Here is a 72089-nt window from a genome sequence, read left to right on the forward strand (position 1 = left end):
AAAAAGGTAAACAGCTTTATAGGGTGGGATTACATGTATACTTAGACGCAGTATGTGGCTAAAGCAGCCTGCCGCAAGTGCCCACGTTTTGGAAGCTTTGTTTGGTAAATTAAAACCTTTATTGGAATGTTTATTTAAACTGTCATTGTAGTGTTTATTTTACACTTTGTGAAGTGACTAATGGAGAAGAGATAGAATACTCTTGTGGACTCAATCCACCCACAACACACCAGTTCGTGTTGTTTAATTGAGTGAAGGTTAGAATTGGAGAAATTCATTTGTAAAGATATTTGCCAGTATAAATCCACCATCTTGCACCTTTGAGTCATGGTACAAACTTGAAATAGAAAAAATACACAAAAAGTATTAGACGTTTTATAACTGTAGAATATATAAGATATATACGAACAGCCTGTTCCTGTTTCGAACTGGCTGCAAAGCAGTAATTATGAAGTTCCTTAATACAAGCATTAGGAAAAAACGTAAGGAGCAATAATACGAAACGGTATAGGCTCCAACGTTTGCATTACTTGTTTATAGCTATTCAATAGCACTAGTGTTTACTTTACGTGGAACAGCAGGATTATGCGTGGTGACTGATATTCTTTCTACGTGGGTAAAGAGTATTGCGAAGGATGTTGTTTCTTCAATACATAATTTTAAAATACTTGTTCAGAAATAGCGTTACAGTGACACGCATTTGGAGTGATTTAGTTGTTGCATATATGTAACGGTCATATATGACTATATGCGCGTTTCACATAAAATATGACATTGGGGCCGTGGGTCTTGGTGCATAATTCGTTCTCAATTGTTCTGGGTTGGTCTAAAATTAATAAGTAAAAACGATGTAGTCACTGTTTGCAACTGTGACAGTGTTTGTCTAACATGACATTTTTGGCTGCTGTGGAGTTGTAAACATTTTACTTTGCAGAGAAGATTACTGTATTCAATTTACCATCATGCACAAAAACAACTTTAATTCTGCAACTGGCTTATTTTGCGAGTTTTTGTGCATACAGTTGTTGCGGAAAAAAGTTGTGTTCTGTTTTTCGTTTTTACTTGAGTGGATTATCTGATACATTTGTCGGCAAAGGACCAATGCGTATTTTTAGTCACAAGCAGCACCTAACACTTTTTGAAGGTAGCGATTTCGCGTAAACATCGCATTGTAGACGCTTTTGTAGCTTTTGAAATGGTATCAGCCGTAAAGAGTGATAGGCTTGGTTGACTGTCACCACAATGTATTGTAAAGGGAAAAGCGGTAGCAATAGAAATCAGTAGTTACTGGCAAATAAGATGTAACATATTTGTGAATCATGTTGAAACTTTTTCTTCAATCAGCTGGTGCTCCAGTTCTATTATTAATCGTACTTAAAATCGTACTTGTGGCGCATGACCAACTTGTAGTTTCCCTCTAACGCATTTCTCCTTTCTTGCACGGAGGTAGAATCGCATTAATTTCCGTGTATCAGTGACATCCGTTCTTCGTGTGGGTAGACAAAAATATCGGGAAGTTTGTTACATAAACCATAGCAGAACTTGGATTCAAATATTCCAAGCTCCCCTTAATCGGTAGGGCAAAAAACCCTGTTTAGAAAATTCACCCATCGCCAAGTTTTCTGATCTTTTCTGATCAAAAGCTACTTTATGTATGGAACTAAGTTACATCAGCATTGGTTTAATGATGAAACTCGACAGTGAATTTGAAAAACACAGGCTGAAGAGAGACTTACTTTGAATACGCATTTCATTTTACCGCGCAGCAGGCACCAGGTCCTAAGTGCGAGGACGTTTTCGTTGACAAAGTAAAAAAAAATTAATAAGGAAAAAAGATGTAGTCACTGTTTGCAACTGTGACATTCTTTGTCTACCACAGGGCTGGGCAAACTTTTCAGTGCAAGGGCCGCATTCAAAAGTTTATAATCTTATCGGGCCGCATGGTATTTCACCAACGGCCGCATATTGCTTGCTTGTTGTTTTGTTTTAAAACAACTGATGTAAAGAATAATGTTTGTATCATATACCATTTAAAGTCGCCTAAAATGCTCTGATTAACAATTTCTAACTTGTGCATAAGTTTAGCTGAACGGAGCTGACTGTTTATGACGTCATAAACTGTATTGTGACGATTGCAGTGCCCGTTTTTTCGCATTGTTTGCACATAATAAGCGGATAAAAAACCTGGCGCATATGGTTACTCTAGACTGGTAATCTTTTTTCTAGTCCCACGAAATCTGTTTTAGCAGTTTAAAAATCAAAATATTTAGCAAAATAGATTGCGGCCGCAGGTTGTGCACCCCTGCGCAAAAATATTTTATATATAGTATATTTTCAGCTTTATGCAAATACGTTTGTTCATGATTGTACAAACATTGGTTGAAACGCTACAATTGTAATTGTTTCAAAAAAACAAGCGTTTGTTGCAACAAAGGTTGAACCACGTTTTTTGTTAATAAAGTCCTTGTGTCAAAGTTTGGGCGTCAACAGTGCAAAGTGGGCTGTATTTAAAAACGTGAATCGCTTTTACTTTTATCGAACGAAGAAATTGTGTCAAGTGACGATTTGCATAATAACGTGGCAGGCTAAAGTACGTGAAAAGTATCTGTGTTTAGTTCCAAAGTATCGTACAGGTACAGATACTGCACATGGTATTGGTATCGGCAAGTCGCACCCCCGGTATTTTTAAAACTCTGCGCCTGTGCTCATAGTACTATTCAGCGTTACTCGGAAACATTTGGCGGGCCGCATGAACTCCTTTGCCGGGCCGCATGCGGCCCGCGGGCCGTAGTTTGCCCATCCCTGGTCTACCATAACATTTTTGGCTGTTGTGGAGTTGTAAACATCTTACTTTGTTTCTGTCACTAATTCATGCAGTACAGAGAAGATTATTGTATTCCATTTACCATTATGCACAAACACAATTTTAATCCTGCAACTGGCTTATCTGACACTTTTTGTCGTTAAAGGACCACCGTACATTTCAGTCACAAGCAGCACGTAACACTTTTGAAGGAAACGATTTGGCGTAAGCAGCACATTGTGGCCGCTGCTGTATCTTTTGAAATGGTATTAGCCATAAAGAGCGAGAATATTTTTATAAGAGGGACTCTTGGTCAACAAGTCGTAAATATACTGGCTTCATTGAACAGTGGCCAGTAGCGTATAATATAGGTGGATACTTAGGATGATTACAAATTGTGTAAGGCTCTGGTAAACCTTGTTATTTAGTAGGTTCGATTTGTTATGCCTTTATTGCAAGATTTTTGCAGTTTCTTGACGTAGAAACTATTACTTGGCCACATTGTTCAATACGACTCTGGGCGGTATGTAACACCTGTCCTAAATTGTGTAATTGCCTGTAAGTTAAACCTATAGCTTCTTTGGAAATTGTTTTCGATATGCCCAGAAACACATTTTGTGCCAGTGTGTCACAAAAAATTAGCAACTTGTGGTATATATACCAGCAATATAGTTTTTTACAAGCATTACTTCAGCTTCTTTGACAAATTTAAACGATGTGTTGGCGGGAAAACCGGGTGTTGACATGAGTGGGTAATTCATTCTTCTAATCGTTCAACTCTAAATAGATAACACCAAGTTGGGTGTTGTTATCAAATTGAGTTTGAGCACCAAAGGTGATTCAGTACCTGATAAAATTCGTTTTAAACGTAACAGCCAGCAGGTGTGTGTGTGGGGTGTCTGTTTGTTTTTGTCTTTGGTACGTTCAGATCAAAGATATGACCACCTTGTAGTTTCCCTTTAACGCATTTTCCTTTGCTCCTTTCTTGCACGGAGGTAGAATCGCATTAATTTCCGCGTATAGTGACTTCCGAAAGTGGTGCGCTAAGGCTACAGTTACAAATATTCCAAGCTCCCCTTAATCGGTAGGGCAAAAACCCCTGTTTAGAAAAATCACCCATCGCCAAGTTTTCTGATCTTTTCTGATCAAAAGCAACTTTATGTATGGAACTAAGTTACATCAGCATTGATTTAATGATGAAACTCGACAGTGAATTTGAAAAACACCGCCCCAAGAGAGACTTACTGAATACCAGCTCCTAAGTGCGAGGACGTTTCGTTGACAAAGTAAAAAAGGTGAACAGCTTTATAGGGTGGGATTACATGTATACTTAGACGCAGTATGTGGCTAAAGCAGCCTGCCGCAAGTGCCCACGTTTTGGAAGCTTTGTTTGGTAAATTAAAACCTTTATTGCAATGTTTATTTTAAAACTGACATTGCAATGTTTATTTTTGAAACCGTTATTGCGATGTTTATTTAAACTGTCAATGTAGTGTTTATTTTACACTTTGTGAAGTGACTAATGGAGAAGAGATAGAATACTCTTGTGGACTCAATCCACCCACAACACACCAGCTCGTGCTGTTTAATTGAGTGAAGGTTAGAAGTGAAGAAATTCATTTGTAAAGATATTTGCCAGTATTATTCTACCATCTTGCATCTTTGAGTCATGGTACAGACTTGAAATAGGCTGCTCAGAAATATAAAAAGCAGAGCAGTTTCCCATTTTGATTTTTGTATGTTGCATCTCGATCCTTTAAAACGCGGCCTTTAACGATCTTTTTTGCAAATATGTATTGTTGTTGTTAATCCTGTTAAGGCAAGAATTTTATCTCCAGGTTTGTGCCCAAATTAAAAAAGTCACTTGCAAAGACTTTGTGATAGTCGCCGAGATCTGTATTTATCGTTGTCTTTATTCTTAGTCACAAAATCAGGACACACTTGGTTAAAAAAAAAAACGTTGTGGGCCAGATAGTCCATGGACCAGATAGCTTAGATACTGTGTAGTCTAGTAAACGTTGTTTCGTGGCTGGCCATGTCTCATTTAGTGATAAAGTGCCTCTGAAGGATTTAACCCATAAAAAGAGTATATGCTGTCGCCAACATAAAGCAAACACTGAAAGCGCGCTGCTAAACAAACAATTGAGTTACATATATATGGCAATATAAACAAAAGCAGCAACCACTGGCCAATCAGCTATGGGAAGTGGTAGGCATTAGAATTCAGACGAAAAAAAACGACAATTTTATTAAACTAGGCTAAAAAAACACCACGCATTTTTAAACACTGATGACGTCATTTCCGTCGTGTTTGTAATTCGCCTGTCAGGTAATTGTTTTATGCAGTCATTTATGAGCAGTCTCTCAGAGATTGGATGGCCGTTGTTTTGGATGGCAGTTTCTCAGCTGTATATTTGTACTTAGAGCAGCAGCAACAACTCTGATTAGTGCATAAAACACGTTTTTAACTTATTTAAATAGAAAAATTATACAGAAATATAGATATTTAAAGAAGTGTAGATTATAATAATAGGCGAAATACTGTATAAGCAATAATATTCTAAGTCTCAGAAAAAACAAAAAACAAAAGGATCACTCGTGCTTAAGCGTTTACTTAAATTCCTGAAGCGTTTGCATTATTCGTTTATAAAGTTTACTTTACGTTACACATTAATCTTCATACTGTACATGCGTTTATGTGTGAGCGACACTTAAATAAAGGCATCGGTAAAAGTCATTTTGTTGCCAAATACTGAGTGAAACTAAAATATGTCGTTCCAAGTTGGAACTACTTGTCCTAACGTACATCTGTGCTGATTTATAGAAAAATATTAGGCGCGGAATGTATTTTTTAAATTTTTCGATTTTTTGTGAAAATCCGCACGCAGTGATGCTGGGATTCACATTTTCGCACTTTCTATTTCGGCGAAATGATAATGATAAAATATGTCATTGTAAGCCTGAGCTTTTTGCACATAATTTGTTTTCAATTGTTCTGTGTTGGTATAAAATTAACACGTGAAAAAGGTTTAGTCACTGCACCTGTGAGGATATTACATATTATAGGCTCTGTTTGCCAGCAGACGTGCCATGTAACGGTGTTAGTACTTCCGCATTGCACCTTCGCGTGTTTTTTTTTACAAAATACGTAGCTTTATCCACGGTAAAGCCGACAGACTAGCAATTACAGTCTCACCTGCACATTATATCAAACACAAATTTTGTACATCTTTATATGTTACTTGCTGTCAAGATTATAGTGTGTTTGATTATTTTGTAATTGAACATCAACATAATGTTGTGGAGCAATGTCGTATGAACTTCATGACAATAAAAACGGGCACATAAGCGACATGGTTGTACTATTCAGACATTTATTGAAGATAAGAAACTACCTGTTTTTAACATAAACGTGTTTGGGAAAATTTAGAAATAAAATGACGTCGGTTTGCTTTTGGTAAGAGTAGAAAGAGGTCAAACAAACCATTAGCACGCAAACTGTACACAGGTTGATTTATCTCCCGCATGACATCAGGCAGACGGGGTAAGGGTTCTCAGGCGTGATAAGAAGGAGAAATTTCGTAATACTTCAGGTTGAAAAACATATTAAAGCGTGTGTCTCTAACAAAACGTTTTCTCAAATCAACAAAGCAAAATGATCGGGGTCAAATGCTTAAAACGATAAAGTATTTTGTTACCGTTATTTCTTTATATATTACCACAACTGCACGTTGTAGCGTATTCGATACGCTTATTCGATACGCATTTCTCTCGTTTTCGAAAAAGAAAAAGGCAAAGCGTATCAGACTTCTCCGATTCTCGATGCGCTCGGCACAGGTGGATTGAATACGCTTATGCGCCAATACGCTTAGGAGTATATATGTGGCAATATAAACAGAAGCAGCAACCACTGGTCAATCAGCTATGGGAAGTGGTAGGCATTAGAATTCAGAAGAAAAAAACGACGATTTTATTAAACGTGGCAAAAAAACACCACGCATTTCGCCTGCCAGGTGATTGCTTTATGCAGTCATTTATGAGCGACGTCTCAGAGATTCGATGGCCGTTGTTTTGGGTGGCAGTTTCTCAGCTGTATATTTGTACTGAGAACAGCAGCAACAACTCTACTTAGTGCACGTTTTTACCTTATTTAAATAGAACAATTATACAGAAAATATAGTTTTAAAGAAATGTAGATTATAATAACAGGCAAAATATAAGCAATAATATAAGTCTCAGAAAAAAACAAAAAAGCAAACAGATTACTAGTGCGTAAGCGTTTACTTAAATTCCTGAAGCGTTTGCATTGTTCGTTTGTAGAGTTTACTTTACGTTACACATTATTCATCATACTGTACATGCGTTTAGTATGTGTGAGCGACACTTAAATAAAGGCTTCGGTAAAAGTCATTTCGTTGGCAAATATTGAGTGAAACTAAAATATGTCGTTCTGAGTTGAAACTACTTGTTATTAACGCACATCTTTGCCGATTTATAGAAAAATATTAGGCCCGGAATGTATTTTGATTTACTTCTTTAATATGGACTGTTAAAAAAATGATGAATTTCGATTTTTTGTGAAATCCGCACGCAGTGATGCTGGGATTCACATTTTCGCACTTTCTATTTCGGCGAAATGATAATGGTAAAATATGTCATTGTAAGCCTGAGGTTTTTGCACATTGTTTGTATTCAATTGTTCTTTGTTGGGCTTAAAATTAACACGTGAAAAAGGTTTAGTCACTGTTTGTACCTGTAAAGATTTTACACATTATAGGCTCTGTTTGCCAGCAGACGTGCCATGTAACGGTGTTAGTACTTCCGCATTGCACCTTCGCGTCTTTTTTTACAAAATACGTAGCTTTATCCACGGTAAAGCCGACAGACTAGCAATTACAGTCTCACCTGCACATTATATCAAACACAAATTTTGTACATCTTTATATGTTACTTGCTGTCAAGATTATAGTGTGTTTGATTATTTTGTAATTGAACATCAACATAATGTTGTGGAGCAATGACGTATGAACTTCATGACAATAAAAACGGGCACATAAGCGACATAGTTGTACTATTCAGCCATTTATTGAAGGTAAGAAACTACCTGTTTTTAACATAAACGTGTTTGGGAAAATTTAGAAATAAAATGACGTCGGTTTGCTTTTGGTAAGAGTAGAAAGAGGTCAAACAAACCATTAGCACGCAAACTGTACACAGGTTGATTTATCTCCCGCATGACATCAGGCAGACGGGGTAAGGGTTCTCAAGCGTGATAAGAAGGAGAAATTGTCAACTGGAAAGTTATTTTTTACTTTTGTGTAGATTTTCTGAAAACGTATTAATTCAGATACGCTCAAAGTTAATTGATTAAGCAAGTCGCTGTTATGGTCATATGTGCCAACATATTTGTCAAAAAAATTTCTTGATTTTACTTGATGTTGTAAAGAAATATCTTTTGACTTGTGTCGCACTTCGAACTAATACGAAAATTTAGAAACGGTGATATAGCTTGTATTTTACTAATACGAAACATCAACAATCTATTGGCATTTGCTTTAATGTTTAAAACTTTAAGCTACAGATAAGAGGCGCGTCTTAAAGCATGTTTGTGACCACTAGCGTATTTAGGGGGGGGGAAGGTGCCATGCCCCCCCCCCCTCAAGAAATTTTGACCGGCTGTTTTAGTATTGAATCTTGCAACTTCAGACAAAACTGTAAATGGCAATGTGCGTAACGCATTGATGCTCGTCACACATCAATAAACAATGCCAATCTAGGCCACTTGGCGTCCAACTGCGCGTATGACGTCACAATGGATTTTATAATAACTTTGTTATGTCACACTCATACAAGTGAAGATAATTCACAATGTGATTAAGAGGCAACCACTGTAAGAAACAACTGTGTCGAGTGTTAAAAAGTGTTACATATAGGCCTATACGATCGAATCGTGACTATAACGTTCGTTACTTACAGCAAGAGTAAGGGCTTCACAGGGCCTTAGGCTAACCAGCATTTAGTTGATATTGCGAGTTTAGTAGGCACAACAGGTGCTAACAGAGAGGTCTACCGCCAGATGGCGCATTTCCGCCGCAAGGTGGCGCAAAATATTTTGTATTATTGGCCCCCCCAAAAAAACGATCCTAGATACGCCACTGTTTGTGACAATACGAGCGTTAAAGTCTTATTTTCGGTTGGTTGCACAAGTGGAAACGTTACACCAGTGTGGTCCAACTTTATTTTGTTGCGGGTCATTTAAAATCGTTAACTTACTACGCGGGCCAAGGTTTAAATTTTTGCAGGAAAAACCTTTTTCTGGGCCAACTCTAGGGTAACTATACACCTTTTTTACCTATAGATAAGTTTATTTTTATACTTTATAGTTATTTACTTAGTAGAAGCTGTCAAAAATATTCAGTTTCCACTCTAGCGCAGAAATGCCCCTGAACGGTTTGGAGAAGCAGAACCCTTTATTACATAACAATGCCTTGTCATGCGTCACAATAGGAGATTTTATAGCATTTAGTGTGCGTTAATCCTGATATATTAAAAACATTGAATTACTGAAGACAAAACTTATAGTTGTCATTAAAATGTTGGGACTTTCGCGGGCCAACAAAATTATCTCGCGGGCCACAATTGGCCCGCGGGCCTGCAGTTGGACCACGCTGCGTTACACCATCCACAAAGAAGAAATAAGTCTATAGCTTTCTAGATTTTTGTCCATCTTCAACCCCTGTTGTTGGACGGTATTGTAATATTTCAGGTTAAAAACATATTAAATGTGTGTCTGTAACAAAATGTTTTCTCAAATAAACGAAGCAAAATAATCGGGGTCAAATGCTCAAAACGATAAAGTATTTTGTTACCGTTATTTCTTTATATATTACCACAAGTTGTCGCTGACTCTGCACGTTGTATCGGGGATGAATCATGACAATCCGTACTGTCTTGCAGTTGGTTTCATGCTTCAGTTATTTGACGTCCTTTGGGAAAAACTGTCTCTAGACGTTTTTCTGAAGTTCTCAGAAAGGTGAATCATTGCGCATCAGGCGGGTTGGTTTTTAAGTAAGGGTTACTCATTCGAACTTTATGAGGGTTGGTTGTTGAGCCTTAACATGTCTGCTTAGTACAGCCCATTTTGCGTAGGTGTCTATAATGGCACTGGATTATTATCAATACGCTTTTAGAAGGCCTGGAATATCCTGTATTGTATTCTTTACAGAATGAATATTTTAGATGAGATCTTTTTTGTATGCGGTTTAATGATGACCAATAGCATTTCGTCTGGATAATTTAAAGTATTAGGAATATTATATTGTATAAAAGTTCGTCAGCAAATCTTTTCTGTTTATGAGGTTTTGAAAGACATTGAACTCGCAAAATGCTGGTAGACTGGTTATTAACTAACTTAAACCAATCAAGCTACGGTGGCAACTAAATAGTGATATTGTGCTTTTTTTGGATACTTTTGTGTCACATTTTATGTCGCACGCTTCACTTGCAACTTGTATTGGAATGTTAGAAAACTTACTGTGGGTTTATAGAGAAAGATAACTCCCCAAATTTAGATTTGAAAAGCGAAATGCTAATGACATCATCAGTGATAAAACATTTGATTTATAAATCATGTCGCGTTTTAAATCTATTTGTGCCGTTATTTTCTTCATAAAACTTATGAACAAATCCATATATGGTGCTTCACTGTATGTGTTTACATACGTTTTTCGATAGATATGACTTTAAAATGTTTTAAACATCTAACTTTGTTTTTGTCAATAAATAATGCAATGCAGGAAAGATTATTGTGCACAATTCCAACTGTAATCCTGCAACTGTCTCATTTAGCGAGTTAGTTTTTATACCTCCTAATTGTTGCGGTAAAAGGTTTGACTTTGTATTGTTTTTCGTTTTTACTTGAGTGGATTATCTGACATATTTGTCGGAGAAAGGACCAATGCGTATTTTTAGTCACGAGCAGCACCGAACACTTTTAGAAGGTAACGATTTCGCGTAAGCAGCGCATTGTAATCGCTATGGCTGACTACATTGTGAACTACCAGCCATTGTGAACTACCAGGCTTGGTTGGCCGTCAATGTCAAAATAAATGTAACCTTTGAAAACCCGCACACCTTGGCATGGGTTTACTGTCCTGTATAGCCCACTAGTAGCAACATCCTTTCTTGTTACTATGAGGCGTACGCTAGTGTTTTCACCTGTTCTTACGCGGTTTTGTTTAACTTGAATTAACGCAAAACTTAACCATAAAAACATACTGACGAAGTAGCAGTACTCAGGTAACAGAATCGATCAACATAAAGCTGCTAAAACCGTCGATATTGTTAGTCCACAAACTTTAGCTGCGTTCGGCGACATAGGGTATCTTTGGTATCAGAAGGAAATATCTTTGGCAAACTAATTGTCACACTCATCCACATGCATTTGAATTCATAGGGGACATTTCGCCAAAAACGTATTAAATATTATTATTTGCAGTTGGTAGTGGCGTTATGGTGGCCATTAAACTTCGTTACATAACTTCAAGTAATACGTTTTCAAGTCAGTAGCCAAAAAACATTTCAGTGCATCGAAATTGCCATTGTCATTACTGCTTAATGGAACAAGTGATATTTAAAAGGCAAATAAACAAATCCCCTACAACGAATTTTCTGGGCTTTAAGTTAACGCATTGATATATTAAATAAAGGAACCATAACTTTTGAGAGCTTGCGAAAAAATATTTCGCCATCCATAATTTTATTCAATGGTTCGCTGGCGTCAAGTCAACGACTAGTCTCGCACAAATGCATGTTTTGTTTGGTATGGCTTCACGCTTTTGTCCAGATGTAATTTTTCATTGGTATCTCGCTTTGTGTTTAAGAAGTTTAGTAGAGTTGAGCTCAACTGCGATATAGCTTTCAAACGTGACTCTCGTTTATTTAATCTGTTTTGCTGACAAGTTAGTTCAAGTTTTCCGAGGCGTATATATACCATGTCTGACTGTGGAATTTACTTTGATTTGAACCTGAGGTTTGTAAATAGACCCTTTAGCTATGGCAAAATAACCTGTGAAGTTAATGAAAGACCCAATTTTAAATGGTCGTTGTATGGTTTAGCATCTACTATGCAGTATATTACGGAGTAATGAACATGTGTTGAATTGTTAAGGAAGGAATCCGTCGATAAACGTTAGGAACTGCTCATATATGATTTAAGAATAGTTGCCGGATTTAAACTACAAACAAAGAAAAATACTTCAAGCAGATGTGAATAAATTTAGGAACTAATACTCTCTGAAGCTTTTTTTTCTACACCACAACTAATAGGTAGACTCCGGGAGTCGTTAAAGTGCTGACTTCTGATGTGTATGGGACAAGAACATTCACGAGTCAGTGGTCATGAACCTATTGTGACGGTAACTACTTTAGAGTGGTGATTTAGACTGATTACGGGTTGTGCTAGGTACAGTCGACAGTTTAATTTAGTAGAGTCAGTTGTTTATGCCTTTATCATAGAATTTTTCTCAGAAACTATTACTGGCACTGTGCGACACAATGTCGGAAAGACTGTCATACCGTGACCAATGGCATTTTGGGCATGAAAAACACGGTATATAACTTTTGGACCCAAGTAAACAGTGCAAAGTTTTATTTAGTGGGTTTGCATGTCTGTCCATAATAAGTTTTGATGTTTCAATATAATAGTTTAGAATTAAAAAACATAATTGGTCGCTTAACGGTAATACTGGTAGTGAGGTTTTGTTCTGTTTCTAATTCTGCGGGATACGAAAAAGTAACCAATATCTGCGCAAACACACCTGTAAGTAAAATGATTTCGTTTCGAGTTTGCCGTGTTTCGATTAGTGACAAAAAATGACACGTTTCTAGCTTTGTTTTGGTCGCTATAACAAAGCATGTGGTGACACGTCAGTTATCGAATCATAATGCCGGAAACAGGTGCCCACTGTAAAAGTTGAGCAAAATGATTCCATAAGTTTCAATGCACTGTAGGTCTATAATGGTGTACATTTGGACATATTGTTTTGTCAGTGGACATTTATGCACTAAACTGCAATGTTGAATTACAGTGGTTTCAGTGGTTGCTTGATGAATTTTAGTCAGTCTGAAGTTTTATATAGAATTATCTGGTTAACTTATACAGTCTGCGAACCTGAACGAAAAACTAGTTGAAAGCATTTTTTTCATTCAATTTGTGCTATTCTTTAGAGTCAAGTAAAAGTGAAATTATAAGGAAAAAAAGATAATTATCTTTATTTGTTGTGTGAACAATAGTACCAAGTGCACATTTTAAAAATTTTAAGCTACCATAAAGGTTTTGCACCCATAGACCACTGAAATCTATCTAGCATCTTCGCCAGATTGGGACCTCTTTGTGTACTAGACCTATATTGTTTAATGTCTGGTTGTTCCAAAGAACGTTGGTTTAAAACATCAAGTTATAAGACCAAAAAGTGCCAAGTTTTGGCCTCTATGCTCCCCGGATTACACCACTGCGTGTATGGAATATTTTTAGCAATATCAGGCGTTCTATATATTGACTAATTCTGAGTTAGGCGTGCATTAAATAACTTTGAGTTGTTCAATATTTTATCCCAGGTTTTTAGTTACAAAACAACACAGATTTGACCGATTAGGCGTACATTAAATGAAAGTATCGAAAAATCTTTTTAATTATTTTCCAGTTAAAGAATGTGTGAAAGGCAAACTAAAGTTATGTAATTTTTCACCAGCCCATAGTTGCAATACTCGCTCGTTTTAACCATAATAGTAACTATACCTATGATAGTAAGATATTTACATTCGATAGGATACTGGCATACTGACATACTGTGTTACTGTTGGTAGGTCTATCATGCGAGTTACTTGCTGCAGTATATTGTGTTGGGTAACCAATAGTGGTATGTGCAGGTAGTTAAAATAGAATGCATCGAATCGGCTTTTTGTGGGTTCGAGCGAAACCGCATATTCAGCTTTTTGCTGTTTTGCCAAATCAGTTCGGCCGAATCACTCGAATCGTTGTATGACGTCACTTGAAGTCGTACACTGCGCGTTTGACATGAAAAAGCTTTTTTCCTCCAAGCAAACAGTGGTGTATTACAGATGGTTGTGTTTCATTATCATTTTAGTTCTGTGGGGTTTAAGGTTACCTCACCCACGGTTGCCAGTCTGTCAAAGAATTACTGGCTTTATGTCTGGAGTGGGGAAAAATCACGATAATTAAAGCGATTTTAGGCAGTTTGAAAGATTGTGTAGTACCCTACTAAGCAGAAAAAGACAGGTTATTCGGCCAAAAACAAATCTTTGTAAAAATGGCCTACTCAGTCGAAAAAATTCGGTAAACCGAATATTCGGTACATCTTTAGTTTAAAACACCGAGTTATGTTTTGGCCCTTATGTCCCCCTGACTATGCCACTGTACATATGACATTTTCTTGCGATAATAGAAGACATTTCATTTCTTGACGAATTCTGAGGCTGAGACACTGCGTTACTCATTATTATTGTTTCTGGAATTTCAACCAACCACCTCACAGAATAGCAAAGTTTTATAGTGTAAGGCACACTTTTTAGTATACAAGAGTGAGGTTTGTAAGTGACGCGACTGTCCTAAGTATATTTCAACGTATTTAACATGTTTATATGAAGCGTCGTTATCACTCCACGTAGTAACGTGGTTTTGTGATTATTTTCCACAAAAGTGTTACTGCTTTCCCTCTCAGTCTCAATTGTACGCGTCTGCGCAATTGCTAAATTTGATATTTGAACAATCGATTTCCCACAATTTGGGGATATTCATTTGGATTTTTTGATTTTTTTTTATCCAACTCTAACCGAGTTTAAACAGCACACAAGGGTGTTTTACCTCTTCTCTGTTATAAGAAAAACGCTCGATTTCCCTTCAAATGAAAGGAAGGAAATAATTAAGATGAGTAAGGAAACACCAGTTAGATGTCTATTTACGGTTCCATACATGCAGTGACAGACGTAAGTGGTTACTTATATGGGACAGGGTCAGCAACATTTAAACAGGTCGCGTGCGCACATCGTTAGGCAAAGAATGTTACCTCAACTGAAACCAATTAAGCAGCAGGATACGGTAAGCAATGCTCCAAAGGATGTGAATAAAATTAGGTTAGACCCACTTGTAGTCGACGACCAGCAAATTAAGTCGGGCATAACATGGTCCTGCGAAAAGTAATTGCCCGAGTCAGCAAGTGTTACAGTATAGCAAGTGCTACATATTCATATGTTAATTAATTTTATATCTTTACGGGAGTGGTGAGAAACGAGTTTTGATCACCTTATTTATTCGAAACCCGACCGTTTATGCTGCTTACAACTGAGAGCGGCTTATAATTTTAATATCAGGCTGACATTTTTTGACTGCCTAGTATGCTACTATATGCGTTTAATGAGTGTGTAAAAACAATAAAATCGAGCAAATAAAGTATGTTTTTAAATTTCATTAGCCTGTACATGTACGGTATTTACACGTTTGGCTTTATTGATGCATTTAGAACAGTGGATGACTTTCGGGTGGTCCACAGGACGTCCACCAAATTTGGTGATAAACTGGAGATGATTGCAGATTACATTTTGAAAGAGTATCAAAATGTTAGCTGTTAATAATTGTATCTCACTTCTTGAAAATCGGTTTTTGAAAAATGATGCTTCAACTCCAAATGGTTGTTTCGTATGGTTGTTTCGAATGGTTGTTTCGTATTTCCCAAATGGTTGTTTCGTATTTCGTATTCGGTTGCTTTAATGTTCCTCGAAAATTAAATGGTCCATGATATTATGTTTACTGGGTCGGTGGTCCATGGCCTAAAACGAGTTGAGAACTACTGCTTTAGAATAAGAGAAAGTAGGTTACTACCTTTCGTTGACGATGCTTTTCTTATGTTTTGGTAACGCTGCATTTAATTCAGTAGCATTTGAGCATTTCGAATCGGCTATGGGACTTTGTATATTTTCTTCTAGAGGTCTAATCGAAATTAGTTGACGAGAAGGGAAAAAAACATTAAACTACAAATTGCGTCTTATTCATAAGTGTACTACAGCATAATATTTAACGCTCATGTCAAAAAATGAACATAATGTCAGAATTTTATTTGTAAAGAACTTCTTACTATTTAACAAACCATTGAAGATGAACCACTCATAATAAGTTAGGTGGATTATAGTTTGTGTGCTTGTTCATGTGGGTTCAGTTTAAAGGCCTTTGTTCGGAGGATTTGTGAAGGAATGATCTTTAACCATTTTTTTCAAGTAAACCTATTTTTTTTACCAATAATTTAGATATAAATTGCGACCAGTACATCTGTTACACATTTTAAATTCTGAAATCAGAATCTGGCGTTTATGTGGATTAAGTATTTACTTTGTGATAAAAGGATTTTCAAACTTTCTTGTAGCCTGTAGATATGTTTGGTTATAAACGCTCATCTTGGTCAGTGTTTGCCGAGTAGCCTCAGTCAGTTACAGTCGCAGGAAAGACCACAAAATATTACTCTTCGCTTTGTCTAGACCTGTGATTCTCAACAACCTATATGCCAGTATAGTTCAAACAACTGTGTGCCACGCAAGTGTGTCGTGAGAGATTTCAAAGTGTACCGCGAAATATTCCCTATATTAAAAATGCAAACATTCCCTGGTGTTTTAGGACTTCGTGACGACAAGCTAGTGTGTATGGCAACGTTTCAAAGCTCATATTTTTGTTATTGGTAATGAAAAGCATCCTTACCAACCACAATAAAAGTGAACGTTAACATTCTTTGAACAACTTTTGGTGAGTTTACCTGCGAACTGTGCCGCGTGAGAAAATTGTAGTTCGTTAATACGCCGCATGCTTAAAAAGTTTGAGAACCACTGGGATAGACTCTAGAATTAGTCAAAGCTAAACAAATACATTTCGTTTTGGCTGTGTCTGTTTGGCAACCAAATGTTATTCAAAAACGTAAAAAAAACAATAAGATAAGTTTGCAACGGCCGTTAACAAAGTATATTTTCCTAATATGTAAGTTATATCTATTAAATGTTGAAAACATTTTATAAGATGTAGCCAAAACTAACATCAGGCGAAGGTAATGTCAAGCCATAAGCAAACAAAAAACTTGTATTAAAAAACATGATCTACTTGGAATCTGTTTGTGTTCAACCCTTCCTACCAGTTATGTTAATATTTAACGAAAATTAACCGTACATACTGTGGACAGACGCGAAACAAACCCTGTTTAAGAAGGTGTCTCTATTTTTGTGTGCTTACCTACACAGGACCGTTGACTGAAAAACGTAGAGTCGTATATGACGTAATTGTTACGGGTTTAGTCAATATTTTTTTTTTTTTTTTAGAGTCATTCCTTATTGCGTCCGATCGGACTGAAATAGCAGAAAAGTCCGATCGGACCAGCGGCCATGGAAACGGGATAATAGTTATCACTTTTTGTAATATCTGAAAATGACGAATCATGTGCCCCTATTTGATCAATATTTAACGAATATCAAAACCACCGATATAAATAAGAAACTAACATGTCACGAATTCAAACTTTCCAACAGTAGTAGAAAAACACTCAACAGCAAATACATCGCCCTCAACCCTACGTTTTGCTTCACAGATAAATCAGTAGACAGGATGCGAAACTCAACTCTGTTGCAAGTGGTTGTTGGTATCGTTGCACTTCTTGCAATAGTGGTAGTTTACAATAATTTATCAGGCAATGGTAGCCTCCACACCAGAGTGTTGACTTCTATTAGAGGATTTCAGGCTCCGACGCCAGTACCTCGTTCCACCGAGAAAAACATCACTGCTCCTCCTGAAAAGACTGAGGAAGAACTTTTCATGGAAAGAATGAAGAAGCGACAGGATGAGCGCAAGGCATTGATACGTGAAACCTGCAAGAGATTCGGTAAGGCTTGTGATGAAAAGATGATATTTTACGTGGCACGCTTGTAGTACGTAGGCCATTGTTCGGCAACCTTTTAGACAACGCGTGTCAAATCATTGCTGTGACAAAATTGTAATGATTAAGCATGCCAACATTTTGTCTGTTGCGGTGGTTGCTGCTAGCTAATTTAAATAGTAATTACGTACCAGGTTAATTTGTATGTGTAATTTGTGTTTTTGGTACTATTGTATCACAACGAACTGAAAACACGTGATGTAAGTAAGTTTATTTTTGCGCTGTTTAAGCGACAGCGTGGCGAAAGACCCTAAGATCACCTTATCAGCCACCCTCGTAATAGATGTTACTTCGTCAATCTGTACGTTACTTAAATATAAAGTCAAAAATAACTTGGTGTGCCATGAAAAATCACCTCGGGTGACAACCTTGGCACGCGCAGGGGCGACGACCTCTGATGTAGGCAATCCTGGGGGCACACTTTAGGTTACAGTGGACCAAGCTGTGTTGTTTGTAATCGTCTTACTTTGAGATCAGTATTACAAACAACAGCGATTTGCCATTTCACTTGTTAGCGTTATACGTTTTTGTTTGTAGGCAATAATACTGAACATAATACGTACATAAGTGGAATAAGTTATACTAGGTTATGCTCATTCTTTCTCTTTCTCTACTTTCTGGTAGAATCTACTTGTAAGAAACTTAAACGTTACAACTTCAAATGCAGACATACAACAAAACATCAGCCACATGATGCCGATGATGTTGGTGGACAAAAAATACAAAGTGATTCATTGTAGCATGGGAAAAACTGGAACAACCAGATGGAAAGAACTGTTTTGGCAACTGTTAGGACTCGATAAAAAGGACGTAAGGAATACCACACGTTCTAGATCTAGATGGTATGTCAATGTATGAATATTAAACTCAGATATGCCTATAGTTTAGGGTGCAAAAATATCAACGAACGAAGATTGAGGCGCCTCAAAGAGAACAGTTTCTTCGCAATTCGGGCTGGATCCAAACAATGAACGTTCGCGAACCGTTCGAACGAATGTTGTCCGCATACAGACAAAAGTTGGAAAAAGCGACTTCTGAATTTCCGGATCGTTCTAAAGCGATTCGTGCCAAGTACGGCCCAAAAGGTATATATTTAGGCATTTTTTACTTTTCTTTGTAGCAGTGATAAACAGCCCTGGCTTCGCTGAGACGAAATGAGTCTCTGTATATTAAGGTTTCAAATGTTTTCAAAGCAATCGCTGTAAATGCTATACCGAGGTTTTCGCCAAAGGAAAAAAATGTTTCAGGTTTTAGGATAATTATTTGTATTTTAAGGTATGGTTTGTTGCCTAAACGAGCTATAGATAAATTTTACGCATCAAAGACTAGAAATGCTTGGAAATACCCCTTTCTTGATTTTCTGGCTATTTTGGCGGTTACTCCATGAAATATTAACAGACAAAAACACAACCCAAATGTTTAGTTTTTAAACTGCGTCACAATCGTATATAGTTGTTAAAATGTTTGAAGGTCACTGAATTGGGTTTCATAGTAAGTTTTATATTCATTTTGTCAGATGGAAAATTGGCCACATTTAGTGATTTCATCAACTACCTGGTTCTTGGTGCCCCTGAATCTCTGCAAACCGGCAACGAGCATTGGACGAGATTCAGCTACCCTTGCACGCCTTGTGCTATTGATTACGACTTCATCGGACACCAAGAAACCATAGGCGAGGACGCCAGGTAAAGCTAATAAACTTTACTTACGAATATGCACCAGGGTTGTAGCTTAATTGTAGATAGTCAGAATTTTCGGATCGGGTTCATGAGTTTTTTATGTCGCAATTTTACAATATTGGTTTGCATTCACAATAACTATGTAGACGCAAATCAGAAAATTGCTGTTTTGTTACCAAAAGATTTTCTGACATGAGCATTTTAAATTACAAGTCATATTATTGCAAAAACCCTCTCGGAACGTGTGTCATTGCGCTGGTCTCTGCGTGAGTTATTATTACAATATGTTACAGTATAATACAGAGCAAATTACTGTAATCTTGTGTGAGCAAACCACAGTTCTTTTCTCTTTACTCGCTTTATTACAGGTATTTCCTGAAGCTCATCGATGCACCAAAGCATATCACACACGGACCAGCGTATACCCGCCACAGCGACGAAGAAATGACACTTCAGTATTACGCAACCGTGGAACCTCGTGAGCGTATCATTCAACTCTACTCACTTCTGCTACAAGATTACCTTATGTTCGGCTATCCTCCACCCAAAGCCCTTACTCGTTTGTTCGGAAATGGCAATCCATCGTGGCAATAATAGCATATTCCATCTAGTCTGTATAAATGAGCCTGCAAGCAAATTTTTGTACGTTTAAGAAACATTTCAAAAACACAACTTAACTTGCATTGCCCTTTCACATTCCGTTGTGGCTTTATTTGATAAAGTGATGTCTTTAAAAGATTGTGTTTCCAGTTCCGCTGTTGTGTCTTTATTTTCCACTCTATTGGCCTGCTGATACAGCAATAAGTTGTACATAATTTTTTACCAAACGCTCCAGCACATAACATATATGCAACTGCTAGAATGGAAGATCTGCACTGTAGGTTGTCCCAAAACCATTTGTTCCATATGCAATATTATACGTGATGTAAATTTTTGATTACAAATGCAAATCATGTTTACTGATGAAAAGTTTCTGGTGTGTGAAAATATCCGCCATTGTCATAGACAGTGCATTAGGTTGCCGAAATATAACTCTCAGTCTCTAAATAAAATGTGTTTCAAACATTGCCTTCTTTAAATAAGCTCTCGCAGTCAGGCATAAGCTAAAGAGTGGCTATCTTACAAGCTTACATTAGATCAGTAATTTTCAACCGGTGTTCCACGAAACACTAGTGTTCCGTGAAAGATCGTCAGGTGTTCCGCGAGAAATTTGCTGGTTTGAACATAGGATTCTAATGTTTTAGAGTTAGACTTATATGGTTTGACTAGAGTTTTATGTCGAACACCGGTAGAAAATCACTGATTCGTTTATGAAAGTATTTATCCGCCACCACTATTTTAAATGTTCCATAATGATTGGCTTCATTTATTGTGGTGTAATAATAAGACTCGTTGTCTAATAATAAATAGCTCAATCTCGGGTAGATAGCTGACGGTTAGTGCAATTTAGCTTTGAGAATAATATAACATTTAAAGTCTATCTCAGTCGAAACGAGATTTAACAAGCTTTCTGACGTTCAGCAAACATTATTGCGCCAAAAACGATGAATCACGGAACAGCTAGTGCCAGGCGAATATAGTATTTAGGTACAATAGTAGTTTTAATGTTACGTTTTCATAAAACATCTCCCCAACTTCAATAGCGCTATATGAGCGTTTTCATCTCTTTCAGTCAGAGCCTAGTTGTTTCATTGCTTCAAAATTTCGTTTGGTGTTTCGCAAAATTATTTTAATGCATAAAGTATTCCGTGACTCAAAAAAGGTTGAAAACACTGCATCAGATCACATGGTTAAACTTGTAAAGCTTTCTTCAATTTTAAACAGAAAGGAAAAATAAACAAATACCAACAGATTTTTAGGGGTAAAGACGAACAATAACGACATTAGAGGTCAACTTTCAAAAGGCAAATTTGCTTGACTGACGAGACATGTTTTTACCCTAAAGCGCAACATTTTGCAGTGAACCTGTGTTAAAGCCTAACTTTTTAAACTTTATGCAAAAAAAAAAAAAAACGTTTAGGAAATCAATAATAGTTTCCTAAGGTGGAAATGAACCCAATCTGTAGTTTAATGCACCAACGAAGTAAAAAAAGTATTTTTTGTGTCTCGGGCGACACCTACCCGGAGGACAGAATTTTGGTCAAAATCCTGAGCAACTAAAACGGATGAAAACGCACACCAGTAATCACCTATTACAAGTTGAGGCAAACTGAAATTGTCGTAGTTGGTGTCTAGGTATAAATTTCTTCTAAAATACAAAAATACACAGTTACCTAAAACCTACTCAAGTGTTGTACACGTAGGTCGAAAACGCATTCAAGTTAGTAGCAATATTTTGCCCATACTTTTGTATGGCAGATGTTTGTGATATGGTCGTTTGCGGACATAATTGTAATTGTATCTCATTAAAAAATATTTAATAAAATAACTAAGGATTTTTGCGTAGACAAATTTGGAAAACGTTCATTTATACATTTGAACTATAAATAATCTATTACGTTATACCTGTGGTCTTCAAACTTGTTTTTGCCAACTTTTAACTATCCGTCAGTTTAGGGCTCTTAAATTCCGTTTTGTACATTTTGTACTAATTCCATACGTCGTATGACTGGTACTTATGCAGGCAGGTCAGATTTCATAAAAAAGTTTTTGGATCAAAAACAGTGAACCTCAACCGCGGCTCTGAAGGCCGCATGCGGCTTCCGACTACGTATTTTGCAGCCCTCAACAAACCTCAGAAATTTACTAAAGATTATTATAACTATGAATAGCAACAAATCTCGATATTTCAGACATTAGAATATTTAAAAGTTTATATTGGAGTATATTTAAACACTTCAACCCAATCAATCTAACGGCGATAATAATTACGTACAGCAGTTAACTGTTATCCGCCTGTGTCTAATAAGTCAGAATCAGTAGGCTTTCTGCAGATAAGTGTTATTGACAAAAATTAGCTTCTCATATTCTTGTTGTTTGCTGTTATCCTGCATTCGCTTTTAAATCGTTTTTTGCGGCTCCTTACACAATTAAAAAACTACCTTTTGGCCCTGATGACAATGAAAAAAGGTTGGGGACGATTGATCTACACCGTTTATTTAATCGGAGTCCACATTAAGTAACAAGGTAATAACTTGATAGATTTACAACTTTGATCTCACACAACTAGCATCGCACGCTTTATCAACTTAACACACTAACTTCAGACTTACGAGGAAAAGCGCTAGACAAAAAAGGCGTTGATTACAAGCACGCTTTTCGCACGGATACAAACGTGCTAAAGGCAAAAATCGTCTGTTGGTCAATGCAAGCAACAATGTTAGTAACGATACCTAAAAACACATGTAGAAATATAGCGAAGAAATACAGATTAGGGCTAAATATTTTTGAAATCAAATGCTGTCCCATAACCAAGTGTACATATTTTTGGAGCATAAATAGGTCAAGAAGTCCTATGACACTAAATGCACACCCAAAGGATTGTTAATTGAAGCATTGTTTGTCGAGCAAGAAAAATGCCAGTGTCAACACCAAAAAACGGAAATCTGAACATCTTTTTTCTTAAAATCCATTCACAAAAGTTAAGTATGTTTCAAAGAAGTATGGTTAACACCCCAAGTACAAACCAACAATGGAGCCAGTTCTTAACAGTAACAACCGCTGGTTGTTGAGTTACTGGTTGTTGATGGTGATTTTAAGGATGGACTTGTAGTCAGTTTCTGGAAGAGGGTACCTGCATTTGTAAAACGTTTGAAATAACCTTTGCGTCATCACAAATTATACATTACTTTCATGTAATAATTACAACCTATTGCAACATCCGCTCAATTCCTTGCTAAAGATATTTACACATAACCTAATTTCTATAGTATTATAGTATGTGTTTGGAACAAGTAGCATAATGTGTAACAGCGCTGCGTTTATCTATGACTTAATAATTTACCTGTATCTGACTGGTTGGTTGCTTGTGACCGACTAGTAGGGATTGGTTGACTGATTTTCAGGTTACTGGTTAATTCTGCAAAGCTGTTTGATGCATGACTTGTTGGTAATAATTCTATTGTTGTTGATGGTTGATTTGTATCCATACGTGACGTGGTTGGTTCTTCACACGGATTGCCTGGATGAGTTGTTCAAAACAAAAGTATGTTTCATAAATAAGAGAATGTACGCTGCAGGTAGTATCGTTATAGCGCAGTAATGGTTGGCCAAAATGTTTTATCAAATATACCGCCCAGATTTAAACAAATCAATGCCTAAATTTTTACAGCCGATCAATTTAGATCGAACAAAGAACTTTTCGTTGTCTGCACAAAAACTCGACCGTCAGAGTACTATTGGGTGTTTTACATAAGTTTTTTTTTACATTTTTATGTGTCCTTTGGGGTGTTATTAAGGATTTTGCTTTACCGAATATTCGGTTTAATATCACAATTTTGTGTCGGGATCATATAGACAAGATAAAAAAAAGAAACCAACCAATGTCACAGATTGGAATGACTTCGGAGTAAATGTTTGTAAGAACAGCAGCAAGTTGTTCAAAGGATTCCACCGTGGTTACTCTTTCATTAGATATTCCTCCATTGGCGCTTATTTGAAGTTGTTCATGGCTTAGTCTTGTGCCAATTCCAATTGCGTACACGGTGACGTTGTTAGATTGCGTCAGCTCAAAGCTTGAAACGCACAATAGTTGTAAGACAACTATTTGGTGTGCAAATATTGTCCTTCATTTCTCATTACATAGTCTCGTGTTGTTCAATCAGTACATTGTCAGAAAATGGGTATGAATTGTTAAAAGTTTTGGAACCTGTAATTAGGCCGTTGGTGATCTGTCGCTTTTCCATCAGTAATGAGAATTAGGACTTTTTTGGCAAAATTTGCTTTTGTCGATTGATTGAAGTTGATCTACAAAAAACGTAAAAAGAGGCCTTTTCTATTTTGTCTGCAAAAATATTGTCTAAAATGTATATAAATGTTGTATCCCTATTTCAGTTTTTTGACCGTTTTCTCATTTATGTTGTTTAAACCTCCGTAACAAAAAAAAACGATGAATGCAAATTTACCTTTACTACATGCTCGATGGCCCTTGCAGTATAGGTATTGGATGCTTTTAAATGCATCATATTCATGAGAGAGTGTTGTAAACATCGGACTGTTTTGCATTCACCAAGTTTAGTAGGCGATTGATAGTGATGTCGACTGGTTGACAAATAAGTAAGGCTAAAAAGAGTTTAAGAGTTTTATTTTGTTTTAATAAAAATTTAGACTTTAAGGTTTACTTTCAGCCATTTAACTGGCCATATTGAAGAACTCCAACTTGTAAGCAGGAACAAATAGAACGAGTGAAGCTTGAAGACGAATTTAGAAGACCTGCTTTCATTGTTTCGAATGTTGTACTGGTTATTGAGTTCGAAGAGTCAAGAAGTAAAATCAGATCAGTGCTGTTTTGTTCGAGTGAGGAAGCTGTAAATTTGCAACCACTAAGTAAAGACATGTCCTATTTCAGATCTAGATTGGTTATAATTCATAGGCAAGATCTGCGGACAAATATTTATTGCACAGTGTAGTGTGCTCTTGCTTAGTCAGACGCGTCACCGAAATAATTGCGTACAAGAAGTCACTTAAGCGTATCAACCGTCCAAATCTCAGAACAGCAACAACGACCTTATTATGCGAAATATTGCGAAAAAACATTTCCTCACCTGTTAGTGGCACGTAAACAAAAACAAGTAAGAGTGCCCTGTAGGTTTGTCCCAAGTCCATTGCAAGGTAAATTTCCGCTGGCAAACTTTAGCAGGCACTTGTTGAGTTAACTACTTTAATTTGGATGAATGACGATATAGCTCCCAATTCATTAACCTTTTTTTAAACATACGAATCAAAAATGAAGCTAGATAATGTTAAAATTAACTGTTTATGAAACAGTGACAAACCACTAGTTTTGACTTTGGTGAACAATTGCCTAAACATAACCTATAATATACAATAAGTGTTAGTGAATGCCATTCTCGTTGAGCTGGCCTCGACCTGTCGGACTCGTGTTGACTTAAATTATTATTTAACACAACATTGCCGACGTAGAAACAACATTCAAGGTTTAAATGGCTGAAAGCTTGACTTGGTTGTACCTTCTGCTATTATTGAGTATGGTGCGTGTAAGACGTTTCGTTTAAAATTAAAATGAGATAAACTGTAAATGAACTAGACTGGACGTAATGTTTCCGTTTTGGCAGTTTATTCTAGTTCATCGTTATGTTCGTATGTGGCCTTGTACTGAGATGGGAGCCTGGAAACCCCCTGTGGTCAAGAGTTACGGTCTTTTGTATCAAAAAGTGCGGTATTTTGTCTTGTTATAGCAAACATTTGGCGTCATATGTAGGTATAAGATGACAGCACCAATTGTTAGATGGTCGGATATCAACACGCCACTTTATCCACTTTGGTCTATTGTTGTGAGTATATTAAATAGTCATTCGGTATACGCCTATTAGGATAGTGAAACAAACTAGTCAATTACCAAATAGGAAACCTAAGTAACCTCCCTTTTGGAAACTACACTGTACATAGACAACTTCACTATTTAAACTTAAAATAGGTGCAGTATGTTTTTATATTGCACCAGATAATTGGCCTAGCGACATCTTTATTATCACACAAATTATCTAAGCTCTTTTTCGCCTGCCAGGCCATCGCCGATTGATTGAAATTTAACTGCGTAATAGTATTTCCTAATTTATTATGATGTTGAAAGGTTTTATTGTATAAGCTAGTTACAAACTCACAACACTCACTCAAAACTTACTCCTGAATAAATATAACGTTATAAGTGTGGTCGTCAGACTTAATTCTGTCCACTTTAAATAAGGCAGTGTAAGAAAATTGTTTTACTTTGTTTTTTCCTTTTTTTATTTTCTTTCGTACACCATATAACTTCCCTACGGTACATGGTATGTACAACACAACGAAATTATTTTATGACGTAGAATTATGCTAACAGGTCAGATTCCTGAAATGTGAACTGTGATGCTTAATCCCGTATTCAATTAAAAATAAAGTTAAAACAGATATGACATATACGTCTACAATTTGATCTCACGCAACTGGCATCACATTCTTCACCAATCTAACACATTGACGTCAGACGTACGATGCAGCGCTACAAAACTGCCACAAAAATGACGTTGATTCCAAAAGCAGATCTCCATTCGCGCGGGAAAACGTGCTAAAGGCAAAAAAAGCTCTTTTGTTCGTATATCATAAAAATCATACACATCTCTATTCTTTACAGATGTACACATATGCATATGTCAGATTTGGGTCAGATTCTCTAATAATGTAACCTTTGATGCCTAATCCTGTATACAAACAAAATCAAGATAAAGCAATAATGTAGTGATATAACAGGGTCTAAATTTAAATCTCACACAACTGCGACTACATGCTTCACACAACACAACACACCAACAAAGCGCTACACAATTGCCGAGAAGAAAGAGCGTTGATTACAAGCACGCTTTTTGCACGGAGTGCAGGTCAGGTTTAGTTGTCGATTTATGGTTCACAATCACAAAAGAGTTTTAGAACGTCACCTTCTGGCATATTCGGAATCGAAAACCAATTTTACAGTAAACGCGGCGATTATGATATTGGGTAAAATAAAAGCAAGTAAACAAAATAAAAAGTGAGACAACGCACACATTAAGGTGGATCTACTAACGTAAGAACTCACAGTAGAAAGGTTCGCTAAATACCGATAGATGGCGTAAAGAGCGCAGTTATTTAAAATAACAGTGAGACTGGCATGGAGTTTGGGACTAAATTTAACATGACACTCCCGGGGACGAATCACGATCAAGGTTTTTTATATCGGTATATGTGTCAGGCGCGCACTCGGACCATTCGGCACAGGTGAGGTCCTCCGTCAGCATTTTTTACACAAACATATTTGCGTGTGCCACCTACCGAAAATTATCACGCCTGATTATTATGAGTTCTTACGTAAGTAGCTCCACCACCTATTAACAATCGCTTAAAAGTACTTAAAAATATTTTGCATAAGTATAAACATTCAAAAAGAAACGTGCGATGAAGCATGTCGAGCAAAACGTTTAGGGTAAACTAAATGTGATAATTAATTTATCCGCATTTTTATAAAAGTTGAGAATAACCAACAGAAATTTTCGAAATTGAATATCACGTTTGAATTAAAAGCACATAAACAGCAACATACGAAAAAAAGAATACATTATCATTAAAAGCCTTTTAACAAAAAAGCTTTTGCCTTATAAGACTTAGCAGTGCGCGGTGAAGACAAGTTTTTGAAGCTCAAGCACACAGAAAGTGGTTTCAAAGAAACAATCAGAAAAAGCATTAATGTCAAAAAACTTTGCCCTTTACAGATTTTTATCGTGACAAATGTCTTAGTACGTTTAAAACCAAAAATGTCACTACGGACCAACATAACGACAGATTTTGCTGACAATTATGGTCTTGCTGGTTGTTGAAGGTTGGCTGGATGATTTGGGCGTTTGAGTGGTGGTCAGTTTCTCGTACAGAATACCTAAAGAAGTAAACCAACGAGTAGCAAATGGTTAAATCTTACATCATAATATCTTATTGCTTTAACCAAGACTTAGGTAACTTGAATGATAACGACGTGTATCCGTTCGTACAATATGTGTTTATTTGGAACTAGCACATTAACTCAAAATTTGAAAGGACTATTCCGACAAGTGCGTTACAACTGTCAACTACATACAAACTGTCATGTTTTACTTGTTGTTCCTTTTGATCCAGTATCTGGCTGGTTGGTTGTTGTCGTGGATGACACATTATTTGACATTGGTTTGTATGTGGTGGTTATTGGTGTATCGGTTGATAAGGTTGCCAATTTTTCGCAATCTTTAAAAATATAACACTTCTTGAGGAAAACAAAAAACATCTAGCATTCTGATGGCGTCAAACGTTGTCTGCTTGTAATTTGGGTTAATTTTTAATTTGACGTTTGTAAAGTTTTATTTTATATCACCGGGATAAAAACAAATACTGTTGTCCATTAGGCGGAAAAATGCAGAACTAAAGGTAAAACTAGTTTAAGACATTTTATTTTTCAAACGTTGAAATAACGTATACACTGCCTTGTAAGGAACAAACCCAAAACGCAGGTGGGGACGACATGGGAGTAAATGTTTGTAAGAACAGCAGCAAGTTGTTCAAAGGATCCCACTGTTGTGACTCTTTCATCAGATACTCCCCCGTTGGCGCTTATTCGAAGTTGCTCATAGCTTACTCTTGTGCCAATTCCAATGACGTAGACGGTGACGTTGTTGGATTGCGTCAGGGCAAAACTAAAACAAAGTTTGTTGTGCATGTATTTGCGTACTTCTTTTTTTCCTTTCATATTTCTCTGATCTCCTACGATATTGTTTCAGGTAAGTTGCAATTTCAAACCTGCTATCAAGTAGTTTGTAATCAGTCGCTTGTCCATCAGTGATAAGAATAAGAACTTTTTTGGCGAGAGGTGTAGTGGATTTCTTAAAGTTGATCTACGCAAAATGCGCATGCGAGCAAATTCTATTTATGAATACTAAAACAAATTGACTATAAGTAAACTTAAAGACGAAATATACATGGTTTGCAACCGAACACAAATTTTGCATCTCGACATTTCAATTGTTATCTTATTTATGATATTCGTTCAAAATGCATAAAAGTCTATAGACTACAACAAAACTTACCTTTGCCACACGTTCGATGGCCCTTGCAGTGTAGGTATTAGCTGCTCTCAAATGTTCCATTCTTACAACAGAATCTTGGAAACAACTGACAGTTTTGCAGTCACCAAGTTCGGTAGGCGAATAATAGTGCCTTACACTCGTTGACAAATATGTAAGGCTAAAAACAGTTTTAGAAGTTGAGAGATAATTACTTTGTTTAAATTAACTTTGGTATTTGCTTGTTTACTTTCTTCCGTTTAGTTGGCCATATAGAAGAACCCCAACCTGTAAACAGGAGCAAATTGAACGATTGAAGATATGAGATGAGTCTATAAGAGCTGTTTTCAAACTTCCAAACTCAAGGCTGTTAATTGAATTCGAAGTGTCGACAAGTAATATCAGATCAGTGCTGGTTTTTTCGAGTGAGCTAGCTGTAATTTTTTAATCACAAAATTAAAATATAATCAGGTTTTGAAAAAGCATGTGATGGGTTGACGGTACCTCAGATATGAAATATTTGCAATCAACAAAATGTGTAAAATATTGTCAAATTGTTTTTGAACCTACAGATGTTTACCTCAATGGAATGTTTTTTAAACTATGATTGATTTGTTATAATAGGTGACTACATTGTCGTTGCCAGATCAACGGCTCGCCTTGAGAACATTTACTAATCCAAAAGATTAAGATATATATATATATATATATATATTTGGAGTGTAAGGGTTGTATGAACAAAATACGTTACATGTAAGCAACAAAATATTCCATGATTTTTATTGTTACCTGCAGATAGCACATAAACACAAACAAGCAACACTGCTCTGTAATATTGAGTCAAGTCCATAGTAAGATTCCTTTCTCGGTTGAAATTCAGTAATTGCTGTCCTGAAAACTTCCAGGCCGGTTTGAGGATAACTGCAATTCTTTTTGTTAGAATGCTGCGGTTTAAGAGGCAAGTTAAACACCGTATAATATTATGTTTCAACTAAAATAAGGCCTTGCTGTAACAGCTTTACCCAGTCAGAAATTTATGTCCGGGCCAAGCACAATTATGTTTGGTAACGCTAGGCAGCCACACATGGGCGGCACCTGGGTGCCTTGCTTAAGTTGTCATATATGTGTGGCGTATGTTCAACAATGAAACACTTCGAGCTTGGCGCCGAACGTTCCAGTTATGTTTGGTCCATACACGATGCCGTACGATCGGCCTAAGATAATAACCAGGTATGACGGCCCGGTTTTTAGCCATACCAGGTCCTAGTTTAAATATTGTTTGAACCACACATAACCAATCATCTAATATCCTTGGCACTGCCAGATTTTGCCGTCTTTCAATATGACACTTCCAATAATATTTCCTGACAATGTATTAAAAAGAAGTACAAAACGAAATATAAAGGACGCCTGGTTTTGATCGGTGGCCTGGGCAAGCATAAAACACACAGTTTGGAGGGCCTGCGAAAAGCATAAGACACACAGGTTGGAGGGCCGGCGCAAATTATAAGACACACAGTTTGAAGGGCCGATGCAAAGCATAAATAACACAGTTTAGAGGGCCGGCGCAGGGCATAAGACACACAGTTTGGAGAGCCAGTGCAGGGCATTTGACACATAGTTTGGAGGACTGGCGTAAGGCATAAGACACATAGTTAAGATGGACGATGCAAAGCATAGGACACACTGATTGGACAGTCTGGGCAAAGCATAAAACACACAGTTTAGATGGCCTGCACACAGCATATAACACACACTTTGGAGGGCCTGTGCAAAGCATAAGACACAAAGTTTAGATGGCTGGGACAAAGTATAAGACACACAATTTGAAAGGCTGGGGCAAAAGCATTCTAAGTCACATGGCTGGCAAACAGACCAACCTATGCATCGTCGCAAGAGTCAGTGTCATCACCTGGGTTTTCATTTGGCTGTTGGATTTTTGCCCTTTTCACACGCCCGCCATCCCAGTCACCAACCCCTGGAAGGCCCCGTTTAACTGCAGTGCCTATTTCCTGGTGACTGGCACCATTGTGTCTGGTGTATGGCAGCACATCTACAAAAGTTAAAAACAAAAATTCAATGAATTGAATTTTAAAATCCGTATCATCATAATGATAATTACAAAAAAGTTTAAAGAAGTCTTACCTATCAAAAAAGCAAACAAAGGATGAGTTTTAAAAGAAATTTTAGTCTGTTTCCTTCCACAACCCAATCCACTCCATGAAAATTTAAGTGCTAGATTTTTCGTCATAAACAACTTGATGAAGTTGCGTAATGTGCCTCGCAGGCCGTCCATATCAATAACTTTTCCAATTCTTTTCTTGTCCTTCAAGTATGTAAACATGCAATTATGATCACACATAAAACATCGAAACAAATAGAAATGTTTGTCATCCAGTAGTAGGACTGGCAATTAAATGATAATTTAAGTTACAGTAAAAAAAAACAGATTTTGTTAACACACTACCTGACAATTAAGAGTATTAAGTATTATTGCCCTTTTAGGTGAAAATGTAGCTTACATTTATTTGAGTGATTAATTCAAGCAGATCTTTTTCATTGTCCGCTGGCTCATGAAAGAAACTTTCTGTCACGGTCGCACACACTTCTTTTTGTTTCAGTAGTTCAACAATGGTTTCTAGTTTGTCGTCCATCCTTTCCATCTTAGCCATTAGGGCTTGATATTCATTACTATTTAAAGGTCTTTGTTTTGGTGGTAATGGCCGTTTAAATGTATTTCTGAACATAAAATGAGGTAATTTAACATTTTATGACATAGAAATAAGGAGGTTAAAACAAAAGGAAACCTTAATGCAACAATATGCCTTGATCATTGATTATAAATAGCATCAATATGTAATTGAAATAATACAAAAACACAACAGGTCATATTGATAAAGTGGAGTACCCATTGAAGCAATATTCAGGAGCTAGTGATATGTACATACATTCTTGGTGATGTGTCTGTCCTTATTAATGGTGAAATGTTCTTCGAATAATGAGGTTCTTCTTCGAAGGATACGTCTGACTCGGAGTCCTCAAAATTACTTTTGGTGTATCCCTTTTTTATACACCGATCATAAGTACCTGCAAATATATAATACAGCCAGTCATGCTTATAACAAATTTTTTAATACACTTACTAGCTTGACAGAGAATAGTACATGGGCATGTGCACCATTCTTTTTCTGCCACAACTTCTTGTTTGGTCAAATCCTGCACGTTACACATCTCTGGTGGCCATTTGCAAGCCTCCGTGCCCACCATCCATCCTTTAGGCCAGGGGCGGGCCAGATCCGGCCCGTGACGGGGTTTTCAGCGGCCCGCGGACAGTTTCCGGTCTTACATGATAATGTGGCCCGCGGCCACAGTCTGCCACAATCACCCACTACTTGCTTACTATGTCAAATTATAGTTGTAACGGACAGTAACGCTCCCCAATAATAAAAAAAAACTTTCCTGCCGTTGTTACCATTGCACCATACGTCCATTGTTACGACATAACTGCCAACCTTATGTGTGGTCTGCTTTCACGGTTTCCTTTGTTTCCACACGTGTACCCTAGTTATAGTGTTTCAGCAGTACCTAAGTCTGTGGTGTATGCATTAAATTTGCTGTGGTGAATAATTTTATGTTATATCAGTTAGATTGTTTGGACTGTATTGTAATTGTGACGTTCTTGATTGTATTTGGTTTAGTTTAGGTGGTCAAGAATCCGTTTTAAATCACTGGATAAATACGCGATTAATGTGTCGATTCAGGAATCCGGCCCGCCAAGTACTTCGTTTTCCCATATCAGGCCCGCCGACTGGAGAAGTTGCCCGCCCCTGCTTTAGGCACAACATCATTTGTGCCGTCACCAAACTTTACACAGACAAAGTTTTTCATTTTTTCAGCTCTGTAAAATCTCTATTGAAAACATATATAATTTTAATTTTGCAGTAAATTAATAGCAACAAATTTTTCTTTGTATGGCAGTATAATACACTTTCTTATTTCTTGATTAACTTTTAGCAATTCAAAATCTTTTTTTAAACCATACACTAAATTTTTCCACTTCTTTAGAATTAACAGGTAATTTAAAAAGTGGATAATTCTTTACATACTGCTGAACGATAAAATATAATTTAGAATCAATGTCACAAATGTCACACACTTTGTAAACTTCATTTTTGTGCAACACAGTGGAGTCAGCAATTGTATTTCTTTTAATAAGAAAATTACTATTTGGCAGTTTACAAGTCTTGTAATAACATAGTGTAAAAAAGGTGGGCGGAAAATCTATTACGAGGTTAATCTCAACCAATGCTATAGCTTGTTTTTCACGAAAACATTGCCTAGAATCATCAAATGAATACTGAAAATTTTGGTTTTCATAATATGCAAATCTTGCAATTTGTTGTAAAGGTTTGAAACCAGATTTGACAATATTTTTCAAAGAACCCAAATAATTTTCAAATGGGAAACAGTTGATGTTTTCTAGAGAACCATATTTTTTGTAATCATCAGACAAATGAATTAAACAATGTACATTATAACTGACAAATGATTTACCATAAATAAGTGCACACTTACAAACAAAATCTTTTAGCATTTTAGCACTTAAATTTAATTCTTGTTTTGTAATGTTGACAGATAATAAATATCTCATAGCTACTGAAAATCCCAAAAAATGATAGTATCGTTCAGTAGAGAGGATGTTTTCATTTTTTAATAAAACTATTCCTACATACAGCATAAATAATCTAAATTCTGTTGCTTTCCAGTAAAGCAAATCAGGGCCTCAATTTTCTGTTAAATTCAAGGGGTATAAATTCTTTGTATCTCTTAATGTTCTCACTGATCAACATTAGAGCTGTTGATGAAAGCTTTGGTGGAAGTTGTCGTGGAACTCCTCTCCACCAGATTAACAATCGCCGCATTACTCCTAAACATGTCAAGTGCATATAATCTAGTACAAAGCCTGTAACCATTTCCACATTAAAAGCTGTCAGAACTGAAGTACCAGTGTGGTGGTTGGAATCGATTTGATGCGAAAAGTCATCATCAGTTCGACTTGGCTCATCTGTTTTCAACTTGCACACCCGATTGTCGAAATATTCACCTTTTACCGTGCACCTTTCACAGCTGTGGTAGCCAGTGTGAGACTTGATTAGTTTCAGACTGGAACGAGCTGGAGCATCACAAACATATATTCCTGAATTTCCAAGTTTGTAAGTAAGGGTATCGCTGCAAATTGGATTGCTTTGCAAATCTTTTATGTCATTTAGTAGTGAATCCAAAAAAACACTCGGGTCTGGCATCTCTCTGTTTGAAGATTTGTTTGTGCAATAAATTCCTGCACATAGTGGTTTCATATTGACATTTAAAATTGACATAAGTATTGGATAAACTTTAAAATTTGGTGACCCATTAAATAAAGGCAAACCATCAATATTGATTAATAAGTAGTACTTTGTTTCACATGTTGATGCCACTTGTCTGATCAAAACTGATTTAAGATTATCTTTCCAATTGTTAAAGTGTACATAAGCACCACCTAACATATTTTCATAGCAGAGCTTTGGATGTGGCAGCAAAGTGTAAAAACTTGCTGGCAATTCTTTATGAAAGGGTTGCAAAACTTTGAGTAGTCGAGATACTGCAATTTTTGGTACATTTGGTTCTGTTATTGCCCAGTGCTGAATTGCATTTGTAAGGCTCGGTTTGGTATTATATGCCATTGGCATTGTCTCTGTTGGCTGTAAAATAGGTGCAGAATCAGAGCCAGACATTGATGTTATTGAGTTGGTTGAACTACATATGCTTTCACACTCACTGTGTGGTTCAGAATCTTTCATGCTGTGGGTATCTTCCGCAATTATTAAAGCTGCTGCTGCTTGTAGTTTCCTTTCTTCGAAGATTGCTTCCTTCTCCATTTCTGTGTTCTTTTTAAGTTGCTGAATGTTTTGTACGCTGCACCCTTTTTTGGTGGCATCATTAACCTACGTATTTTAGTCAGATCCAAAATAAACAATATAGTCGTCGTACACTAGTAAACCTCCTTGATTAAGACTTTCCCGCCGCCAAGCAACACGTGATCGCTCTTAGTCCGGATTCAAAACGTTCAAGATTAGCATTAACCAATCAGGACAAACAACGTTTCGTAAAGTTCACAGGTCAAATGATTGCGCAAGTATTGTGCAATTTGGGTTCAACAACGTTTACTTGACAATTGACATGATTTGTGACATGTGTAATATCTATGTAATTGACGCCCTGAGTTGTCAAAAATTAGGCGCTAACGAACCGTCACGTCAACTTTAGGCTCGCTAAAGGTACAAAAAAAATAATGATCACACATTAATTGCATTACTTTTATTTTTTTTAATGTTTACCAATTCAAGTCGTCGTACGAATTGTCTTAAAACTATCGCGTGAAAATGGTGTCAATAATAACATTGTCAACCAATAGCTTAATATTCTCTCAGATACCGCATTTCGCCAGACTCGAACAGGTGTGGCGCCACACTCTCGGCACCCAAGTATGGCATTTTCTTGCTTAATCTTATCAAAGCCAAGTGTAATTATACAACATTTGCCATTTTAGGTCCTAGTATGGCGAAACCATGTAAGACCCATAGAAACAAATATGGCGTATGCTCTGTTAAGTATGAATCGGCCGATCCTGGCATAAACGATAGAAAAACGAGTGTTGGTCGGGTATGGCCCGGGCGTTAGGTGTAGAAAATTTTTGACTGGGTATTTATTTGAACCGACAAAATGTACTTCCTTTATCATTGCATCCAACCTAATGCTATGTATCAGAAGCGCAAAACATTACTTATGAGCATATTTTGCCACTGCAACGACCCGTCACATTGGTGTAGTTACATGGGGTCATGCACAACTAGGCCCACGCAGGAACAACATCCAACATTTAAAAAAATCATAACATTGGTTTATCAAACTCATATAAACTGTGAGGTCATTAATTCGTAATTCCGGAATCCGCAAGTGGGCCGAAGCACACTAATATGTTTTTTTCCTCTACGTGCTAGTAAACAAGTATGCAGGTGAAATAATCGAAAATATGTGTTAGTTTTAAACGCGTTTACATTTCACGATAGGCATGCAGTTACACTCAAACGTCCGACAGCAAAGCCTCGTTTGTCTGTCACAAAGCACTAACAACTATAATTATAAGTGGTACGTTCAATAGGAAAATCATACCTGACGGTAGACCCACATTTAGCATATTTTCGATAGGTGGCGGACGAGAACTAGTATTTAGGAATTAAACAGATTCGTGCGTTTAGTTTTTTTTTCAGCCAACTAGTTTGAATTAAACCAAAAACATCTCGATGGTATGTCAATGTATGAATATTAAACTCAGATATGCCTATAGTTTAGGGTGCAAAAATATCAACGAACGAAGATTGAGGCGCCGGAAAGAGAAAAGTTTCTTCGCAATTCGGGTTGGATCTAAACCAGGGGTGGGGAACCTACTTAGTACTGCGGGCCGCATGAATTGCACAACATTTTCGGGCGGGCCAAATATTTTTTTATTTTCAAATTCCGTGTAAAAATGCCCTAAGCACACAAGTGTTTTATATTTCATCGCTCCGGATTTTTTTATATTTCATCGCTCCAGATTTTTTTCTTTGCTGTTACTTATTTGCAACAAACATGGAATTCAGGTTTATCACTTAATTCGACTAACATTTTTCCATTCTTCTGGAATACCCTAGCTCCGTTATACCGAATACATTTTATAGCTCTAAAATCAATTTAAAACTAACACCACATGGCAAATACTGCAAGGAGAGGTCGAGTGACTGTTACGTCACAAATAGAATCGAGTGACTGTTACGTCACAAATAGAACCGAGTGACTGTTACGTCACAAATACAGCAAGTGGTTGAATGTGTGGCAATTTTTGTACGTTTGGCGTCAAACGTGGAAGTGTCGAAGTCATTTCAAGTAAATATTTGTACATAAACATTTTATTGTTTTTTTTTATGTTAAGTTTTATGCTGTACTTTAACAAAATGTTGACGCGGGCCACTTTAAAAAGGCAAGCGGGCCGCAGGTTCCCCACCCCTGATCTAAACAATGAACGTTCGCGAACCGTTCGAACGAATGTTGTCCGCATACAGACAAAAGTTGGAAAAAGCGACTTCTGAATTTTCAGATCGTTCTAAAGCGATTCGTGCCAAGTACGGTCCAAAAGGTATATATTTAGGCATTTTTTACTTTTCTTTGTAGCAGTGATAAACAGCCCTGGCTTCGCTGAGACGAAATGAGTCTCCATATATTAAGGTTTCAAATGTTTTCAAAACAATCGCTGTAAATGCTATACCGAGGTTTTCGCCAAAGGAAAAAAATGTTTCAGGTTTTAGGATAATTATTTGTATTTTTAGGTATGCTTTGTTGCCTGAACGAGCTATAGATAAATTTTACGCATCAAAGACTAGAAACGCTTGGAAATACCCCTTTCATGATTTTCTGGCTATTTTGGCGGTTACTCCATGAAATATTAACAGACAAAAAAACAACCCAAATGTTTCGTTTTTAAACTGCGTCACAATCGTATATAGTTGTTAAAATGTTTGAAGGTTACTGAATAACCTTAGGGTATAATAGCCATGTAGACGCAAATCAGAAAATTGCTGTTTTGTTACTGAAAGATTTTCTGACATGAGCATTTTAAATTACAAGTCATATTATTGCAAAAACCCTCTCGGAACGTGTGTCATTGCGCTGGTCTCTGCGTGAGTTATTATTACAATATGTTACAGTATAATACAGAGCAAATTACTGTAATCTTGTGTGAGCAAACCACAGTTCTTTTCTCTTTACTCGCTTTATTACAGGTATTTCCTGAAGCTCATCGATGCACCAAAGCATATCACACACGGACCAGCGTATACCCGCCACAGCGACGAAGATATGACACTTCAGTATTACGCAACCGTGGAACCTCGTGAGCGTATCATTCAACTCTACTCACTTCTGCTACAAGATTACCTTATGTTCGGCTATCCTCCTCCCAAAGCCCTTACTCGTTTGTTCGGAAATGGCAATCCATCATGGCAGTAATAGTATATTCCATCTAGTCTGTATAAATGAGCTTGCAAGCACATTTTTATACGTTTGAGAAACATTTCAAAAACACAACTTAACTTGCATTGCTCTTTCACATTCCGTTGCGGCTTTATTTGATAAAGTGATGTCTTTAAAAGATTGTGTTTTCAGTTCCGCTGTTGTGTCTTTATTTTCCACTCTATTGGCCTGCTGATACAGCAATAAGTTGTACATAAATACTTTTTGTTACCAAACGCTCAAACCAGCACATAACATATATGCAACTGCTAGAATAGAAGGTCTGCACTGTAGCTTGTCCTAAAACCAGTTGTTCCATATGCAACATTATACGTGATGTAAATTTTTGCTTACAAATGTAAATCATGTTTACTGATGAAAAGTTTCTGGTGTGTGAAAATATCCGCCTTTGTCATGGACAGTGCATTAGATTGCCGAAATATAACTCTTAGTCTCTTAAAAAAATATGTTGCAAACATTGCCTCATTTAAATAGACTCTCGCAGTCAGGCATAAGCCAAAGGGTGACTAGTTTACAAGCGTACATTACATCAGTGATTTTCAACCGGTGTTCCACGAAACACTAGTGTTCCGTGGAAGATCGTCAGGTGTTCCGTGAGAAATTTACTGGTTTGAATATAGGGTTCTAATGTTTTAGAGTTAGACTTATATGGTTTGACTAGAGTTTTATGTCGAACACCGGTTGAAAATCACTGGTTTAAGACAATGGGCGGAAATGGCTTCTCGTTTATGAAAGTATTTATCTGCCACCACTATTTCAAATGTTCCATAATGATTTCTGACGTTCAGCAAAACTGTTTGCGCGAAAAACAATGAATCACGGAACAGCCAGTGCCAGGCGAATATAGTATTTAGGTACAATAGTAGTTTTAATGTTACGTTTTCATAAAACCTCTCCCAAACTTCAATAACCCTATATGAGCGTTTCCATCCCTTTCAGTCAGAGCCTAGTTGTTTCATTACTTCAAAATGTCGTTTGGTGTTCCGCATAAATATTTAAATGCATATAGTGTGTTCCGTGGCTCAAAAAAGGTTGAAAACACTGCATCAGATCACATGGTTATACTTGTAAAGCTTTCTCAATTTTAAACAGAAAGGAAAAATAAACAAATACCAACAGATTTTTAGGGGCAAAAACGAACAATAACGACATTAGAGGCCAACTTTTAAAAGGCAAATTTGCTTGATTCACGAGACATGTTTATTACCCCAAACCACAAAATTGTGAAGTGAACATGTGTTAAAGCCTAACTTTACCATGCAAAAACCGTTCAAGAAAGTAATAATAGTTTCCTAAGGTGGAAATGAACCCAATCCGTAATTAAATGCAGCAGCGAAGTGAAAAACGTATTTTTGTGTCTCGGGTGACACCTACCCGGAGGACAAAATTTTGGTCAAAATCTTGAGCAACTAAAACGGATGAAAACACACACCAGCAATCACCTATAAAAGTTGAGGCAAACTGAAATTGTCGTAGTTGGTGTCTAGGTATAAATTTCTTCTAAAATACAAAAATACCTAAAACCTACTCAAGTGTTGTACACGTAGGTCGAAAACGAATTCAAGCCAGTAGCAATACTTCGCCCATACTTCTGTATGGCAGATGTTTGTGATATTGTCGTTTGCGGACATAATTGTAATTGTACATCATGAAAAAAATATTTAATAAAATAACTAAGGGTATTTTTGCGTAGACAAGTTTGGAAAACGTTATCATTTATACATTTGAACTAATAAATAACCTATTACGTTATACCTGTGGTCTTCAAACTTGTTTTTGTCAACTTTTAACTATCAGGTAGACGAAGTATCCGTCAGTTTGGTGCTCTTTAATTCCGTTTAATTCTCTTGAATGTTACATTTATGCAGGCAGGTCCGACTTCGTAAATAGGATCCTTAGGATCTAAACCAGTGAACCTCAACCGCGGCTCTCAGGGCCGCATGTGGCTTCCGACTACGTATTTTGTGCCCCTCAACAGACCTCAGAAATTTAATAAAGATTATTATAACTATGAATAGCAACAAATCTCGATGTTTCAGACATTAGTATATTTAAAAGTCTATATTGGAGTATATTTAAACACTCCAACCCATTCAGTCTAATGGCGAGAATAATTACGTACAGCGGTTAACCGTTATCGGCCTGTGTCGAATAAGTCAGAATCAGTATAGGCTTTCTGCAGATAAGTGTTATTGACAAAAAGTAGCTATTGATATTCTTGTTGTTCGGTGTTATGCTGCATTCGCTTTTATTTCGTTTTTTTTGCGGCTCCTCATATACTTCAAAAACTACCTTTTGGCCCCGACTACAAAAAAGGTTGATAACGATTAATCTAAACCGTTTATTTAGTCAGAGTCCACATTAAGGTAATAATACGACAGATTCAAACTTTTGATTTAACACAACTAGCATCACACGCTTTACCAACTTAACACACTAACTTCAGAATTCCAATGCAAAGCGCTACAAAACTGCCACACAAAAAATGCGTTGATTACAAACACGCTATTCGCACGAGGACAAACGTTCTGAAGGCAAAAAACGTCTATAGGCAAATAAAAGCAACAATGTTAGTAGCGATAGCTAAAAACACAAACAGGAATATAGCAATAATACAGATTAGGGGTTGATATTTTTTGAAAACAAATGCTGTCCCATAATCAAGTGTACATATTTTTTGGAGCATAAATAAATCAAGAAGTCCAATAACACTAAATGCACACTAAGGATGGTTTAATTGAAGCATTTTTGTACAGCATGAAAAATATCAGGTCCAAAAACAAAAAATATCAGAAAGATGAACATTTTTTCTCTCCATTCATACAAGTTTAGTATGTTTCAAAGAAGAATGGTTCTATGTAAAGTATGCTAAACACCTCAAGTACAAACCAACAATAGAGCCAGTTCTCAACAGTAACAAGGTTGGAACCGCTGGTTGTTGAATTACTGGTTGTTGTTGGTGATATTGAGGATTGAGTTGCAGTCAGTTCCTGGGAGAGGGTCTCTGGATAGTAAAACGCTTGAAATAACCACTGCGCTATCACAAATTAGACATTACTTTCATATGTAACAACTATAATCTATTGTAAAAAACGCTCAACTCCTTGGTAAATATATATTTACACATAACCTAATTGCAAAAGCATTATATTATATATTTGGAACAAGTCGCATAATGTGCAACAGCGCTGGTTTTATCTGCGACTTAATGGTTTACCAGTTGTATCTGGCTGGTTTGTTGCTGGTGACCCACTGTGAGGAATTGGTTTACTGATTTCCCGGTTACTGGTTGATTCTGCATCGCTGCTTGTTGCATGACTGGTTTGTAATAATTCTATTGTTGTTAATGGTTGATTTGTGTTCATAGGTGACATGGTTGGTTCTTCACACATATTACCTGGATAAGTTATTTGTAACAAAAAAAGTTCATCAATAAGGTTGAATGCTAAATAAGTATAAAGCTACAAAAAGTAGATTCTGCTATACCAAATATTTGGCTTCGGTACAAAGACATTGTGTCAAGTTCGGCTTAGAGACAAAACTATAATAAACAAACCAATGTCACAAATAGGAATGACTTCGGAGTAAATGTCTGTAAGAACAGCAGCAAGTTGTTCAAAGGATTCCACCGTGGTTACTCTTTCATAAGATACTCCTCCGTTGGCGCTGATTTGAAGTTGCCCATAGTCTACTCCTGTGCCAATTCCAATGACGTAGACGGTGACGTTGTTGGATTGCGTCAGGGCAAAACTTAAAACAAAATATTTTTATTAGAAACTTTTCCCTGTAATATTACTATTCTTTATTTCCTAACAATATTTGATATTGCACTATTGATAATATGTCAGAAAAAGGTTTAGAATTCAGTGCTGGGGAATTTTAGTGGTGGGGGAAGGCCACTCAACATCTTATCATCACTCGTGTAGGCCGCATACTATTTCACAGGCCTAGGACAGTGGTGTTTATTAATTTATAGAATGGTTGTTCTGTAATTTTTTCTTGCATAGTCGTGGGACTTACGGTTCAAGCTGAATAAAGATAAATAAACTTGCCACGACATTTCCTCCTTCACTGTACATTAGGGTTAATTTTAGCCATGAGCTCTTGGTAGTCCTACGCGGAAGTCGCCTTGTGTGCCACTACGGGACCATTGGCTCTAGTTTAAACACCGCTGCCCTAGAACTTATAAAACAGTAATGGGAAATCAGAAAAAAATACATTTTTGTTTGATTTTCTTTGACTGGTGCAGCGTGCAATATCAAGATCCTAAAATGTATTTGGGCATCGAAGGCCGCACTTAGTGCCCTAAAAACCGCATGCGGTCTCAGTTTCCCAATCCCTGGTTTGGACTTTGGCAAATCTTACAACCTGGTATGAAGCAGGTTGGAATCTGTCGCTGATCCATCGGTGATGAGAATTAGGATCTTTTTGGCGAAATCTGCCCTTGATGATTGATTGAAATCGATCTACACAAAATGAAAATACAGTAAGATGGTTAAATAAATTAAACGCCTGTAGCAACATAGATATGTATGTACTTCTTGGTCCTTGTCGAGTTCCTTTGGTTTGAAAACCGGTATTGAAAACAACAATTCACCGAACTTACTTTCACGGCACGTTCGATCGCCCTTGCAGTATAAGTATTAGCTGCTTTCAAATGCTTCATATTCATGAGAGATTCTTGTAAACATCGGAACGTTTTGCATTCACCAAGTTTAGTAGGCGATTGATAGTGACTGGGACTCGTTGATAAATAAGTGAGGCTGAAAGCAAATTTTGAAAATAGTGTATCAATTAAAAAAAAATTTAGAAATGAAAGGTTACTTTCTGCCGTTTAAGTGGCCATATTGAAGAACTCCAACTTGTAGGCAGGAACAAATGGAACGCGTCAAGCTTAAAGACGAATTAAGAAGACCTTCTCTGATTGTTTCAAAACTTGAAGAGCTTATTGAATTCGAAGAGTCCACAAGTAAAATCAGATCAGTGCTGTTTGGTTTGGACGACGGGTCTACAATGATAGAGTTACAACCGGTTTGTTGGTGGCCAATAACTCGCTGGTGGAATTTATTTTACCAGTTGTAGGTACTTTGATGGTCGTTGTTGACTCATTTACGGGTGTTGGTTTGTCGGTGGTTATTGGCGTGAAGGTTGGTGTTTGCTCTGTTGTAAAATTCTTGCAGTCTGTATAACAACATTTATAATCCTTACAGGTCTATACGATTTCAAGCACTTTTTTATCTTCGTTGTTTAACCGGTCAAGGTTTTTAGCGGTGGTACAGTTTATAAAGTATGTTTTTGTACAGCAAGAAACCAACCTGTGTCACAGTGTGGAACGACATGGGAGTAAATGTTAGTAAGAATGGCTGCAAGCTGCTCAAAGGATCCCACTGTGGTTACTCTTTCATCAGATATTCCTCCATTGGCGCTTATTTGAAGTTGTTCATGACTTACTCTTGTGCCAATTCCAATGACGTAGACGGTGACGTTGTTGGATTGAGTCAGGGCAAAACTTAAAACGAAATATTCTTGCACGTAACTTTTCGCTGTAATATCACGATTCTTTATTTCTTATCAATATTTAAATTGCATTATTGACAATGTGTCAGGAAAAAGGTTTAAACTTTGCAAAATCTTGCAACCTGGTATGAAGCAGTTTGTAATCTGTCGCTTCTCCATCGGTGATGAGAACTAGGACCTTATTGGCAAAATCTGCCCTTAATGATTGATTGAAATTGATCTAAACGAAATGAAAATACAGTCAACTTGTACTTTATAAGATGGTTAAATAAATTTTACACTTATAGCTACATATCTGTTTGTGTACTTCTTGGCCCTTATCAAATTTCTTCTGTTTGAATACCGGTATTAAAAACAACAAGTAACCGAACTTACTTTCACGGCACGTTCGATCGCCCTTGCAGTATAGGTATTGGCTGCTTTTAAGTGCATCATATTAATAAAAGAGTCTTGTAAACATCGGATTGTTTTGCATTCACCAAGTTCAGTAGGCGATTGATAGTGACTTGGGCTCGTTGATAAATAAGTAAGGCTGAAAGCAAATTTTGAAAATAGTGTATGAATTAAAAAAAATTAGAAATGAAAGGTTACTTTCTGCCGTTTAATTGGCCATATTGAAGAACTCCAACTTGTAGGCAGGAACAAATCGAACGCGTGAAGCTTAAAGACGAATTAAGAAGACCTTCTCTGATTGTTTCAAAACTTGAAGAGCTTATTAAATTCGAAGAGTCCACAAGTAAAATCAGATCAGTGCTGTTTGGTTTGGACGACGGGTCTACAATGATAGAGTTACAACCGGTTTGTTGGTGGCTAATAACTCGCTGGTGGAAGTTATTTTACCAGTTGTAGGTACTTTGATGGTCGTTGTTGACTCATTTACGGGTGTTGGTTTGTCGGTGGTTATTGGTGTGAAGGTTGGTGTTTGCTCTGTTGTAAAATTCTTGCAGTCTGTATAACAACAGTTATAATCCTTACAGGTCTATACGATTTCAAGCACTTTTTTATCTTCGTTGTTTAACCGGTCAAGGTTTTTAGCGGTGGTACAGTTTATAAAGTATGTTTTTGTACAGCAAGAAACGAACCTGTGTCACAGTGTGGAACGACATGGGAGTAAATGTTAGTAAGAATGGCTGCAAGCTGCTCAAAGGATCCCACTGTGGTTACTCTTTCATCAGATATTCCTCCATTGGCGCTTATTTGAAGTTGTTCATGACTTACTCTTGTGCCAATTCCAATGGCGTAGACGGTGACGTTGTTGGATTGAGTCAGGGCAAAACTTAAAACGAAATATTCTTGCAAGTAACTTTTCGCTGTAATATCACGATTCTTTATTTCTTATCAATATTTAAATTGCATTATTGACAATGTGTCAGGAAAAAGGTTTAAACTTTGCAAAATCTTGCAACCTGGTATGAAGCAGTTTGTAATCTGTCGCTGCTCCATCGGTGATGAGAACTAGGACCTTATTGGCAAAATCTGCCCTTAATGATTGATTGAAATTGATCTAAACAAAATGAAAATACAGTCAACTTGTACTTTATAAGATGGTTAAATAAATTTCACACTTATAGCTACATATCTGTTTCTGTACTTCTTGGCCCTTATCAAATTTCTTCTGTTTGAACACCGGTATTTAAAACAACAAGTAACCGAACTTACTTTCACGGCACGTTCGATCGCCCTTGCAGTATAGGTATTAGCTGCTTTTAAATGCTTCATATTCATGAGAGAGTCTTGTAAACATCGGATTGTTTTGCATTCACCAAGTTCAGTTGGCGATTGATAGTGACTTGGGCTCGTTGATAAATAAGTGAGGCTGAAAGCAAATTTTGAAAATAGTGTATGAATTAAAAAAAATTTAGAAATGAAAGGTTACTTTCTGCCGTTTAAGTGGCCATATTGAAGAACTCCAACTTGTAGGCAGGAACAAATCGAACGCGTGAAGCTTAAAGACGAATTAAGAAGACCTTCTCTGATTGTTTCAAAACTTGAAGAGCTTATTGAATTCGAAGAGTCCACAAGTAAAATCAGATCAGTGCTGTTTGGTTTGGGCGACGGGTCTACAATGATAGAGTTACAACCGGTTTGTTGGTGGCCAATAACTCGCTGGTGGAATTTATTTTACCAGTTGTAGGTACTTTGATGGTCGTTGTTGACTCATTTACGGGTGTTGGTTTGTCAGTGGTTATTGGTGTGAAGGTTGGTGTTTGCTCTGTTGTAAAATTCTTGCAGTCTGTATAACAACAGTTATAATCCATACAGGTCTATACGATTTCAAGCACTTTTTTATCTTCGTTGTTTAACCGGTCAAGGTTTTTAGCGGTGGTACAGTTTATAAAGTATGTTTTTGTACAGCAAGAAACCAACCTGTGTCACAATGAGGAACGACATGGGAGTAAATGTTAGTAAGAATGGCTGCAAGCTGCTCAAAGGATCCCACTGTGGTTACTCTTTCATCAGATATTCCTCCATTGGCGCTTATTTGAAGTTGCTCATGACTTACTCTTGTGCCAATTCCAATGACGTAGACGGTGACGTTGTTGGATTGAGTCAGGGCAAAACTTAAAACGAAATAGTCTTGTAAGAAACTTTTCGCGGTAATATCACGATTCTTTATTTCTTATCAATATTTAAATTGCATTATTGACAATGTGTCAGGACAAGGTTTAAACTTTGCAAAATCTTGCAACCTGGTATGAAGCAGTTTGTAATCTGTCGCTGCTCCATCGGTGATGAGAACTAGGACCTTATTGGCAAAATCTGCCCTTAATGATTGATTGAAATTGATCTAAACAAAATGAAAATACAGTCAACTTGTACTTTATAAGATGGTTAAATAAATTTCACACTTGCAGCTACATATCTGTTTGTGTACTTCTTGGCCCTTATCAAATTTCTTCTGTTTGAACACCGGTATTTAAAACAACAAGTAACCGAACTTACTTTCACGGCACGTTCGATCGCCCTTGCAGTATAGGTATTGGCTGCTTTCAAATGCTTCATATTCATAAAAGAGTCTTGCAAACATTGGATTGTTTTGCATTCACCAAGTTCAGTAGGCGATTGATAGTGAATTGGGCTCGTTGATAAATAAGTGAGGCTGAAAGCAAATTTTGAAAATAGTGTATGAATTAAAAAAAATTAGAAATGAAAGGTTACTTTCTGCCGTTTAACTGGCCATATTGAAGAACTCCAACTTGTAGGCAGGAACAAATCGAACGCGTGAAGCTTAAAGACGAATTAAGAAGACCTTCTCTGATTGTTTCAAAACTTGAAGAGCTTATTGAATTCGAAGAGTCCACAAGTAAAATCAGATCAGTGCTGTTTGGTTTGGACGACGGGTCTACAATGATAGAGTTACAACCGGTTTGTTGGTGGCCAATAACTCGCTGGTGGAAGTTATTTTACCAGTTGTAGGTACTTTGATGGTCGTTGTTGACTCATTTACGGGTGTTGGTTTGTCAGTGGTTATTGGTGTGAAGGTTGGTGTTTGCTCTGTTGTAAAATTCTTGCAGTCTGTATAACAACAGTTATAATCCATACAGGTCTATACGATTTCAAGCACTTTTTTATCTTCGTTGTTTATCCGGTCAAGGTTTATAGCGGTGGTACAGTTTATAAAGTATGTTTTTGTACAGCAAGAAACCAACCTGTGTCACAGTGTGGAACGACATGAGAGTAAATGTTAGTAAGAATGGATGGAAGTTGTTCAAAGGATCCCACTGTGGTTACTCTTTCATCAGATATTCCTCCATTGGCGCTTATTTGAAGTTGCTCTTGGCTTACTCTTGTGCCAATTCCAATGACGTAGACGGTGACGTTGTTGGATTGAGTCAGGGCAAAACTTAAAACGAAATAGTCTTGTAAGAAACTTTTCGCGGTAATATCACGATTCTTTATTTCTTATCAATATTTAAATTGCATTATTGACAATGTGTCAGGACAAGGTTTAAACTTTGCAAAATCTTGCAACCTGGTATGAAGCAGTTTGTAATCTGTCGCTGCTCCATCGGTGATGAGAACTAGGACCTTATTGGCAAAATCTGCCCTTAATGATTGATTGAAATTGATCTAAACAAAATGAAAATACAGTCAACTTGTACTTTATAAGATGGTTAAATAAATTTTCCACTTGCAGCTACATATCTGTTTGTGTACTTCTTGGCCCTTATCAAATTTCTTCTGTTTGAACACCGGTATTTAAAACAACAAGTAACCGAACTTACTTTCACGGCACGTTCGATCGCCCTTGCAGTATAGGTATTGGCTGCTTTCAAATGCTTCATATTCATAAAAGAGTCTTGCAAACATTGGATTGTTTTGCATTCACCAAGTTCAGTAGGCGATTGATAGTGAATTGGGCTCGTTGATAAATAAGTGAGGCTGAAAGCAAATTTTGAAAATAGTGTATGAAAAAAAAATTAGAAATGAAAGGTTACTTTCTGCCGTTTAACTGGCCATATTGAAGAACTCCAACTTGTAGGCAGGAACAAATGGAACGCGTGAAGCTTAAAGACGAATTAAGAAGACCTTCTCTGATTGTTTCAAAACTTGAAGAGCTTATTGAATTCGAAGAGTCCACAAGTAAAATCAGATCAGTGCTGTTTGGTTTGGGCGACGGGTCTACAATGATAGAGTTGCAACCGGTTTGTTGGTGGCTAATAACTCGCTGGTGGAAGTTATTTTACCAGTTGTAGGTACTTTGATGGTCGTTGTTGACTCATTTACGGGTGTTGGTTTGTCGGTGGTTGTTGGTGTGAAGGTTGGTGTTTGCTCTGTTGTAAAATTCTTGCAGTCTGTATAACAACAGGTATATTCCTTTCAGGTCTATACGATTTCAAGCACTTTTTTATCTTCGTTGTTTAACCGGTCAAGGTTTATAGCGGTGGTACAGTTTATAAAGTATGTTTTTGTACAGCAAGAAACCAACCTGTGTCACAGTGTGGAACGACATGAGAGTAAATGTTAGTAAGAATGGATGGAAGTTGTTCAAAGGATCCCACTGTGGTTACTCTTTCATCAGATATTCCTCCATTGGCGCTTATTTGAAGTTGCTCATGGCTTACTCTTGTGCCAATTCCAATGACGTAGACGGTGACGTTGTTGGATTGAGTCAGGGCAAAACTTAAAACGAAATAGTCTTGTAAGAAACTTTTCGCTGTAATATCACGATTCTTTATTTCTTATCAATATTTAAATTGCATTATTGACAATGTGTCAGGACAAGGTTTAAACTTTGCAAAATCTTGCAACCTGGTATGAAGCAGTTTGTAATCTGTCGCTGCTCCATCGGTGATGAGAACTAGGACCTTATTGGCAAAATCTGCCCTTAATGATTGATTGAAATTGATCTAAACAAAATGAAAATACAGTCAACTTGTACTTTATAAGATGGTTAAATAAATTTCACACTTGCAGCTACATATCTGTTTGTGTACTTCTTGGCCCTTATCAAATTTCTTCTGTTTGAACACCGGTATTTAAAACAACAAGTAACCGAACTTACTTTCACGGCACGTTCGATCGCCCTTGCAGTATAGGTATTGGCTGCTTTCAAATGCTTCATATTCATAAAAGAGTCTTGCAAACATTGGATTGTTTTGCATTCACCAAGTTCAGTAGGCGATTGATAGTGAATTGGGCTCGTTGATAAATAAGTGAGGCTGAAAGCAAATTTTGAAAATAGTGTATGAAAAAAAAATTAGAAATGAAAGGTTACTTTCTGCCGTTTAACTGGCCATATTGAAGAACTCCAACTTGTAGGCAGGAACAAATGGAACGCGTGAAGCTTAAAGACGAATTAAGAAGACCTTCTCTGATTGTTTCAAAACTTGAAGAGCTTATTGAATTCGAAGAGTCCACAAGTAAAATCAGATCAGTGCTGTTTGGTTTGGGCGACGGGTCTACAATGATAGAGTTGCAACCGGTTTGTTGGTGGCTAATAACTCGCTGGTGGAAGTTATTTTACCAGTTGTAGGTACTTTGATGGTCGTTGTTGACTCATTTACGGGTGTTGGTTTGTCGGTGGTTGTTGGTGTGAAGGTTGGTGTTTGCTCTGTTGTAAAATTCTTGCAGTCTGTATAACAACAGGTATAATCCTTTCAGGTCTATACGATTTCAAGCACTTTTTTATCTTCGTTGTTTAACCGGTCAAGGTTTATAGCGGTGGTACAGTTTATAAAGTATGTTTTTATACAGCAAGAAACCAACCTGTGTCACAGTGTGGAACGACATGAGAGTAAATGTTAGTAAGAATGGATGGAAGTTGTTCAAAGGATCCCACTGTGGTTACTCTTTCATCAGATATTCCTCCATTGGCGCTTATTTGAAGTTGCTCATGGCTTACTCTTGTGCCAATTCCAATGACGTAGACGGTGACGTTGTTGGATTGAGTCAGGGCAAAACTTAAAACGAAATAGTCTTGTAAGAAACTTTTCGCTGTAATATCACGATTCTTTATTTCTTATCAATATTTAAATTGCATTATTGGCAATGTGTCAGGACAAGGTTTAAACTTTGCAAAATCTTGCAACCTGGTATGAAGCAGTTTGTAATCTGTCGCTGCTCCATCGGTGATGAGAACTAGGACCTTATTGGCAAAATCTGCTCTTAATGATTGATTGAAATTGATCTAAACAAAATGAAAATACAGTCAACTTGTACTTTATAAGAAGGTTAAATAAATTTCACACTTATAGCTACATATCTGTTTGTGTACTTCTTGGCCCCTATCAAATTTCTTCTGTTTGAACACCGGTATTTAAAACAACAAGTAACCGAACTTACTTTCACGGCACGTTCGATCGCCCTTGCAGTATAGGTATTGGCTGCTTTCAAATGCTTCATATTCATAAAAGAGTCTTGCAAACATTGGATTGTTTTGCATTCACCAAGTTCAGTAGGCGATTGATAGTGAATTGGGCTCGTTGATAAATAAGTGAGGCTGAAAGCAAATTTTGAAAATAGTGTATGAATTAAAAAAAATCATTTAGGAATGAAAGGTTACTTTCTGCCGTTTAATTGGCCATATTGAAGAACTCCAACTTGTAGGCAGGAACAAATGGAACGCGTGAAGCTTAAAGACGAATTAAGAAGACCTTCTCTGATTGTTTCAAAACTTGAAGAGCTTATTGAATTCGAAGAGTCCACAAGTAAAATCAGATCAGTGCTGTTTGGTTTGGGCGACGGGTCTACAATGATAGAGTTACAACCGGTTTGTTGGTGGCTAATAACTCGCTGGTGGAAGTTATTTTACCAGTTGTAGGTACTTTGATGGTCGTTGTTGACTCATTTACGGGTGTTGGTTTGTCGGTGGTTGTTGGTGTGAAGGTTGGTGTTTGCTCTGTTGTAAAATTCTTGCAGTCTGTATAACAACAGGTATATTCCTTTCAGGTCTATACGATTTCAAGCACTTTTTTATCTTCGTTGTTTAACCGGTCAAGGTTTATAGCGGTGGTACAGTTTATAAAGTATGTTTTTGTACAGCAAGAAACCAACCTGTGTCACAGTGTGGAACGACATGAGAGTAAATGCTAGTAAGAATGGATGGAAGTTGTTCAAAGGATCCCACTGTGGTTACTCTTTCATCAGATATTCCTCCATTGGCGCTTATTTGAAGTTGCTCATGGCTTACTCTTGTGCCAATTCCAATGACGTAGACGGTGACGTTGTTGGATTGAGTCAGGGCAAAACTTAAAACGAAATAGTCTTGTAAGAAACTTTTCGCTGTAATATCACGATTCTTTATTTCTTATCAATATTTAAATTGCATTATTGGCAATGTGTCAGGACAAGGTTTAAACTTTGCAAAATCTTGCAACCTGGTATGAAGCAGTTTGTAATCTGTCGCTGCTCCATCGGTGATGAGAACTAGGACCTTATTGGCAAAATCTGCTCTTAATGATTGATTGAAATTGATCTAAACAAAATGAAAATACAGTCAACTTGTACTTTATAAGATGGTTAAATAAATTTCACACTTGCAGCTACATATCTGTTTGTGTACTTCTTGGCCCCTATCAAATTTCTTCTGTTTGAACACCGGTATTTAAAACAACAAGTAACCGAACTTACTTTCACGGCACGTTCGATCGCCCTTGCAGTATAGGTATTGGCTGCTTTCAAATGCTTCATATTCATAAAAGAGTCTTGCAAACATTGGATTGTTTTGCATTCACCAAGTTCAGTAGGCGATTGATAGTGAATTGGGCTCGTTGATAAATAAGTGAGGCTGAAAGCAAATTTTGAAAATAGTGTATGAATTAAAAAAAATCATTTAGGAATGAAAGGTTACTTTCTGCCGTTTAATTGGCCATATTGAAGAACTCCAACTTGTAGGCAGGAACAAATGGAACGCGTGAAGCTTAAAGACGAATTAAGAAGACCTTCTCTGATTGTTTCAAAACTTGAAGAGCTTATTGAATTCGAAGAGTCCACAAGTAAAATCAGATCAGTGCTGTTTGGTTTGGGCGACGGGTCTACAATGATAGAGTTACAACCGGTTTGTTGGTGGCTAATAACTCGCTGGTGGAAGTTATTTTACCAGTTGTAGGTACTTTGATGGTCGTTGTTGACTCATTTACGGGTGTTGGTTTGTCGGTGGTTGTTGGTGTGAAGGTTGGTGTTTGCTCTGTTGTAAAATTCTTGCAGTCTGTATAACAACAGGTATATTCCTTTCAGGTCTATACGATTTCAAGCACTTTTTTATCTTCGTTGTTTAACCGGTCAAGGTTTATAGCGGTGGTACAGTTTATAAAGTATGTTTTTGTACAGCAAGAAACCAACCTGTGTCACAGTGTGGAACGACATGAGAGTAAATGCTAGTAAGAATGGATGGAAGTTGTTCAAAGGATCCCACTGTGGTTACTCTTTCATCAGATATTCCTCCATTGGCGCTTATTTGAAGTTGCTCATGGCTTACTCTTGTGCCAATTCCAATGACGTAGACGGTGACGTTGTTGGATTGAGTCAGGGCAAAACTTAAAACGAAATAGTCTTGTAAGAAACTTTTCGCTGTAATATCACGATTCTTTATTTCTTATCAATATTTAAATTGCATTATTGGCAATGTGTCAGGACAAGGTTTAAACTTTGCAAAATCTTGCAACCTGGTATGAAGCAGTTTGTAATCTGTCGCTGCTCCATCGGTGATGAGAACTAGGACCTTATTGGCAAAATCTGCTCTTAATGATTGATTGAAGTTGATCTAAACAAAATGAAAATACAGTCAACTTGTACTTTATAAGATGGTTAAATAAATTTCACACTTGCAGCTACATATCTGTTTGTGTACTTCTTGGCCCCTATCAAATTTCTTCTGTTTGAACACCGGTATTTAAAACAACAAGTAACCGAACTTACTTTCACGGCACGTTCGATCGCCCTTGCAGTATAGGTATTGGCTGCTTTCAAATGCTTCATATTCATAAAAGAGTCTTGCAAACATTGGATTGTTTTGCATTCACCAAGTTCAGTAGGCGATTGATAGTGAATTGGGCTCGTTGATAAATAAGTGAGGCTGAAAGCAAATTTTGAAAATAGTGTATGAATTAAAAAAAATCATTTAGGAATGAAAGGTTACTTTCTGCCGTTTAATTGGCCATATTGAAGAACTCCAACTTGTAGGCAGGAACAAATGGAACGCGTGAAGCTTAAAGACGAATTAAGAAGACCTTCTCTGATTGTTTCAAAACTTGAAGAGCTTATTGAATTCGAAGAGTCCACAAGTAAAATCAGATCAGTGCTGTTTGGTTTGGGCGACGGGTCTACAATGATAGAGTTACAACCGGTTTGTTGGTGGCTAATAACTCGCTGGTGGAAGTTATTTTACCAGTTGTAGGTACTTTGATGGTCGTTGTTGACTCATTTACGGGTGTTGGTTTGTCGGTGGTTGTTGGTGTGAAGGTTGGTGTTTGCTCTGTTGTAAAATTCTTGCAGTCTGTATAACAACAGGTATATTCCTTTCAGGTCTATACGATTTCAAGCACTTTTTTATCTTCGTTGTTTAACCGGTCAAGGTTTATAGCGGTGGTACAGTTTATAAAGTATGTTTTTGTACAGCAAGAAACCAACCTGTGTCACAGTGTGGAACGACATGAGAGTAAATGCTAGTAAGAATGGATGGAAGTTGTTCAAAGGATCCCACTGTGGTTACTCTTTCATCAGATATTCCTCCATTGGCGCTTCTTTGAAGTTGCTCATGGCTTACTCTTGTGCCAATTCCAATGGCGTAGACGGTGACGTTGTTGGATTGAGTCAGGGCAAAACTTAAAACGAAATAGTCTTGTAAGAAACTTTTCGCTGTAATATCACGATTCTTTATTTCTTATCAATATTTAAATTGCATTATTGGCAATGTGTCAGGACAAGGTTTAAACTTTGCAAAATCTTGCAACCTGGTATGAAGCAGTTTGTAATCTGTCGCTGCTCCATCGGTGATGAGAACTAGGACCTTATTGGCAAAATCTGCTCTTAATGATTGATTGAAGTTGATCTAAACAAAATGAAAATACAGTCAACTTGTACTTTATAAGATGGTTAAATAAATTTCACACTTGCAGCTACATATCTGTTTGTGTACTTCTTGGCCCCTATCAAATTTCTTCTGTTTGAACACCGGTATTTAAAACAACAAGTAACCGAACTTACTTTCACGGCACGTTCGATCGCCCTTGCAGTATAGGTATTGGCTGCTTTCAAATGCTTCATATTCATAAAAGAGTCTTGCAAACATTGGATTGTTTTGCATTCACCAAGTTCAGTAGGCGATTGATAGTGAATTGGGCTCGTTGATAAATAAGTGAGGCTGAAAGCAAATTTTGAAAATAGTGTATGAATTAAAAAAAATCATTTAGGAATGAAAGGTTACTTTCTGCCGTTTAATTGGCCATATTGAAGAACTCCAACTTGTAGGCAGGAACAAATCGAACGCGTGAAGCTTAAAGACGAATTAAGAAGACCTTCTCTGATTGTTTCAAAACTTGAAGAGCTTATTGAATTCGAAGAGTCCACAAGTAAAATCAGATCAGTGCTGTTTGGTTTGGGCGACGGGTCTACAATGATAGAGTTACAACCGGTTTGTTGGTGGCTAATAACTCGCTGGTGGAAGTTATTTTACCAGTTGTAGGTACTTTGATGGTCGTTGTTGACTCATTTACGGGTGTTGGTTTGTCGGTGGTTGTTGGTGTGAAGGTTGGTGTTTGCTCTGTTGTAAAATTCTTGCAGTCTGTATAACAACAGGTATATTCCTTTCAGGTCTATACGATTTCAAGCACTTTTTTATCTTCGTTGTTTAACCGGTCAAGGTTTATAGCGGTGGTACAGTTTATAAAGTATGTTTTTGTACAGCAAGAAACCAACCTGTGTCACAGTGTGGAACGACATGAGAGTAAATGCTAGTAAGAATGGATGGAAGTTGTTCAAAGGATCCCACTGTGGTTACTCTTTCATCAGATATTCCTCCATTGGCGCTTCTTTGAAGTTGCTCATGGCTTACTCTTGTGCCAATTCCAATGGCGTAGACGGTGACGTTGTTGGATTGAGTCAGGGCAAAACTTAAAACGAAATAGTCTTGTAAGAAACTTTTCGCTGTAATATCACGATTCTTAATTTCTTATCAATATTTGATATTGCATTATTGACAATGTGTCAGGACAAGGTTTAAACTTTGCAAAATCTTGCAACCTGGTATGAAGCAGTTTGTAATCTGTCGCTGCTCCATCGGTGATGAGAACTAGGACCTTATTGGCAAAATCTGCCCTTAATGATTGATTGAAATTGATCTAAACAAAATGAAAATACAGTCAACTTGTACTTTATAAAAAGGTTAAATAAATTTCACACTTATAGCTACATATCTGTTTGTGTACTTCTTGGCCCTTATCAAATTTCTTCTGTTTGAACACCGGTATTTAAAACAACAAGTAACCGAACTTACTTTCACGGCACGTTCGATCGCCCTTGCAGTATAGGTATTGGCTGCTTTCAAATGCTTCATATTCATAAAAGAGTCTTGCAAACATTGGATTGTTTTGCATTCACCAAGTTCAGTAGGCGATTGATAGTGAATTGGGCTCGTTGATAAATAAGTGAGGCTGAAAGCAAATTTTGAAAATAGTGTATGAAAAAAAAAATTAGAAATGAAAGGTTACTTTCTGCCGTTTAACTGGCCATATTGAAGAACTCCAACTTGTAGGCAGGAACAAATGGAACGCGTGAAGCTTAAAGACGAATTAAGAAGGCCTTCTCTGATTGTTTCAAAACTTGAAGAGCTTATTGAATTCGAAGAGTCCACAAGTAAAATCAGATCAGTGCTGTTTGGTTTGTGCGACGGGTCTACAATGATAGAGTTACAACCGGTTTGTTGGTGGCTAATAACTCGCTGGTGGAAGTTATTTTACCAGTTGTAGGTACTTTGATGGTCGTTGTTGACTCATTTACGGGTGTTGGTTTGTCGGTGGTTGTTGGTGTGAAGGTTGGTGTTTGCTCTGTTGTAAAATTCTTGCAGTCTGTATAACAACAGGTATATTCCTTTCAGGTCTATACGATTTCAAGCACTTTTTTATCTTCTTTGTTTAACCGGTCACGGTTTATAGCGGTGGTACAGTTTATAAAGTATGTTTTTGTACAGCAAGAAACCAACCTGTGTCACAGTGTGGAACGACATGAGAGTAAATGTTAGTAAGAATGGATGGAAGTTGTTCAAAGGATCCCACTGTGGTTACTCTTTCATCAGATATTCCTCCATTGGCGCTTATTTGAAGTTGCTCATGGCTTACTCTTGTGCCAATTCCAATGACGTAGACGGTGACGTTGTTGGATTGAGTCAGGGCAAAACTTAAAACGAAATAGTCTTGTAAGAAACTTTTCGCTGTAATATCACGATTCTTTATTTCTGATCAATATTTAAATTGCATTATTGACAATGTGTCAGGACAAGGTTTAAACTTTGCAAAATCTTGCAACCTGGTATGAAGCAGTTTGTAATCTGTCGCTGCTCCATCGGTGATGAGAACTAGGACCTTATTGGCAAAATCTGCCCTTAATGATTGATTGAAATTGATCTAAACAAAATGAAAATACAGTCAACTTGTACTTTATAAGATGGTTAAATAAATTTTACACTTGCAGCTACATATCTGTTTGTGTACTTCTTGGCCCTTATCAAATTTCTTCTGTTTGAACACCGGTATTTAAAACAACGAGTAACCGAACTTACTTTCACGGCACGTTCGATCGCCCTTGCAGTATAGGTATTGGCTGCTTTCAAATGCTTCATATTCATAAAAGAGTCTTGCAAACATTGGATTGTTTTGCATTCACCAAGTTCAGTAGGCGATTGATAGTGAATTGGGCTCGTTGATAAATAAGTGAGGCTGAAAGCAAATTTTGAAAATAGTGTATGAATTAAAAAAAATCATTTAGGAATGAAAGGTTACTTTCTGCCGTTTAATTGGCCATATTGAAGAACTCCAACTTGTAGGCAGGAACAAATGGAACGCGTGAAGCTTAAAGACGAATTAAGAAGACCTTCTCTGATTGTTTCAAAACTTGAAGAGCTTATTGAATTCGAAGAGTCCACAAGTAAAATCAGATCAGTGCTGTTTGGTTTGGGCGACGGGTCTACAATGATAGAGTTACAACCGGTTTGTTGGTGGCTAATAACTCGCTGGTGGAAGTTATTTTACCAGTTGTAGGTACTTTGATGGTCGTTGTTGACTCATTTACGGGTGTTGGTTTGTCGGTGGTTGTTGGTGTGAAGGTTGGTGTTTGCTCTGTTGTAAAATTCTTGCAGTCTGTATAACAACAGGTATATTCCTTTCAGGTCTATACGATTTCAAGCACTTTTTTATCTTCGTTGTTTATCCGGTCAAGGTTTATAGCTGTGGTACAGTTTATAAAGTATGTTTTTGTACAGCAAGAAACCAACCTGTGTCACAGTGTGGAACGACATGAGAGTAAATGCTAGTAAGAATGGATGGAAGTTGTTCAAAGGATCCCACTGTGGTTACTCTTTCATCAGATATTCCTCCATTGGCGCTTATTTGAAGTTGCTCATGGCTTACTCTTGTGCCAATTCCAATGGCGTAGACGGTGACGTTGTTGGATTGAGTCAGGGCAAAACTTAAAACGAAATAGTCTTGTAAGAAACTTTTCGCTGTAATATCACGATTCTTAATTTCTTATCAATATTTGATATTGCATTATTGACAATGTGTCAGGACAAGGTTTAAACTTTGCAAAATCTTGCAACCTGGTATGAAGCAGTTTGTAATCTGTCGCTGCTCCATCGGTGATGAGAACTAGGACCTTATTGGCAAAATCTGCCCTTAATGATTGATTGAAATTGATCTAAACAAAATGAAAATACAGTCAACTTGTACTTTATAAAAAGGTTAAATAAATTTCACACTTATAGCTACATATCTGTTTGTGTACTTCTTGGCCCTTATCAAATTTCTTCTGTTTGAACACCGGTATTTAAAACAACAAGTAACCGAACTTACTTTCACGGCACGTTCGATCGCCCTTGCAGTATAGGTATTGGCTGCTTTCAAATGCTTCATATTCATAAAAGAGTCTTGCAAACATTGGATTGTTTTGCATTCACCAAGTTCAGTAGGCGATTGATAGTGAATTGGGCTCGTTGATAAATAAGTGAGGCTGAAAGCAAATTTTGAAAATAGTGTATGAAAAAATCATTTAGAAATGAAAGGTTACTTTCTGCCGTTTAACTGGCCATATTGAAGAACTCCAACTTGTAGGCAGGAACAAATGGAACGCGTGAAGCTCAAAGACGAATTAAGAAGACCTTCTCTGATTGTTTCGAAACTTGAAGAGCTTATTGAATTCGAAGAGTCCACAAGTAAAATCAGATCAGTGCTGTTTGGTTTGGGCGACGGGTCTACAATGATAGAGTTACAACCGGTTTGTTGGTGGCTAATAACTCGCTGGTGGAAGTTATTTTACCAGTTGTAGGTACTTTGATGGTCGTTGTTGACTCATTTACGGGTGTTGGTTTGTCGGTGGTTGTTGGTGTGAAGGTTGGTGTTTGCTCTGTTGTAAAATTCTTGCAGTCTGTATAACAACAGGTATATTCCTTTCAGGTCTATACGATTTCAAGCACTTTTTTATCTTCGTTGTTTAACCGGTCAAGGTTTATAGCGGTGGTACAGTTTATAAAGTATGTTTTTGTACAGCAAGAAACCAACCTGTGTCACAGTGTGGAACGACATGAGAGTAAATGTTAGTAAGAATGGATGGAAGTTGTTCAAAGGATCCCACTGTGGTTACTCTTTCATCAGATATTCCTCCATTGGCGCTTATTTGAAGTTGCTCATGGCTTACTCTTGTGCCAATTCCAATGACGTAGACGGTGACGTTGTTGGATTGAGTCAGGGCAAAACTTAAAACGAAATAGTCTTGTAAGAAACTTTTCGCTGTAATATCACGATTCTTTATTTCTTATCAATATTTAAATTGCATTATTGACAATGTGTCAGGACAAGGTTTAAACTTTGCAAAATCTTGCAACCTGGTATGAAGCAGTTTGTAATCTGTCGCTGCTCCATCGGTGATGAGAACTAGGACCTTATTGGCAAAATCTGCCCTTAATGATTGATTGAAATTGATCTAAACAAAATGAAAATACAGTCAACTTGTACTTTATAAGATGGTTAAATAAATTTTACACTTGCAGCTACATATCTGTTTGTGTACTTCTTGGCCCTTATCAAATTTCTTCTGTTTGAACACCGGTATTTAAAACAACAAGTAACCGAACTTACTTTCACGGCACGTTCGATCGCCCTTGCAGTATAGGTATTGGCTGCTTTCAAATGCTTCATATTCATAAAAGAGTCTTGCAAACATTGGATTGTTTTGCATTCACCAAGTTCAGTAGGCGATTGATAGTGAATTGGGCTCGTTGATAAATAAGTGAGGCTGAAAGCAAATTTTGAAAATAGTGTATGAATTAAAAAAAATCATTTAGGAATGAAAGGTTACTTTCTGCCGTTTAATTGGCCATATTGAAGAACTCCAACTTGTAGGCAGGAACAAATGGAACGCGTGAAGCTTAAAGACGAATTAAGAAGACCTTCTCTGATTGTTTCAAAACTTGAAGAGCTTATTGAATTCGAAGAGTCCACAAGTAAAATCAGATCAGTGCTGTTTGGTTTGGGCGACGGGTCTACAATGATAGAGTTACAACCGGTTTGTTGGTGGCTAATAACTCGCTGGTGGAAGTTATTTTACCAGTTGTAGGTACTTTGATGGTCGTTGTTGACTCATTTACGGGTGTTGGTTTGTCGGTGGTTGTTGGTGTGAAGGTTGGTGTTTGCTCTGTTGTAAAATTCTTGCAGTCTGTATAACAACAGGTATATTCCTTTCAGGTCTATACGATTTCAAGCACTTTTTTATCTTCGTTGTTTAACCGGTCAAGGTTTATAGCTGTGGTACAGTTTATAAAGTATGTTTTTGTACAGCAAGAAACCAACCTGTGTCACAGTGTGGAACGACATGAGAGTAAATGCTAGTAAGAATGGATGGAAGTTGTTCAAAGGATCCCACTGTGGTTACTCTTTCATCAGATATTCCTCCATTGGCGCTTATTTGAAGTTGCTCATGGCTTACTCTTGTGCCAATTCCAATGGCGTAGACGGTGACGTTGTTGGATTGAGTCAGGGCAAAACTTAAAACGAAATAGTCTTGTAAGAAACTTTTCGCTGTAATATCACGATTCTTAATTTCTTATCAATATTTGATATTGCATTATTGACAATGTGTCAGGACAAGGTTTAAACTTTGCAAAATCTTGCAACCTGGTATGAAGCAGTTTGTAATCTGTCGCTGCTCCATCGGTGATGAGAACTAGGACCTTATTGGCAAAATCTGCCCTTAATGATTGATTGAAATTGATCTAAACAAAATGAAAATACAGTCAACTTGTACTTTATAAAAAGGTTAAATAAATTTCACACTTATAGCTACATATCTGTTTGTGTACTTCTTGGCCCTTATCAAATTTCTTCTGTTTGAACACCGGTATTTAAAACAACAAGTAACCGAACTTACTTTCACGGCACGTTCGATCGCCCTTGCAGTATAGGTATTGGCTGCTTTCAAATGCTTCATATTCATAAAAGAGTCTTGCAAACATTGGATTGTTTTGCATTCACCAAGTTCAGTAGGCGATTGATAGTGAATTGGGCTCGTTGATAAATAAGTGAGGCTGAAAGCAAATTTTGAAAATAGTGTATGAAAAAATCATTTAGAAATGAAAGGTTACTTTCTGCCGTTTAACTGGCCATATTGAAGAACTCCAACTTGTAGGCAGGAACAAATGGAACGCGTGAAGCTCAAAGACGAATTAAGAAGACCTTCTCTGATTGTTTCGAAACTTGAAGAGCTTATTGAATTCGAAGAGTCCACAAGTAAAATCAGATCAGTGCTGTTTGGTTTGGGCGACGGGTCTACAATGATAGAGTTACAACCGGTTTGTTGGTGGCTAATAACTCGCTGGTGGAAGTTATTTTACCAGTTGTAGGTACTTTGATGGTCGTTGTTGACTCATTTACGGGTGTTGGTTTGTCGGTGGTTGTTGGTGTGAAGGTTGGTGTTTGCTCTGTTGTAAAATTCTTGCAGTCTGTATAACAACAGGTATATTCCTTTCAGGTCTATACGATTTCAAGCACTTTTTTATCTTCGTTGTTTAACCGGTCAAGGTTTATAGCGGTGGTACAGTTTATAAAGTATGTTTTTGTACAGCAAGAAACCAACCTGTGTCACAGTGTGGAACGACATGAGAGTAAATGTTAGTAAGAATGGATGGAAGTTGTTCAAAGGATCCCACTGTGGTTACTCTTTCATCAGATATTCCTCCATTGGCGCTTATTTGAAGTTGCTCATGGCTTACTCTTGTGCCAATTCCAATGACGTAGACGGTGACGTTGTTGGATTGAGTCAGGGCAAAACTTAAAACGAAATAGTCTTGTAAGAAACTTTTCGCTGTAATATCACGATTCTTTATTTCTTATCAATATTTAAATTGCATTATTGACAATGTGTCAGGACAAGGTTTAAACTTTGCAAAATCTTGCAACCTGGTATGAAGCAGTTTGTAATCTGTCGCTGCTCCATCGGTGATGAGAACTAGGACCTTATTGGCAAAATCTGCCCTTAATGATTGATTGAAATTGATCTAAACAAAATGAAAATACAGTCAACTTGTACTTTATAAGATGGTTAAATAAATTTCACACTTGCAGCTACATATCTGTTTGTGTACTTCTTGGCCCTTATCAAATTTCTTCTGTTTGAACACCGGTATTTAAAACAACAAGTAACCGAACTTACTTTCACGGCACGTTCGATCGCCCTTGCAGTATAGGTATTGGCTGCTTTCAAATGCTTCATATTCATAAAAGAGTCTTGCAAACATTGGATTGTTTTGCATTCACCAAGTTCAGTAGGCGATTGATAGTGAATTGGGCTCGTTGATAAATAAGTGAGGCTGAAAGCAAATTTTGAAAATAGTGTATGAAAAAAAATTTAGAAATGAAAGGTTACTTTCTGCCGTTTAACTGGCCATATTGAAGAACTCCAACTTGTAGGCAGGAACAAATGGAACGCGTGAAGCTTAAAGACGAATTAAGAAGACCTTCTCTGATTGTTTCAAAACTTGAAGAGCTTATTGAATTCGAAGAGTCCACAAGTAAAATCAGATCAGTGCTGTTTGGTTTGGGCGACGGGTCTACAATGATAGAGTTACAACCGGTTTGTTGGTGGCTAATAACTCGCTGGTGGAAGTTATTTTACCAGTTGTAGGTACTTTGATGGTCGTTGTTGACTCATTTACGGGTGTTGGTTTGTCGGTGGTTGTTGGTGTGAAGGTTGGTGTTTGCTCTGTTGTAAAATTCTTGCAGTCTGTATAACAACAGGTATATTCCTTTCAGGTCTATACGATTTCAAGCACTTTTTTATCTTCGTTGTTTAACCGGTCAAGGTTTATAGCGGTGGTACAGTTTATAAAGTATGTTTTTGTACAGCAAGAAACCAACCTGTGTCACAGTGTGGAACGACATGAGAGTAAATGTTAGTAAGAATGGATGGAAGTTGTTCAAAGGATCCCACTGTGGTTACTCTTTCATCAGATATTCCTCCATTGGCGCTTATTTGAAGTTGCTCATGGCTTACTCTTGTGCCAATTCCAATGACGTAGACGGTGACGTTGTTGGATTGAGTCAGGGCAAAACTTAAAACGAAATAGTCTTGTAAGAAACTTTTCGCTGTAATATCACGATTCTTTATTTCTTATCAATATTTAAATTGCATTATTGACAATGTGTCAGGACAAGGTTTAAACTTTGCAAAATCTTGCAACCTGGTATGAAGCAGTTTGTAATCTGTCGCTGCTCCATCGGTGATGAGAACTAGGACCTTATTGGCAAAATCTGCCCTTAATGATTGATTGAAATTGATCTAAACAAAATGAAAATACAGTCAACTTGTACTTTATAAGATGGTTAAATAAATTTCACACTTGCAGCTACATATCTGTTTGTGTACTTCTTGGCCCTTATCAAATTTCTTCTGTTTGAACACCGGTATTTAAAACAACAAGTAACCGAACTTACTTTCACGGCACGTTCGATCGCCCTTGCAGTATAGGTATTGGCTGCTTTCAAATGCTTCATATTCATAAAAGAGTCTTGCAAACATTGGATTGTTTTGCATTCACCAAGTTCAGTAGGCGATTGATAGTGAATTGGGCTCGTTGATAAATAAGTGAGGCTGAAAGCAAATTTTGAAAATAGTGTATGAAAAAAAATTTAGAAATGAAAGGTTACTTTCTGCCGTTTAACTGGCCATATTGAAGAACTCCAACTTGTAGGCAGGAACAAATGGAACGCGTGAAGCTTAAAGACGAATTAAGAAGACCTTCTCTGATTGTTTCAAAACTTGAAGAGCTTATTGAATTCGAAGAGTCCACAAGTAAAATCAGATCAGTGCTGTTTGGTTTGGGCGACGGGTCTACAATGATAGAGTTACAACCGGTTTGTTGATGGTGGCTAATAACTCGCTGATGGAAGGTATTTTACCAGTTGTAGGTACTTTGATGGTCGTTGTTGACTCATTTACGGGTGTTGGTTTGTCGGTGGTTATTGGTGTGAAGGTTGGTGTTTGCTCTGTTGTAAAATTCTTGCAGTCTGTATAACAGCAGGTATATTCCTTTCAGGTCTATACGATTTCAAGCACTTTTTTATCTTCGTTGTTTAACCGGTCAAGGTTTATAGCGGTGGTACAGTTTATAAAGTATGTTTTTGTACAGCAAGAAACCAACCTGTGTCACAGTGTGGAACGACATGAGAGTAAATGTTAGTAAGAATGGATGGAAGTTGTTCAAAGGATCCCACTGTGGTTACTCTTTCATCAGATATTCCTCCATTGGCGCTTATTTGAAGTTGCTCATGGCTTACTCTTGTGCCAATTCCAATGACGTAGACGGTGACGTTGTTGGATTGAGTCAGGGCAAAACTTAAAACGAAATAGTCTTGTAAGAAACTTTTCGCTGTAATATCACGATTCTTTATTTCTGATCAATATTTAAATTGCATTATTGACAATGTGTCAGGACAAGGTTTAAACTTTGCAAAATCTTGCAACCTGGTATGAAGCAGTTTGTAATCTGTCGCTGCTCCATCGGTGATGAGAACTAGGACCTTATTGGCAAAATCTGCCCTTAATGATTGATTGAAATTGATCTAAACAAAATGAAAATACAGTCAACTTGTACTTTATAAGATGGTTAAATAAATTTCACACTTGCAGCTACATATCTGTTTGTGTACTTCTTGGCCCTTATCAAATTTCTTCTGTTTGAACACCGGTATTTAAAACAACAAGTAACCGAACTTACTTTCACGGCACGTTCGATCGCCCTTGCAGTATAGGTATTGGCTGCTTTCAAATGCTTCATATTCATAAAAGAGTCTTGCAAACATTGGATTGTTTTGCATTCACCAAGTTCAGTAGGCGATTGATAGTGAATTGGGCTCGTTGATAAATAAGTGAGGCTGAAAGCAAATTTTGAAAATAGTGTATGAAAAAATCATTTAGAAATGAAAGGTTACTTTCTGCCGTTTAACTGGCCATATTGAAGAACTCCAACTTGTAGGCAGGAACAAATGGAACGCGTGAAGCTCAAAGACGAATTAAGAAGACCTTCTCTGATTGTTTCGAAACTTGAAGAGCTTATTGAATTCGAAGAGTCCACAAGTAAAATCAGATCAGTGCTGTTTGGTTTGGGCGACGGGTCTACAATGATAGAGTTACAACCGGTTTGTTGGTGGCTAATAACTCGCTGGTGGAAGTTATTTTACCAGTTGTAGGTACTTTGATGGTCGTTGTTGACTCATTTACGGGTGTTGGTTTGTCGGTGGTTGTTGGTGTGAAGGTTGGTGTTTGCTCTGTTGTAAAATTCTTGCAGTCTGTATAACAACAGGTATATTCCTTTCAGGTCTATACGATTTCAAGCACTTTTTTATCTTCGTTGTTTAACCGGTCAAGGTTTATAGCGGTGGTACAGTTTATAAAGTATGTTTTTGTACAGCAAGAAACCAACCTGTGTCACAGTGTGGAACGACATGAGAGTAAATGTTAGTAAGAATGGATGGAAGTTGTTCAAAGGATCCCACTGTGGTTACTCTTTCATCAGATATTCCTCCATTGGCGCTTATTTGAAGTTGCTCATGGCTTACTCTTGTGCCAATTCCAATGACGTAGACGGTGACGTTGTTGGATTGAGTCAGGGCAAAACTTAAAACGAAATAGTCTTGTAAGAAACTTTTCGCTGTAATATCACGATTCTTTATTTCTGATCAATATTTAAATTGCATTATTGACAATGTGTCAGGACAAGGTTTAAACTTTGCAAAATCTTGCAACCTGGTATGAAGCAGTTTGTAATCTGTCGCTGCTCCATCGGTGATGAGAACTAGGACCTTATTGGCAAAATCTGCCCTTAATGATTGATTGAAATTGATCTAAACAAAATGAAAATACAGTCAACTTGTACTTTATAAGATGGTTAAATAAATTTCACACTTGCAGCTACATATCTGTTTGTGTACTTCTTGGCCCTTATCAAATTTCTTCTGTTTGAACACCGGTATTTAAAACAACAAGTAACCGAACTTACTTTCACGGCACGTTCGATCGCCCTTGCAGTATAGGTATTGGCTGCTTTCAAATGCTTCATATTCATAAAAGAGTCTTGCAAACATTGGATTGTTTTGCATTCACCAAGTTCAGTAGGCGATTGATAGTGAATTGGGCTCGTTGATAAATAAGTGAGGCTGAAAGCAAATTTTGAAAATAGTGTATGAAAAAATCATTTAGAAATGAAAGGTTACTTTCTGCCGTTTAACTGGCCATATTGAAGAACTCCAACTTGTAGGCAGGAACAAATGGAACGCGTGAAGCTCAAAGACGAATTAAGAAGACCTTCTCTGATTGTTTCGAAACTTGAAGAGCTTATTGAATTCGAAGAGTCCACAAGTAAAATCAGATCAGTGCTGTTTGGTTTGGGCGACGGGTCTACAATGATAGAGTTACAACCGGTTTGTTGGTGGCTAATAACTCGCTGGTGGAAGTTATTTTACCAGTTGTAGGTACTTTGATGGTCGTTGTTGACTCATTTACGGGTGTTGGTTTGTCGGTGGTTGTTGGTGTGAAGGTTGGTGTTTGCTCTGTTGTAAAATTCTTGCAGTCTGTATAACAACAGGTATATTCCTTTCAGGTCTATACGATTTCAAGCACTTTTTTATCTTCGTTGTTTAACCGGTCAAGGTTTATAGCGGTGGTACAGTTTATAAAGTATGTTTTTGTACAGCAAGAAACCAACCTGTGTCACAGTGTGGAACGACATGAGAGTAAATGTTAGTAAGAATGGATGGAAGTTGTTCAAAGGATCCCACTGTGGTTACTCTTTCATCAGATATTCCTCCATTGGCGCTTATTTGAAGTTGCTCATGGCTTACTCTTGTGCCAATTCCAATGACGTAGACGGTGACGTTGTTGGATTGAGTCAGGGCAAAACTTAAAACGAAATAGTCTTGTAAGAAACTTTTCGCTGTAATATCACGATTCTTTATTTCTGATCAATATTTAAATTGCATTATTGACAATGTGTCAGGACAAGGTTTAAACTTTGCAAAATCTTGCAACCTGGTATGAAGCAGTTTGTAATCTGTCGCTGCTCCATCGGTGATGAGAACTAGGACCTTATTGGCAAAATCTGCCCTTAATGATTGATTGAAATTGATCTAAACAAAATGAAAATACAGTCAACTTGTACTTTATAAGATGGTTAAATAAATTTCACACTTGCAGCTACATATCTGTTTGTGTACTTCTTGGCCCTTATCAAATTTCTTCTGTTTGAACACCGGTATTTAAAACAACAAGTAACCGAACTTACTTTCACGGCACGTTCGATCGCCCTTGCAGTATAGGTATTGGCTGCTTTCAAATGCTTCATATTCATAAAAGAGTCTTGCAAACATTGGATTGTTTTGCATTCACCAAGTTCAGTAGGCGATTGATAGTGAATTGGGCTCGTTGATAAATAAGTGAGGCTGAAAGCAAATTTTGAAAATAGTGTATGAAAAAAAATTTAGAAATGAAAGGTTACTTTCTGCCGTTTAACTGGCCATATTGAAGAACTCCAACTTGTAGGCAGGAACAAATGGAACGCGTGAAGCTTAAAGACGAATTAAGAAGACCTTCTCTGATTGTTTCAAAACTTGAAGAGCTTATTGAATTCGAAGAGTCCACAAGTAAAATCAGATCAGTGCTGTTTGGTTTGGGCGACGGGTCTACAATGATAGAGTTACAACCGGTTTGTTGGTGGCTAATAACTCGCTGGTGGAAGTTATTTTACCAGTTGTAGGTACTTTGATGGTCGTTGTTGACTCATTTACGGGTGTTGGTTTGTCGGTGGTTGTTGGTGTGAAGGTTGGTGTTTGCTCTGTTGTAAAATTCTTGCAGTCTGTATAACAACAGGTATATTCCTTTCAGGTCTATACGATTTCAAGCACTTTTTTATCTTCGTTGTTTAACCGGTCAAGGTTTATAGCGGTGGTACAGTTTATAAAGTATGTTTTTGTACAGCAAGAAACCAACCTGTGTCACAGTGTGGAACGACATGAGAGTAAATGTTAGTAAGAATGGATGGAAGTTGTTCAAAGGATCCCACTGTGGTTACTCTTTCATCAGATATTCCTCCATTGGCGCTTATTTGAAGTTGCTCATGGCTTACTCTTGTGCCAATTCCAATGACGTAGACGGTGACGTTGTTGGATTGAGTCAGGGCAAAACTTAAAACGAAATAGTCTTGTAAGAAACTTTTCGCTGTAATATCACGATTCTTTATTTCTTATCAATATTTAAATTGCATTATTGACAATGTGTCAGGACAAGGTTTAAACTTTGCAAAATCTTGCAACCTGGTATGAAGCAGTTTGTAATCTGTCGCTGCTCCATCGGTGATGAGAACTAGGACCTTATTGGCAAAATCTGCCCTTAATGATTGATTGAAATTGATCTAAACAAAATGAAAATACAGTCAACTTGTACTTTATAAGATGGTTAAATAAATTTCACACTTATAGCTACAAATCTGTTTGTGTACTTCTTGGCCCTTATCAAATTTCTTCAGTTTGAACACTGGTATTAAAAACAACAAGTAACTGAACTTACTTTCACGGCACGTTCGATCGCCCGTGCAGTATAGGTATTAGCTGCTTTTAAATGTATCATATTCATGAGAGAGTCTTGTAAACATCGGATTGTTCTGCATTCACCAAGTTCAGTAGGCGATTGATAGTGACTTGGGCTCGTTGATAAATAAGTGAGGCTGAAAGCAAATTTTGAAAATAGTGTATGAATTAAAAAAAAATTAGAAATGAAAGGTTACTTTCTGCCGTTTAATTGGCCATATTGAAGAACTCCAACTTGTAGGCAGGAACAAATCGAACGCGTGAAGCTTAAAGACGAATTAAGAAGACCTTCTCTGATTGTTTCAAAACTTGAAGAGCTTATTGAATTCGAAGAGTCCACAAGTAAAATCAGATCAGTGCTGTTTGGTTTGAACGACGGGTCTACAATGACAGAATTACAACCGGTTTGTTGATGGTGGCTAATAACTCGCTGATGGAAGGTATTTTACCAGTTGTAGGTACTTTGATGGTCGTTGTTGACTCATTTACGGGTGTTGGTTTGTCGGTGGTTGTTGGTGTGAAGGTTGGTGTTTGCTCTGTTGTAAAATTCTTGCAGTCTGTATAACAACAGGTATATTCCTTTCAGGTCTATACGATTTCAAGCACTTTTTATCTTCGTTGTTTAACCGGTCAAGGTTTATAGCGGTGGTACAGTTTATAAAGTATGTTTTTGTACAGCAAGAAACCAACCTGTGTCACAGTGTGGAACGACATGAGAGTAAATGTTAGTAAGAATGGATGGAAGTTGTTCAAAGGATCCCACTGTGGTTACTCTTTCATCAGATATTCCTCCATTGGCGCTTATTTGAAGTTGCTCTTGGCTTACTCTTGTGCCAATTCCAATGACGTAGACGGTGACGTTGTTGGATTGAGTCAGGGCAAAACTTAAAACGAAATAGTCTTGTAAGAAACTTTTCGCTGTAATATCACGATTCTTTATTTCTTATCAATATTTAAATTGCATTATTGACAATGTGTCAGGACAAGGTTTAAACTTTGCAAAATCTTGCAACCTGGTATGAAGCAGTTTGTAATCTGTCGCTGCTCCATCGGTGATGAGAACTAGGACCTTATTGGCAATATCTGCCCTTAATGATTGATTGAAATTGATCTAAACAAAATGAAAATACAGTCAACTTGTACTTTATAAGATGGTTAAATAAATTTCACACTTATAGCTACAAATCTGTTTGTGTACTTCTTGGCCCTTATCAAATTTCTTCAGTTTGAACACTGGTATTAAAAACAACAAGTAACTGAACTTACTTTCACGGCACGTTCGATCGCCCGTGCAGTATAGGTATTAGCTGCTTTCAAATGTATCATATTCATGAGAGAGTCTTGTAAACATCGGATTGTTTTGCATTCACCAAGTTCAGTAGGCGATTGATAGTGACTTGGGCTCGTTGATAAATAAGTGAGGCTGAAAGCAAATTTTGAAAATAGTGTATGAATTAAAAAAAAATTAGAAATGAAAGGTTACTTTCTGCCGTTTAATTGGCCATATTGAAGAACTCCAACTTGTAGGCAGGAACAAATCGAACGCGTGAAGCTTAAAGACGAATTAAGAAGACCTTCTCTGATTGTTTCAAAACTTGAAGAGCTTATTGAATTCGAAGAGTCCACAAGTAAAATCAGATCAGTGCTGTTTGGTTTGAACGACGGGTCTACAATGACAGAATTACAACCGGTTTGTTGATGGTGGCTAATAACTCGCTGATGGAAGGTATTTTACCAGTTGTAGGTACTTTGATGGTCGTTGTTGACTCATTTACGGGTGTTGGTTTGTCGGTGGTTATTGGTGTGAAGGTTGGTGTTTGCTCTGTTGTAAAATTCTTGCAGTCTGTATAACAGCAGGTATATTCCTTTCAGGTCTATACGATTTCAAGCACTTTTTTATCTTCGTTGTTTAACCGGTCAAGGTTTATAGCGGTGGTACAGTTTATAAAGTATGTTTTTGTACAGCAAGAAACCAACCTGTGTCACAGTGTGGAACGACATGAGAGTAAATGTTAGTAAGAATGGATGGAAGTTGTTCAAAGGATCCCACTGTGGTTACTCTTTCATCAGATATTCCTCCATTGGCGCTTATTTGAAGTTGCTCATGGCTTACTCTTGTGCCAATTCCAATGACGTAGACGGTGACGTTGTTGGATTGAGTCAGGGCAAAACTTAAAACGAAATAGTCTTGTAAGAAACTTTTCGCTGTAATATCACGATTCTTTATTTCTTATCAATATTTAAATTGCATTATTGACAATGTGTCAGGACAAGGTTTAAACTTTGCAAAATCTTGCAACCTGGTATGAAGCAGTTTGTAATCTGTCGCTGCTCCATCGGTGATGAGAACTAGGACCTTATTGGCAAAATCTGCCCTTAATGATTGATTGAAATTGATCTAAACAAAATGAAAATACAGTCAACTTGTACTTTATAAGATGGTTAAATAAATTTCACACTTGCAGCTACATATCTGTTTGTGTACTTCTTGGCCCTTATCAAATTTCTTCTGTTTGAACACCGGTATTTAAAACAACAAGTAACCGAACTTACTTTCACGGCACGTTCGATCGCCCTTGCAGTATAGGTATTGGCTGCTTTCAAATGCTTCATATTCATAAAAGAGTCTTGCAAACATTGGATTGTTTTGCATTCACCAAGTTTAGTAGGCGATTGATAGTGAATTGGGCTCGTTGATAAATAAGTGAGGCTGAAAGCAAATTTTGAAAATAGTGTATGAAAAAAAATTTAGAAATGAAAGGTTACTTTCTGCCGTTTAACTGGCCATATTGAAGAACTCCAACTTGTAGGCAGGAACAAATGGAACGCGTCAAGCTTAAAGACGAATTAAGAAGACCTTCTCTGATTGTTTCAAAACTTGAAGAGCTTATTGAATTCGAAGAGTCCACAAGTAAAATCAGATCAGTGCTGTTTGGTTTGGGCGACGGGTCTACAATGATAGAGTTACAACCGGTTTGTTGGTGGCTAATAACTCGCTGGTGGAAGTTATTTTACCAGTTGTAGGTACTTTGATGGTCGTTGTTGACTCATTTACGGGTGTTGGTTTGTCGGTGGTTGTTGGTGTGAAGGTTGGTGTTTGCTCTGTTGTAAAATTCTTGCAGTCTGTATAACAACAGGTATATTCCTTTCAGGTCTATACGATTTCAAGCACTTTTTATCTTCGTTGTTTAACCGGTCAAGGTTTATAGCGGTGGTACAGTTTATAAAGTATGTTTTTGTACAGCAAGAAACCAACCTGTGTCACAGTGTGGAACGACATGAGAGTAAATGTTAGTAAGAATGGATGGAAGTTGTTCAAAGGATCCCACTGTGGTTACTCTTTCATCAGATATTCCTCCATTGGCGCTTATTTGAAGTTGCTCTTGGCTTACTCTTGTGCCAATTCCAATGACGTAGACGGTGACGTTGTTGGATTGAGTCAGGGCAAAACTTAAAACGAAATAGTCTTGTAAGAAACTTTTCGCTGTAATATCACGATTCTTTATTTC

At 37.2% G+C, this 72089-nt stretch overlaps 2 protein-coding genes and 1 long non-coding RNA gene across 3 annotated transcripts; 1 reads left to right on the top strand and 2 right to left on the bottom strand.

Moving 5' to 3' along the window:
• The first annotated feature begins 17282 nt into the window (after positions 1-17282).
• LOC145224659 (carbohydrate sulfotransferase 9-like) lies at positions 17283-20534 on the top strand. The gene is made up of 5 exons (XM_080091199.1): positions 17283-17733; positions 18455-18597; positions 18671-18872; positions 19304-19472; positions 19835-20534. The coding sequence occupies exons 1-5, from the start codon at positions 17283-17285 to the stop codon at positions 20058-20060; spliced, it is 1191 nt and encodes a 396-aa protein (XP_079947325.1). The 3' UTR covers positions 20061-20534.
• On the bottom strand, positions 17656-22501 carry LOC145224660 (uncharacterized). Its single transcript, XR_013859715.1, has 3 exons — positions 21972-22501; positions 19989-20255; positions 17656-17719 (listed from the first exon to the last, which is right to left on the bottom strand). It is a non-coding gene; the product is annotated as an uncharacterized LOC145224660 (long non-coding RNA).
• A 5412-nt stretch (positions 22502-27913) lies between these two features.
• LOC145223619 (uncharacterized) lies at positions 27914-32463 on the bottom strand. The gene is made up of 11 exons (XM_080090019.1): positions 32323-32463; positions 32128-32266; positions 31702-31918; positions 31325-31505; positions 31092-31232; positions 29430-29613; positions 29204-29360; positions 28917-29011; positions 28620-28813; positions 28242-28367; positions 27914-28026 (listed from the first exon to the last, which is right to left on the bottom strand). Exons 1-11 carry the CDS (start codon positions 32444-32446, stop codon positions 27914-27916), a joined length of 1671 nt encoding a protein of 556 aa, XP_079946145.1. The 5' UTR covers positions 32447-32463.
• Positions 32464-72089: the final 39626 nt, after the last annotated feature.

The sequence above is a fragment of the Phallusia mammillata genome, chromosome 4 (genome assembly GCF_965637545.1).
Source record: "Phallusia mammillata chromosome 4, kaPhaMamm4.hap1.1, whole genome shotgun sequence".
Lineage (NCBI taxonomy): Eukaryota > Metazoa > Chordata > Ascidiacea > Phlebobranchia > Ascidiidae > Phallusia > Phallusia mammillata.

Excerpts from the sequence above, each read along its gene's own strand:
- LOC145224659 (XM_080091199.1), top strand. The coding sequence starts at position 17,283 with ATGACGAATCATGTGCCCCTATTTGATCAATATTTAACGAATATCAAA. Across the intron at positions 17,734-18,454 it reads TGAAACCTGCAAGAGATTCG|ACATACAACAAAACATCAGC; the intron begins GTAAGGCTTGTG and ends CTTCAAATGCAG. Across the intron at positions 18,873-19,303 it reads TGCCAAGTACGGCCCAAAAG|ATGGAAAATTGGCCACATTT; the intron begins GTATATATTTAG and ends TCATTTTGTCAG.
- LOC145223619 (XM_080090019.1), bottom strand. The coding sequence starts at position 32,446 with ATGGTGGGCACGGAGGCTTGCAAATGGCCACCAGAGATGTGTAACGTG. Across the intron at positions 32,267-32,322 it reads TACTATTCTCTGTCAAGCTA|GTACTTATGATCGGTGTATA; the intron begins GTAAGTGTATTA and ends ATATATTTGCAG. Across the intron at positions 31,233-31,324 it reads TTTGTTTGCTTTTTTGATAG|ATGTGCTGCCATACACCAGA; the intron begins GTAAGACTTCTT and ends TAACTTTTGTAG.